The following is a 62,202-nucleotide window of genomic DNA, read 5'->3' as shown; positions in this document are numbered from 1 at the left end:
CGCGCTCAATCCACTGAGCTGTGCCAGCCAGGGCTTAAGGGACAGTTCTTTATGTTGATTCTTGCACAGGCAACTGGCCGCAGCCTGTGAATCCAAGGGGACATTGTTTTTCTTCTCCCGCCCAGCCTCTCACCTTCAGCCCATGCCTTGTGAAGTGACAACACTCTTTCTAACTGGTCCTGTTAACCCTTGGCTGAAAAAGGAAATTTTCCTACATGGTTGACGTTTTGAGTGTAAGTCTGGAGTTTTTGCCCAGCGGGAACAAATAAAAAGACAAACCGTGGGTGTTTCAGTTGTCACAGCGGGGGCTCCTACCTCGCCACCAGCTTTCATGTCCCCAAATGTGCAAACTGCCTGAAAGACCAAGGTAATTGAAAGTTGTGCATATACCTCTGGTCTCTCGGATATTAACAGAAATTGCCTCCTGCTGTGGTTGCTTTCTGGCTCAGTGTTCGGAATGAGAAGCAGATCATTGCTTTCCTAGCACAAGTAGTGAATACACTTTAACTGGCTCATCAAGGAGGAAAAATCTCAGCGGGCTGGTCCATAATAGGCCTGTGGGCACTCAGTTCAGCTAATCCTATACAAGAATGGCCCAATCTCTCTCTCTCTCTCCCCCCTGTTCTTTTTTTTAAAGATTTTATTTATTTATTTTTAGAGAGGGAAGGGAGGGAGAAAGAGAGAGAGAAACATCAGTGTGCGGTTGCTGGGGGCTGTGGCCTGCAACCCAGGCATGTACCCTGACTGGGAATCGAACCTGTGATGCTTTGGTTCGCAGCCCACACTCAATCCACTGAGCTACGCCAGCCAGGGCTCTCCCCTCTTCTTTTCATTTGTCTTCTCTTGCCTCACCTCTCTTCCTCTCTCTTTCCTACTTCACACAGAGAGAGAGAGAGTAGTGGAATGCACACTTCATCTTATATCCAAAGTATGTAACATCTTTGTTAATTTTCAAGTTTATGATGACCACCTCCACTAGCTGCTACACTTGTCTTACATATAATCCAAATGCTTATGGTGGGTTAGTGGGTGTGCAAGTTTGTGGCTCTAAGAAATTTTGCTGGGCGTAGAAAGTATAGAACCAATAATAAATTGCGGGGTTCAAATTTCTTTATTAATACACATCTTTATCTTAACCAAAAGCAAAAATGATTGACAACTTTATGTGCAGACACCCAATAAGCTGCTGCAGGAGATGCTGGGTAAGCCGGCTGCCCAGTGGAGAGGGGAGCCTCACTCAGATGAGCCACTAGTCTAGCCAGTCCCTCGGTAGGGTTCCAGGGGCCACCTGTCAGATGTTCCTGCCTGCTACTCTGCACTCCCACACACCCCACCTGAACACCAAGAACCTTCTCTCTGTTTCAAGGGGACTACAAGTGCCTTGCACTGGGGAGGGCGGGGAGGAAGGTTGTGCACCGAGCTGCTGGGATGGGGCTCACTGGGTCTCAGGGGAATGACAGCAGCACGTCTGTCGGTCCGTCATCAGGAAATATGCGCCACATCACAGGAAGACACTGGCCAGCACAGTCAGGAGACCTTCTGAAGCAGCTCCTCTGCCCAGGTGACTTACAGGGTCCACTTCCATTGTGAGCGGTGATGTGGGGGGTGTGGCTTGGCTCCCCTGTCTCTCAGAAGCTAGTGAAGGTTCATGTACCAGCCAACCCCCTCTTCTCCCTCTGTCCCTCCCCTCACCACGGTCCGGACGACTTTAATCTGAGCACTTTCCGCCTTCTCCCCCCAGGCGCCGCCCCGTCCTCACCAGGTGGCCCCCACCTGGCCTGAGGCAAAGGGAAGGGCAGCTGGGAAAGTCTCGCACCCCCTCAATTCTCTCTGCAATCAATTTCCACGGCAGAAAGAGTCCTTGTTTTTCTCAAAGCCCTCTCCTTAGCCATTGAAGACCTTATTTTGGAAGTCTCAAATACTTTTAAAGATATAACGTTGGAAGTTACTTTCTCCTTGCAGACCCACTGTAACAAACGCAATTCTCTCGTACACAGTTGTGAGAGTCTCTGTCTAACTAGAGGAAAGGTCAAGTATACGAATGTTCAGAAGAGAACAAAAAGAAAGCATGCAATGACCTATTTCAAGGGAGCCTCTTTCTACAACCTCCTTCACGGCTCGCCTCCTTCTCCAACAGCTGGTCGTTAATCCCCTACTTCTCCTTCACTGTCTCTGTGGAACTTCTTTCTCAGACTAGCGCTGTCAAACCTGCTGGCGGGTTTCCAGGCATCCTTCTCCCACAGCATTTCGTGATGCCCACCGTGGCCTCTGCCTCAGTCCGGAAGGGAGTGGCGGTGCCTAAGCAGTGGACACCGACCTCCAGACTAGCTTACGGCTCAAAAGAGACTGAGCTGTCTCCTCCCACATAAATTACTGGTTCGACTCTTTGTTCTGAGAGTTGCATCTGGCCTGGCATTTTCAAATCTATCTCCCCCACCCAGGGTATAAGTCAGCTCCATAGTAAACTCTAAAAAACATCGTTGGCCTCAGTTAAACATTCCTGAATGTTATTGTTTTCAATCAGTTTGACCCTACCTCCTTGTAACTTCCACCCATTATCTCTGAAATGTCACTTGAGGGACAATTTGGGATGTAAAGCTTGAGATGGGGTGAGACCTGGGTATAGCCATCGTGGAAAACGGTATGGAGGTTCCCCCCCAAAATCATAAACAAAACTACCATGTGACCCAGCAGTCCCCCATCGGTGGGGTTGTATCCAAAGGAATTGAAATCAGAAGCTCGGAGAGGTATCTGCCCTCCCACGGCCATTGCAGGGCTAGTCCCAACAGCCAAGACACAGGAGCACCCCAGGAGTTCCACCACGGACAAACGGCTGAGGGGATGTGGTACAGATGCACACCGGAACGCTATGCAGCCTTTACAAAAGGGGGAAAACCCTGGCATTTGTGACAATATGGGTAGACTAGGAGGACATTGTGCTAAGTGAAATAATCCAGACCAAAAAAAGACATACTGTCTGATCTCACTTATATGTGGAACCTGAGAGAGTCAAGCTCATAGAAGCAGAAACGAGAACGGTGGTTGCCAGGGGCCACGGAGAGGCAGCAACGGGGACATGACGGTCGAGGGTGCCGAGTGTCAGTGACGTAAGGTGAGTCAGTTCCCGAGACCCCCCCGACGGCACGGCTCCAGCCACGGGCCAGCGTAGCGCCTCTGGCTAGCAACACTGTCATGGATGCTTAGGATTTTCTAAGACGAAAGAAAGATCTTACACTGTATTCTTACAATAATAATAATAATAATAATAATAATAATAATGGGAGTGGGAGGAAACTATGGGAAATGATGGGTCTATTTATTGCCTTGATGGGAGTATACTTCTCCTCCAACTCATCGAGTTGTAGTATATATGACATATGCACAGCTTTTTAATGTCAATCATGCTCAATAAAGTAGTTTAAAAAATAAAAATATATTGTAAAAGAGCACATTAACCACTCTTCATGGATTCTTTAAAATTAAACATAACGCAAATCAAAACATTGCAAAGGAGAGCATCTTTAAGGAGTACTTTAATCATTGTCATGTTAACGAAAGCTTTGCAGAAAGGTATTTATCAGTATCAGAAAAATACAGAGATATTATTTGTATATGAAAGCATATTTTAAGTTCCACGTAAGCCCATGCATTTCATCTCCCACAGCTGTTTTCGTTTTGTTTTGTTTTGATGAAGAATGAATGAGGAGTAAACTGGAGGCTAGCGCTTCAAGTCGATCTACCTCCACGGGCCCTGAAGAGTCTAGCGCGCATCCACATCGGAGAGAAACGTTCTCTCTAAGGAGCAATCACCCCGTGGCTCAGCCCAGAACTGGCGCTTCCCACCAAAGAAAAGGGGGCGGGGCAACCTGGAGTGCAGGTCTTGGGTGTGACCTGCACTAAAAAAAAGCCCCCAAAACAAGACTGAATTATGTGAGTCGTCAGCAAAGAGGCAGAAGGTGCCCGTAACTAGGACATGATGCATTCGGCTCCCTCCGACGCGTCGGTGTTTCCTTCCCCCGACAAGCCTGGGGAGCCCTGCCCGCTGTGCCGGCGCCAACAGCGTGGCGCACGCACGAGTCCCCTTCCCGGGATGGAATCGTTGTAACGGTCTTTCTCCATTCGAGGTCCCCTCTGTACTCGGGTTTTACTGAGCGGGCTGCTTCTCTTAACGTCTCTGTTCCCTAGTCCAGCTGCAGAGGGTATTCTGGCCGCTGGGCGGGGCCACCCAGACTTAAAGGGAGCATCTGAGTTTCTCCGGCCTAACCCTCTAATTTTCCGACGAAAAGGCCCAAACCCAGAGCAGTGAGCGGTTTCTCCAAGAACAGAGTTAACTCAGGCAGGGGTTCATGAAAACTCTTCAACCTGACTGATTTTATTTTATTGTATTTTTTAAGGAAAAAGAGTATCTATCTGATGAAGGTCTGGCTTCTGCGGGCAGCTGGGGGCTGAGGGCGCAGGGGCCCTGGGGGGAAGGAGAAAGAGTGCGCCCCCTGCTGGGGATGTTGAAGCGCTCAGTTGTGGGGTGTTCCCACGGGCCACAGCCTCTGCTGGATTCTGAGCAAGCCCCGGGCGGCCGGGAGCCTACTGGGCGCCCCCCTCACAAGGCTCAATGCTGGTGACCAAGACGTTCTGCCCTTGACACCTCAGGGCGCCGGCCTCACACTCCGTCATAGTGCGCTGCTCGCCGTTCACCTCCACGCAGACGCTGATGCCTTGCTCCTCGCACTCCGAGGCCTCTCTGCAGACACAGTTGCTGCCCTGGTCTGCAAAGATACGAGAGAGGGGCTTACTGGCAAGAGGTGCAGATGGGCGAGTGAAGGCCCTTTATCTCCAAAGTCACGACCTGGTGGTGGTGAGCAACCCATAGGAGCTCCAGCCTCTGGGGATGGAACCCACCGCCCCCTGCTGGCTCTACTCAGAAGAAGCAGGTTTGGAAGCTGGTGCCAGGATTGCTATCACTGTTGGGACCACAGAAGATGGTTCTCCCAAGGCGAGAGCGGTCCAGCTCACTCCTTGTCCAGGTTTCTGTCCCCGTGACTCAGAATCCCAGTGGGACCCACCAACCACCCCATCGCCAAATGAGGAGACCTCAGCAAAGAGCGGAGTGGCGAGCGTCAAAGGGAGACAAAGAACCAAACACTCAAACTTGGTTTGAGAGAAAGGGCATGGAGCACCAAGGGCCCCATGCCCTGCAAAAAGAATAAAAATAAAAATGGAAGAGAAATAAGTTGTGGAGGATAGCACCGTGTGCGCTGAAGTTTCAAGGCCAGAATTCAGCAGCCAGGTGTCTCCAGAAGGAAAGTAACAAGGCCAGCCGGCCAGCCAGCCGTGGTGACTGCCGGACCCAAAGGGACCGTAGCTGGAGCTACGGGTGTCGTTGTCTGTGTTGGAGACAGATGGGGAAACTGAGGGTGGTGACCCAGCCCTCCCTCCTTGGGGGTACAGCCAACACTGAGGGAGGTGGGCCATGCCTGTGGTGGTGGTGAAGGTCATTGTGAGTGCCCTTGGACACAGCACCAGAAATATGGAATGACAACTCAAGAAAGTACCTCCTCTTTCTAGTCTCCCCAAATTCCCGGGTCCTTCCAGGAGACAGCGTCAGCTCCGCACGACAGGTCTGAAACACCTCCCCAGCCCTGCACTCCCTGCATCCCAAGGAAACAGCCTCCCTCCAGCTCCCAGCAGCATCTGGTGCAGGCCACACCCTCGTTTTGTTTCAGTTCAAGTATTTTGATAGTTCCTTGATACTTATAGCAAGTGAGATTTCCTTTTAAGAAAATGATATAAAGTTTCTTTTTAAAATAATAGTTATTGAGTCTATTTTTTATGAAATTGCTATTTTTACTGACATGCAGATGTGCTTGAGTTATGTTTATCCGAAAGGGTTCTATTAACAATGGAACACTTTAGCACCAAGTCACGAGATGTTAAAAATAGTACAGCGCAATAAACACAGCTATGTCTTCCACGGCCCCAACTGCAGAGAGGGGTGAAGGCAGCTACCGAGTCTGGAGGGAACCGTGCTTTCAGGTGGCCTTCACAGGCGGCCGGAAGCCCAGAGCACTGTCCAGGAAGAGGGTGTGGGGTTGGTCTGTGCCCCGGAGACAGCTGCACTGGATGCCAAGCTCTGCTCCCCCCGCTCCGCCTCTTCCTGGGCCTCCCTGCCTGGGGGCCGGCACCAGCCAGAGCCTCAGTCCACGCCGCCCACTCAGTCCTCACTGATCACCCCTCATCAGTGGACTGGATGGGTGGCAGGCCTCTGTCTTTGCGCAGAACCCACGGACACACGTGCTGTGTGGTTTCTGTCTAGATTGAGCTTGTCCATGGCCAGCAGTGACCTCAAGGCCAGGGTCCTGCACCCACGTCTCCTATGCTCACAGGAATGTCCAGCAACCTCTAGAACGAGCCAGAGACTCAACATAGGAAGGCATATTTTCTTCTGGAAACGGCCCATGAGAGAAGCAACCAGGGGCTGGAAAGGCCATGAGACTTTTGAAAGCACCTGGACTCAGCAAGTTCTGGGAGGGAGAGACTAGTGGCCTTGCTAGCCGCTTGTCACAGATGTAGCTTGGTTGGTCTGAATTCCCCGTTGGTGCCAATGGCCTCACATGATGCTGGAGAGGGTGCTGCGGCCCTTGTGCCTAAGTAGGCCCTGGGGCTGGTGCCACCACATGGAGAGGCCGTTCAAGGAGGGGCCTGTGTGAGCTCCAAGGCGGGTGTCAGCATTACGGCTGCAGACCCAGCCCCGTCCCTGGAGGTACTACACTTGGTATGGCATCCAGAGCTTGGGAGTAGCCCATACCACGGACCCCAGCAGCTGACTGGATTCTTGCTCCAAGTAGAGAGAGAACTGGCCAAATTCAGGTCAGCACTCAGCCCCTGACACAGGCATGCCCCTCGGGGACGGGCAAGGCTCTCTGCCGGCCCAGCAGTATGAGGACTCAGTGGGACTTGCAAAGGTGCAGGTAGAACTCCCTGGCACAAGTAGTTCAGGGCTGGCTGAGCCCTTGCCGCAGGGCCGGCTGGTTGCACTGTTGGGTACAGCACTGCTGGTTAGCGCTCCGCACGGGTGCATGGCTGCATGCGGACAAGGGGGCTGGGGAAAGGGCCACTCGGCCTCAGCTTTTCCCTCTTGGAAGAGCCAACACTCCAGGTACACAATATGGATGATATAAGGACAGGGCAAAAATCACGAAGGCAGAATGGGACTCCCTGAGGTACGGGGGGACATTCAGACCAGCAGGGATGAGTTCTTGGCCTCTGGGTACTTGACCCAACCAGTCGGAGCCTCTGACCAGTCGGAGCCTCTGACACCCTCAGGGGTCTGTGCTGATCTGCTGCGGAACTAGAAAATGACGTTTCTCTAACCCTCAGCACTATTGCTTTAGCAGTTTTACAGTTTCAACTAAAAAACTCTCTTTCCTTGCTTTGGCAGCACAAATACTAACACTGGAACGATGCAGAGATTAGCACGGCCCCTGAGCAGCGATGGCATGCCCATTTGGGGCACATTCCATACTTTTTTTAAGTGGAAGAAAAGAAATGCCCCTTACCGTCACACTTTTCCCACAGTGGACACGCGCCGCAGGCTTTCGCGGCTGAGGCAGGGTGTCTGCAGGTGTCCGCGCCCGTCAGCGTGAACCGCAGGCCCTGGCAGTGCACAGCACGCAGCTTGCACACGGTCAGGGGCAGCACCCGTCCCCTCCTCTCGTCCCGAGCACACACCGCCAAGGAAGACCTGGAAGGCATGTTTTGAGTTACGTTCTTTACAAGGTGTTCATTCCTTCAGAGCTGAGGGTGAGAGGTGACAGGTGAAGCTCTGTGGCAAAAAGGTGGAAGAGACACTCACAGCCCTTCCTTATACGGGCCCACCCCCCACCAGGGGTGTCCGACCTTGGGGCGTCTCTGGGCCACACTGGAAGAAGAAGAGCTGTCTTGGGCCGCACATTAAACACATGGCACAAAATAATCTCATCGTGTTTTAAGTAAACGTATGGTTTTGTGTTGGGCTGCATTCACAGCCATCCTGGGCCGCATGCAACCCCGCGGGCTGTGAGTTGGACATCCTTCTAAAAGAATGTTTTTTGCTCTGTATTTGCTCCTGATGTTGAGAGAGCTGAGACAGCTAGTGTCAACCTAGTTTCATCTGGAACAGATCAGATACCGCAAATCAGAAGAGAAGGCAAGATGTGCGAGGGACCGCTGGTAGGCTGATGACAGGAGAGGGACAGAGAGTATGCTGAGATCCAACACTCAGAAGCCATGGGTAGGTGAGGCCACGGACCACAGGACGTACGGGCCCTCCCAGCCCAGAGGTCAGTGCCCAAACCCTCAAGGGAAGATGGAACTCTGCTTCGAGGCTGTGTTATAGCGCCTGCATTTACAAAATACTCAAGAAGTAGTTCCATAAAGAATGATTCCTAGCCCTGGCTGGCGTAGCTCAGTGGATTGAGTGTGGGCTGCAAACCAAAGTGTTGCAGGTTCGATTCCCAGTCAGGGCACATGCCTGGGTTGCAGGCCACAGCCACCAGCAACCGCACATTGATGTTTCTCTCTCTCTTTCTCCCTCCCTTCCCTCTCTTAAAATAAATAAATAAAAAAATAAATAATCTTAAAATAAAAAAAAGAATGATTCCTTTTTTCCTTAAGCATTGGTGACAAAATGATGAGATCCAGCTTTTTAGAAATGTCACTGATGAAAACAACTACATCTCTGAATGTGGATGGATAAGGGAGGCATTACTGTAGGGAAAGCTTAGACAATGAAGCATTTTTGTACGGTAGACAATGTCCATCTTTACTTGCACATGTGTTTAGCTCTAATTTTCTCTTCTCTGACCAAGTGCTATATTTACTTGGAGTTATTTACACAATGAAAACCAATCTTCATATCTCTTTTCCATCGGCCTATTTAAAATTTAAATAGAACTACCCAAAACAGCTTCAAAGGCAGAGACTTTACGAGGCCCCAGTGTTGATGGGATCTGACCTGTAAACTCACACACACCACGTCTACGAACAGCAGGCTGCAGACAAACCCAGTGAATCGGGGAAGTTGGAAAGCCGATGGAAGTGAATCAGAGTAAGCGATGCTTGAGAGGAAATAACAGCAGTCAGCATCGCCAGTCCCACTATTTCGTTGTGTTCTCCTTCCCACAAGAAGTTCTTCCGGGTCGGACACCACCAGAGTCACCGTCACCCACTGCAGGGGTTCGTGGAGTTGGATGTGTCAATAATAATAATTGAAAGCCAAGTAATTGGCCTGCAAATGTGTGTTCTGATTAAGCTCAGGTGTATGGACATATTTCTCCCACTTGCCTCTCTGGTGTCCCTCTCCCTCTCGCCTACCCTTCCTGGATGGCTGCCGCATCTGACACATCAACAGACTTCCCTGTCCTCTCGCTTTGCGGGCATTTAATCAGTGGGAGCAGTGGCAGGAGACTGGAAGGGGAGGGGCAGCCAGGTGGGGGTTTATTCCCCTGGGTCCCTCCTCAGCTGTCATCTCCACCCTCTTTATGTCTAGGTTCTTGTAAAGGCTCCTCCCTTGCTCCTTTGGGCTTGGACATGGACAGGTACCCACCCTGTGACTCGTCCAGGACACTGCCCTGTGGCTGGCACTGTCCTTTACATTTCCACTCTCCAGTTAACAGTCCCCCGTGTCATCCTCCTCCGTCTTAATTTAATCATGCCAGCTGTACCGGCTAAGACTGTGATGAGGACATCTAGGAACTCCCTCGGGTCTCCTTCAACCATGAACTGGTCTCCAGCCGGGTGGCACCTTACAAAGCCATCTAGAGACAGACTTTTCAGGGGTCAGAAACCCACTGCTTTTCTCACTGTGGGCATGGCTTTCTGTCTCGGGATTTCGGTCCTAATCCTCTCGAGCTCTAAATCCTCGGGTGGCAGTCTCGTCCTTTTGCACCATTTCACATGTACAATAGGCGGCGCTCAAGTAGTCCTTCAGCCTCTCTCTAGCCAAGTTAGATGCCTCCAGCCGTCAGCTCTGGTGACCCCGGCAAACAGCAGGCAGCAGATGGAGCAGATTAACAAGCAAAGGTCCTTAATGCTTGGTAAGCAGCACTTTGGATCTAACAGAGACTAGCACCTAAGGAATCGTTTTATTTATCTTGAGTAAAATGAAACGGAGACTCGAGCAAAGATGGGGCTTACCGACATTCATTGGGCACTTTACAAACACATCTTGAATTCTTCACTTTCTCCCAGGGCTGACATACAGGCACTGCTGATGTCAGAGGGGCAGCACCTAAGAAGCAAGAGAGACAGGAGGTGTGGTCATCGGGAGAACAGCTTCTTCACGGTCAACACCATATCATTTTCATTGCTGAACCTGGTTCAGTAATAGTCTCAACTGCAACAAGTGTGTACAGTAAAAATATAAAATGCTGGAAAGCATTTTATAAGAGATAGAGCGTTCTATGGAGCACCCTAAAAATCATGTCATCGGTCATGGTCACTATCATTTCTGGAGCATTTACTATTAGCTATGCACCCTTTATACATTGTGATATTCAACTCTCCTTAACAAATGCCCACTTAAGAGATGAAGGAAGTGAAAATCAGAAAAGTTAGAAAGTTGGTGCCAGTTCACACAAAAGTTAGAAAGTTGGCCAAGCCAGGATTCAAGTTGGCGTCTGTTCGAGTCCAAGGCTGGTGGGCCAGGGTCCCTTTCAGCAGGAAGTTGGTGTTTAGTGTTCACTTCGACAGTGCATATGCTAAAATTGCACAGTAGATTATGCAATAGTAGAATGACACGAAGGAGATTAGCACGGGCCCTGTGCAAGAATGACACAAACTTGTCATAGGCAGAGACGACAGGAGGAGACTAGACTTTGGGCGGTGAGCATGCAGTAAATTATACAGATGTTGTATTATAAAGTTGTACACCTTAAATTTATATAATGTTATCAACCAATGTCACTCCAATAAATTTAATTTTTTAAAAAAGCTGGTGTTTGCTGGACAGCGTTTTGCCCAGTGTCCCTTCAATGGAATAGGAAACAGAACTATGACTTGACTTAAACACAGAGAATTCCTTGGAATCTCCGGGAGATCTGTAACCACCTCTCACGTGTAATGTCCAAGCGGCCTCCCTTCAACAGGGAGTAGATGTCTGGAGGTTCTCCCATGAATAGAACCCTTCCCATTGTTTTAGGTTTTCTACAAACTGATGGATGGTTAGCCGTCATTCCAGTTTCAACAGGAAAACACCATGGTCCAAATTATAAAAGCATCATTTGACCTGCGTTGCTTTGGCCGTACTGACTGCAAAGGGGATAATCTACAACACTGCTATTCCTTTTCCCACCAGCTTCTTTACAATGGAATTTTCAGTGCCTTATAAAACCAGTTACCTGTTGAAAAATACATCTGCAAAGCAGTAAGAAAGGGCTGAAGAGCATGTTTTCATGGATGCACAAACCATGCAATACGTCCTAACTTTGGAAAGCTTTGGAGCTTTTAGGCACAACAGGACAATCTCCTGAACCAGACATTTGTAAACTAGAGGATGTGCAGTACGCCTGCCACATCCGCACCCTCTGTCACGAGTGCTTCCTCTTTGAACACTCCCCTTTAAAGCGATGTATCCGAAATGCTATGTAGTGCCTTGAATCGTATCCTAGACAATAAAAAGGCTATTAGTGGAAAAACTGGTCATATGAAAACAAAGTCTGTAGTTTAGCTGATAGTACTGTAACAATATTGTCTTAGTTTGTCTTAGTTTTGACTAAATTATGTCAAGTTATGTGAAATATCAACATTATGGAAAGGTGGGTAAAAGGTATATAGAAAAGACACTTGCAATTTTTCTGAAACCTAAAATTATATATATATATATGGTATTATCTAGATTGGTGCTTCTCACCAGTGGCAATTTTGCACCCCAGGGACATTATGTAATGGAGTTCAGTCAGGGGGCCCCCAAAGAGGGATTTGTAATGGGGTCCAGAACTCAGGGTGTCTAGGAAATATTAAAAATACAGGATATCCTCATCCCCACAAGTCTAAACTGGGGGTGGGGGGGAGGGCGGACACATGCAGCAGGCCCATTGAGAGTTGTTTTGCATAGCAACAGTTTTGCAACTAACCTCCAGAATGGTCATTTAACATATCTATAACCTTTAACTGGTTTCATGGATATGTTAAATAGCTGTGGCCATGCTTTGAGCTAGGGAGAAGGGAGCGACTTCCACCCAAGACGTAACTGGGAGGCAACTCCCCCTCGTTATAGCACCTGTGTGAGAGTTTGATGATGATTCACTCCACACCATGGGGCCATGCCTGCCCGGACTTACTATGGCAGCCCAGAAAAGCTGGAAAAAAAAATACAGGAATGCTGGCAGGTGCAGCCAAATGTGGGAGGGGTCAGAACTGGGGCTGCAAAGGAAGATTGGCGCTGGGATTTAAACCCGAGAAAGGCAGCCTTGGGAGGGGAGAACTATGGAGCTTTGACGAGAAGGGGGACCCACACGGTTCTGGGGGTCTTTTTGCCACATAGCTTAGGAAACAAGAAAGCAAGACAGAGCTCTTAGCAGCGATGCAGAGCTCTCTCTTAGCAGTTTGGAAGAATGCAGGAGAGACGCTGTGGGAAGGAAAGGGGTGAAAGGACTCTTGCTGGTGGGCCAGGAGAAGGTGCCACGTGGGTTTGGATTAAGAACTGGAGATCCAGGTGACACGGCTGATGGTGCTGGGAACCGAGGGAAGCCTGCCAGCTGAGCACGGATTACTGGTAAGAGCCAGGGGCCACCTGAGCCACGCACTTCTATTTCTTTTCCTGAGATACAGTGCCCTGGACTGGGCAAAGAGGGGAACGAAGGGCTGTGTGTGTGTTTGTGGGCGTTTTAAGGAACTTTGGGATTTTAATGAAGACGTTAAGTCATTGCTCTTAAGTCTGTATAACTTTTGAATAATTCCTTTCCTTTTCACCAGTCTCTGACATTAAGAGCTATGATTCCCTGGTGGTGGGCAAGCGGACCTCATACAGGGTGACCCCAAGAGGAGGGGGGTGTCCATTCAGTAACAGAATCTCGTCCCCCCTCAAGTCCCTTTGGTAACAATTTGCCAATGTCTAAAGACATTTTTGGTTGTCACGGGGGGTGCTACTGACATCTAGTGGCTGGAAGTCAGGATGCTGCTACATTTCTCACAGTGCATCGCACAGAGAATGATCACCACAAAGAATGATCAGGCCCCAAATTCCAACAGTGCTGGAGTTGAGAAAATTTAAACTAAAATGTACCAAATCTAAAGTTCAATGCTAAAGCCATGGAAATTATTTCTGCATTGTGATTAGAATCTCATTTGCGAATCACTTTAGAGTTTAAATATTTGCTAAAAGTTATTGTAATTTGTGAAAACTCCTTATAGAATTACCTAGGCCAAAGGCTTTGGCATTTACGAAGAGCATAACCTTGTTTTCTTTGTAGCTCAATTAATCAAACAAACATGCAATTAGGGCCCATATAGAGTGTGTACCTTTACTATTTTAAAACCAAATCACCTGCTCATCAAGACTAAATACTAAGGAAATGAGGGTTTAGTGTTTAATAGGTACCGAGTTTCAGTCTGGGAGGATGAGGAGTTCTGGAGATGGAGGAGGTGAAGGTTACACAATCATGTGGATGTACTTAATGCCACTGAACTGTACATTTAAAATGGTTAAAGTGGCTGATTTTATGGTACGTATATTTTGCCACAATAAAAAAAGACTAAATCTTGACACAGCAGGCATTTTAAAACATTCACTTTGGAGGCTGACAAACTTGGAATTTTTGTTAGTCACAAGCTTATTTTAAAAAAGGTAGTTATTAATATCTATACCTTCTACAAAACTACAAAACTAGACCTCTCTGACTCGAAGTTCATGTGGATTGCCGGGAAGTTTCAGCGCCCAGGGAAGCCCAGGGAGGTCTAGGGAAGCCCCTTGCACTCCATCCCTACAGACAGAACTCTACAGTTAACCTATCAGAGTGCTCAGCTAAAGCATATGTCTAAAACTACAAAAGGTTTCAACTTAACATTAAAAAATTTTAAACTGGAACATTTTAGCAATGAATAAGCTCAGAAAGCTCATCCCAGAAGTGAAATTAAAGAACTATTGCTCTGATGTCTGAAAAGTCAAGGTCATGCTCAGCTTCGCCCACTCGCAGGCTTAGGCAGACACATGCAGGTCTGAAAAACATTCTTAATTAAAACTTAAGTAGAATGTGCTACTACGTGGGAGACAGTTCATGCCACACCGTGCTCTGAGACGGCCGACGCAGACATTTCAGGAAGATAAGCACGTCTTCTCCTTTGGAATTCAGGAGCAACCTCGTTGCATTGCTCTCTTTAACTGCAGAATTACTGGCGCAGGTCCATTCCTTCACATGTGCAAATAAATTGCAAGTAGGCAAATAAATGTGTGTGTGCGCTTCCGTGCACATAGAGAAAAAGCATCCGTCTCTGATAGGACCTTTGACCCTGAACTGCACGTGGCAGCTGGGTGCTGGGCACTCCATGGGGCCGGCCACCTTCCTCGTGTGTCCAGTCCCTTTCACACCCCTGCCCACGGCGGCGGCGGTGGTCCCAGGGTGCACCACGCAGCCTGCTCCTGGCGGCCGTGCCCACCTCACTCACCTGTCGGCATCTCTCATGGCATCTAGCACTTCGTGCTCACTAGAAAGGACAAGTTTCAGCACCAAATTCAAAATCACAGCCAAGGGAAATAAGAACACCATGTAAAACGGAATGCAAGAGAGTTTTTCTTCTTTCCCGTTTTAATCATTTCAAACATTTTTTAGTTATTTTTTTAAAAAGTAAACAAAGAAGAAATAAAAGGTTATTTTAAAAAAAACAAATCCATTTCATCTTAAATATCTCTAAAAAAGAAATGACTTGGCTTTCCAAATCTTTTTCTACCTCAAGTTCCAAAACACTGTTTTAACTTGCTTAATATTCAAAATGCTGCATTTTTGGGGATTTACACGATTCAGAACAACTTCACAAACCACAGTACTTTTCCTTCAATCACTTCCGCTTTGCAGTGTTAAATGTAAATGCTTTTAAAATTTTAATTTCAAAAGTACTAATAAACTCTCTGAAAGCCCATAAATAAAACATACAGAACTCCATGTAATTCTTATGTCAATTTTGTACTCAATAAAAGTATATTTAGAATTGGGAGGAAACCAGCAATTTGCTTTTAAAAATCCTTTTCCTCGGCACCGTCCGGGATACAAAGCCCGTCTATGATATAAGGGGTTTTGTTACAATTTCAGAACCGCCAGGCTTCTTCTTGCCTTCCTTTCATCCCGTGAGTCTGCATGTGCCACGTATCGAAGCCTGTCACTTGGTCTATGAACTGACCTCCTTCCCATGGAGGGACAGGGGTGGAGGCAAGGACTCAACAGTCACGGTGACTCGGGGCCACCAAGGACCACCACCAGGACCGTCACTCTCCTGAGTGTGGGCGTCCCTGGACAAGCCAGGACCACTCACCTTTGTGCACACAACGGATGTCCTTTATCTCCGGGTCCCACTTGAGGCTGGATCCACAGAGAACTGTTGAAGGACCTTCCAAGGACATGCCGTCTGAACAGGAAAAGGTCACCTTATCGCCGATGGTGTAGGAAGGCTGCTGGGGCTGACTCTGAAGGCCATCCCTCAGTGCAGGGAGAACACAGGCCATTTCTGAAGATAAACACACACACACACACAGAACACAACGGTCATGGCTTTCCTGCACCATCTGTGTAAAAGCAGGACAGCCTTGCATGGTGCTGATGGACATGCTCTGCTTTTTCACATTAGAAAGCAAGACAACACGCCCCATTGCACCCCACATTAAATCGACCAATGAATGACTGAAGGCCAAAACAGTTCCCACCCTCCACGCCTACCCTCAAAGCAATGTGACAATCTAAAATAAATTAGCTTATAAACAGAACCCTATAGTTCGGCCTGCTGTCAAAACCAGACTTTTCACCACTGCCACTTATCTCTCCAGTCTGGTTAAGCCCCACTAGAATTTTCCCAAGAACTATGTTCGTTGTTGTATGATTAGCACAAATCCAATTGGATATTTTACTATCCGGAATTTTTGAAGAGCTGCCTTTAACCTTGCAACCATACAAGTGTGAAATGTTGTTTCTCATCTCTTTTCTTTCTTGCTTGATTAGTTCATTAGTTCAAATTTTCTACTCGAAAAAACAGCAAAGAGAATAATGAGATACATGCACAGTGATGGAAAGCGAGTCAGAATTCACAATTTTAAAAAATCCTGGAGATCTCTCTAATGGACGACAGTCTACAAAATACTGCTCTATTTCCGCACCAGAAAATCCATTTATTCATCCATTCAAAACAGCATCTGCTGAGTGCCTCTATTTTGCCAAGTGTGTTGTGTGCTGCTGAGGACACAAGATACAAGTCAAGTTTTGAAGATCCAAGCTCCAGAGAGAAAGGAAGCCTAAAGCGGTGATGACAGCATTTAGGAATGCCTCTGTCCTTGAAGTATTTGCAAATGGGGTAGGGGGAGGGAATGTTGAGAAAAATGCAGCTTAAAGGCTGAAAAGCTGAGTAGAGTTTTAGGCAGTCTCTCAGGGCTAAGAGACAAAAATGTAGAGCCCAGTCCTGTCGAAAAGAAGGGACCTACGTAGACATTACTATCACAGTTTCAGTTGGGGTCCGTTAACAGCTACGCACTAGAAATAAACGCAAACTGGGCATAAACCAGCCTCACCACTTGCCAGAGACAAAACAAATCTTCTCTTAAGGAAGATAACCCCCACAGCCTCAAATTATTTCTTTAACTCTCCACACATAAAGTCTGGCATTCAACCAAAGCTAGTCTAATAGTCAAAAAAGATAAGAATTGACCAGAATGAAATAAAAAGACTTTAGAAGCAGACCCACAGCACAGATCCAGATAATGGGATGAACAGACATGGACCTCAAAATAACTGTGATGAACAGTTATGTTGGGGAAAAAAATGAATGACGAGATGGGGAATTTCAACAGAGAATTAGAAAGTATAGAAAAACAGATAAATGGAATATCTAGAATTGGAAAATAAAATTAAGAACTCAATAGAGTTGCCCTGGCTGGCGTAGCTCAGTGGATTGAGCTCGGGCTGCGAACCAAAGCATCACAGGTTCGATTCCCAGTCAGGGTACATACCTGGGTTCAGGCCATGGCCCCCAGCAACCGCACATTGATGTTTCTCTCTCTCTCTTTCTCCCTCCCTTCCCTCTCTAAAAATAAATAAATAAAATCTTTTAAAAAATATTTTTTAAAAAAAGAACTGGTAAAGTTTTTTTAAAAAAGAACTCAATAGAGCTCTTAAAAGTACAGATTATACAACTGTACAGAGAGTTGACAAACTGAGATAGGTCAATAGAAAATGTAGAATGAAACAAAGAGGAAAATGATGTAAAACAAAGGAAAGAGTGCGTATATAATAATAGATGAAGTCTAAAAATGTATCATTTGTGTTTCACGAGGAAAGTGAGCAAGAATGGGACAGTTGCAATATTTTAGGACACAATGGTCAAGAATTTTCTAAAATTGACAAAGGACCTTAAAGCACAGGTTCAAGAACTCCTGTGAGTACCAACCATCATAAAGACAAGGAAAATCGCACCAGGGCACATCAGAGCAGAGTTGCTGCTGAAAAACAAAGACAAAAACCCCAGTAAGTTAGAGGCAATGTAATGAAGTCTTTAAAGAGTTTGGAGAAAATAAATGCTAACTTATAATTCCTTACCCAATAAAAGTATCTTTCCAATATGAAGATAAAATGAAGACATTTTAACATGCACAAAGACTGGGACTGTTTTTCACCAATGGTTTCACAATAAAAGGAAAGAAGTTCTTCAAGCAGAAGCATCTGATTAATCTTTTCATCGAACCAGTTTGGTGCTCTATGACCCCCAGCCAGGGAATGTTTGTTTATATCCCATTTCAGTAATTCCTGCTGAAGAACTTCCGACGGAGACAGAAAGACAAGACAGAGACAGGCAAAGAGGAAGAGAGGACGTCCTACGAACCAGTAAGAAAAAAGACAGACCTTAAAAATGGACAAAAGATTGCACAATCACTTCACCAAAGAGGATAGCCAAATGTCCAATAAACAAGTGAAAACAGTCTTAGCATCACTATTCATCAAGAAGAAATACAGATTAAAAGACATCACTACATACTCGTACAGCTAAAAAATTTTAGAGATGACGTGAGTGAGGATTCAGAGCAATCGCAACTTCTCAGATTTTGGTAGGGATGCCAATGGGTAGTGATCGCACGGAACGCTGGCAGCATCTTCTAAATTTAAATGTAGACGTACCCTGTGACTCAAAACTTTCACTTATAGGTATATATGCAAGACAGAAAATGTGCTTGGGTTCACTAAGGCATTCCTTATGTGCACAGGCCAAGCGATGTAAGAAAAATATATCTCTACACTCTGTCGATCCATCTGCCGAACGAACTTCTACTGCAGTGCAGCTGAGACGGAAGCCAAAGGGTAGTGTTAACGTCACACAATTTGTCTACACTGAAACAGAACAGGACAGAGATTGACTGTGGCATTGATTGTAGTACACTCCTAGTTATTGAACTTTAGAAGATGTCTTGATGGTCTTCGCCAGAACGGAGCTCCCCGGCCAATTCTAATTGGTCCCAGAAATCACAATAAAATGTGCTGCACCCACCCGCAGCTCGGTCAACTAGAGAAAGCTGAGGCCTTCCTTGGGGCACTCGTGAAACTCAGGATCCCATGAGCCTTTCAGTAAAGGGAGGTCAAGGCATGGGGCCCTCGATGAGCAATTATGTGTCTGGATTCATTCTCTTCCACGTTATTATCTCAAAGTTTAGGCTACAGCCAAGGCCACTCACCCTGACAATGCATTTCCTCAACAAGCCACTGTAAATCATCTCCACATCTGGCAACGGGGTTTCCAACAAGAGAGTACCCCTCATTGCAGGCGTACACGATGTTTTTCCCAACAGGAAATTTGGTATCTTCACCCTAAACAGAAATACAAGAGAGGGAAGGAGCATGCCTGTTCTGCATCGCCAAAGTGTTTCTTTAGATACATTTGGTCTATAAACCATGCCTTCTTTTAATCATCAGGCAACCAACACTGCAATCACTGATTTAATAATTGCTTATAAAAATAGTTTTTTGTTGATAGTCCCAGCCAACACCACTTGTCCCACCATCAACTGAAATGAAGCCACTGATGTCACTGTACCATAATTTATTGATTGTGCTCAAAATACCAAGCGCTGTACTAAGCATTTTTGCTAAAATTACTTTAGTACACGCTGTCGAAGTGACTTCTCTCCCTTATACTTTCAGTTAAAGGCAGTTTGTTATCAGATTTGGGAAACCCTTCCTTTTTCGGTCCTTTTCGGTCAACCCTTCGTGGTAAAGTGTCAGGGGCTGTTCATTGGCAACACTGCCTGATGAATGCCAGTTTGAACAGACAGGTTCAAATCCCGTCGGCATGTTCACAAAAGTCAAGTCTGCCCCTGGTGACTTCCAGGGGAAGCAGAATGTTGATCTTCTCCCACCCCACCCTGTAGGGAAAGGGCTGCTGGGCTGGGTCAGATTCAAGGGCATGTCATTATCCTCTAATGCCAGGAGGTGACCCTTCTTGGTAAAGCACAAAAGAGTCTGAAGTCTGAGCCTTGAGTGGGCAACCAGGCTCGCATGGGGTCTCTCCTGGGAGAGGGCTTGGGGCTGGATTGGCTACGCCACAGGCATTAGAGCAGGATTCCACGGTGCCTGCTTCTCCCCATTGGCAGTCCTGGCCCAGGCCGGCTCCCTCATGGAAGCTGGTGGAAAACAGAGGCCCAGGTTGTTATGGAGGTTTGAAGAAAATGGGGAAGGACACTCAACTAGCTTTTTGTTCTAGCTCCTGGGCCTTACAAAAGGGACTCCTCTATGGGAAGGTGTAACTCAGCTGTGTGTGAATTTGGCTCTCTACAAGAACTGTTAGTAGCAATTTAGAAAAATACAGACTGTCAGGATCTACTCTAAACCTACAGAATGAGGAAAAATGAGAGACAAGGGGCACGCAGTCACCTCTATTTTTAAGGCCCTAGGTGACTCTGAGGTAGCCAGTCCATGGGCTCCTTAAAGGACACCACATGCACTGGGGTTTGGGACCACCACCTAATGGTTTGATAAAGTATGTTAGTCTGCTTGGCTGCACTCTCTGAGCCTAGGCCACCGTCAGGAACTTCACGGACTGTGGTGACTGGAGTGGGACAATATAAGTGTTCGTAGTACTAGGTTCACCGTGCGCTCTCTCTCTCTCTGCCTCCCTCTCCACACACACAGAGTGCTCTCCCATCTCCCACCAGCACCTACATTGAGGAAAGCTTCAGCAAATCTCAGTGCATGTATGTTCTAAGGCCTGCAATGTGAGAGGTAAACTCGTTCATGGAGAGAGCAAGGCTGGCCGCACACAGAGAACCCGGATGAACATCTCCTACGTGAACCAGGAGGAGACTTCACTGGGTCCAGGGCCCACTCCTCACCATGACAAGGAGTGAGAAGGGCCCAGAGGAACAGGGTCCCAAAGCCAGGAAAATTCCCTGGAATGACAGGTAGCAGACAACCCGTGTTCCTTCCTGGGCCAGAAAATTGCTCAAAGCATAACGATTCGTGTCTCACCAACACTGGCTAAATGTCTGATCAGTTCCTGGAATAAACGTAAGACTTCATCACAAACCTCATTTTTATGAAAAAAAAAATGTGTTTTAGAAAAAGTTTTTTTTTAATGGAAAGAATAGAGAAAGTCCTCATTATGAAGAACTTGCTTACAGATTTCTATTTTAGTGGGAATGGAAATATTTAGCTGCCCTCTGGCATGACTACACTTCTAATTCATTGGGCAGCAGTATTGATTACCTCGCCACAGAAGATATACCGCCTCCTGCAGAATTCTAATCACCTTGGGCCAAAGAACAAAAGTCATGATCTAAAACCCCCATCACTAAAACTGAGATGCACACATAAAATATTTTTAGCACCATTTCATCTCGGAGAAGGACATGGATCATAACCACAGAAGAGAGGTAGAACTTGAAGCAAAAAGTGTATGTAAAGGGGAAATACGTCTCTCTCATAACCAACTTGAACAAATCCGTGGTTCAAGGCAGGGGGTGGTGGACAGAATTCTGTTGAACCGGAAGGCAAAGGAAAGCAATGTGGTTCAAGCAATCTGGAAGGGAAAGGAAACAAAATATCATCAATGTGATATATTTCCACAGTATAATTAGTTTTTTGTACTATAGCAAGTTTTTCATTTGCATCTGAAAGGACTCCCCTTTCTAAACCCTCCTGTCACAGAGCCAGCGAGCTCCTGCCACATCTGAGACTCTGTCAACCTGGCTAACACCCTGTGACCCACCCTGGAGGTCCCAGGAGATTCCACCCCCACCCCCACCCCACCCCCCGCCCACCTTACAGGCGGAGCAAACTGCTTGCCCTTAGGAATGCCTAGTCTGGGCTTATGCTGCATAAATTCCTAAATCCTCCCAAAGAATCCACTTGATCTCCCAGAGCAGCTCCACTTAAACGTCTGTGGGCTGACCGAGAAGACACCTGTGCACTGAGCAACAGGGCAAACTTGAATGTTAAACCCCAACTCAGGAGGAACTGAGTTGGTGGAAGGAATTGCAATGTGACAATCCTTAAGTACAAATGCATTGACTGTTTTAAAAGAAAGCTATTAGCCATCTCAAGCATCTGACCTTATGGTTAACCCTAAACACATAAGTAAATAAATAAGAAGAGGCGTATCGGAAAAGTAATACAACTGCTCTTGAGTGCTTTCTCTGAGCAGAGCCAGGCACTGGACGAATCACTTTACGTGCTTCATCCTTTATAATGCTGACCAAAGCTAGTTATCGTTTTATCTACTCTGATCATCTTAATGTTAGAGGTGTGGCGAGTAACTGGCCCAGGGTCACACAGCAAGGAGGTGGCCGATCTACTCGACGCCAGCGCTGCTGCTGGCGTCTACAAGCCCAGCCTGCCTCCCAGTTCCCCAGCCTGTTGTAACAACGTCAGGAAAACTTGGAACATGAGAGCCAGGTGGCCACGACTTGCCCCGGTCCTTCAGCTGGGCCCAGGGCTAAAGGGTAAAAAAGCAGCCACTGATAAAAATCACCATTTAACTTTCAAATCTTTTAGCAGCAGCGATCGCCCAGTCCACGCGTACAGCAGTGGACAGTGGGCGTCACGTCACTGCCAGCAGGTCCGGGCTCCATTACCGCAGATTCCTCAGCTCCTCGTCTTCCTCCCCGCACCGCCTGCTCTCCGACGTTTCCCCGATGCAGGAGAGCCCGCCCCCACTGGGAGGCGGGTTACTGCATTCTCGACGCCTCGTTTTCTTCCCTGCAACACAGGAGCTCCAAGAGGACCAGCAGTTCCAACCTCCATCCACCTTCCCTGTGCGAGAAGAGAGAGGCTGGTCAGAAAGGACTGGGAGAGGAAGAGTTCGGAGTTCAGTGCTCAGCTGCCTGCTCAGGCGGGTGCTGGGAGAGAGGACGGTCTGGGGACTTCCTACCTCCCACATTCACTGGGGCCTTCCACCTGGCCAGAGGTCTCTGCGCGCTGACCGGGGCTGGCCATAGCAAGGCTGCATTCACACACTCCTTACAATGAGTGATATCTAAAATTGGTTCATCATTTTCCAACCGTTTCAAAGCACTTCCACCTATATTCGATCATGGATTTACTTCTCACAAGAATGAACCCAGGTGAGCCGGCAGTCAGCTACCATTCTAACTTGCTAGGTGTGGGAGCTAACACACAGTGGTTGAGTTCCATGCCCCGTGCTGTAATGGGTCTAAGAGCCACATCCAGACTGTAACCCGGCGTTAGACCTGAGTTCAGGTTCTTTCCATCACCCCACAGTCTCTCAATAAAGACAGTAAGTTCCCATCGTTAAGCAGAGGTAGGGGATGAGAAGGACATAGTGTCCTGGGTGCTCCAGGCTGCCATCCCGGGGCCGGGACTCTACAGAGAGAGGAAGCAGGCAAGCGGGTGGCATGCTTCCACCCCCTACCAGCATCCTTCTCCACTACTGCCCAAGGCTCCTCCTCAGCTCGCCCTGGCCACCCTCCACCTCGGGGCTGATGCACAACTCACAGCTCTTTAGTGTTTGCCCCCCACTCCCGTCATATTCCGTGGGGGAGGCAAGACAGAACTTGAACCATATTCTAAGAACTCAGCTTTACTAGTTAGACACTAATGTCAGAAACCATTCTCCCAAACATTGTTTTCTAATAACAGACAGGTATGTTTACTGTATGTTCCTCGGCTATTTCTACTGTACAACCCGCTCTACCCCCATTCCTCAGTACCATCTGCCAAAACTAATTTGTGTAATATTTTCCTATGATCTTTTTATGCTTTCTTCCATAATTAGAAACTGAGTTAATAAAGTAGTCCCCTAAGTATGTCAATAGGGGGGTAATAACAGCTTGATGTAGTATGATTGCTATTCCACTCCTTCCCAGCAGGGGGCACTGCCATTTTTTATCAAAAAACTGGAAACCCAAGCCACAAAGGAGTCAGTGGTGGAATTTTAATTTACCAGGACAGGCCCCCTGGGGAGATGTCTGGAGGGCAGGGGTGCCATCCTGATGCTTGTCTAGAAGCAACCACAGTTTAGTCATGTATTTACTCATTTATCAAACATCTATGAAGTGACTCTATAAGTCAGGCTCTGTGTCAGGCTCTGGAAATAAATCACACAGTCCTGATCATAAGAAACGAGCTTTCGCCCTGGCTGGCGTAGCTCAGTGGATTGAGCGCAGGCTGCGAACCAAAGCATTGCAGGTTCGATTCCCAGTCAGGGCATATGCCTGGGTTGCAGGCCACGGCCCCCAGCAACCACACATTGATGTTTCTCTCTCTCTTCCTCCCTCCCTTCCCTCTCTAAAAATAAATCAATAAAATCTTTAAAAAAATTTAAAAAAAGAAATGAGCTTTCTAGAGGAGGGAGACATAAACACATATAAAAATAAATATACATAAAATTATCTTATACTTTGCCTGCTCATAAAGTACCTTCACAGAGCCCTGTACTAAAGTGCTTAAAACACCAAGCACGCCGTGGAGCAGATGTTCAACGACCATGTGCGAATAATTGATTGATGGGATGGAATACAAAATAGAAATAAAGATGATTCAAGGAGCTTGCCGTCAGAAAGTTTAGGCAATGCAAACCCTTGCTCCACAGACCTACGCTATGACGAAACCTTCATGAGATGACTGTGGAAGGACAGAAGGTGTTTTAGGCACTGATCTAGTGTGCTGGAGGCAGGTACAGCAGGTCTGTTAATTCAGACAGAAATATGGAGACAGCCACAGGTCTTGGCGCCAGCACCTACAATCCAGAAGCGGAAGAGGGATGGAGATCCTGAACTGAAATGCCCGGTGAGACTTCCTTCTCTCCGTACAGCAAGAAGGGCCACCTCAGGGGCCAGAGGTGCAGAGGGGCAGGTCCCTTTCCCACGGCCCAACACAATCAGAGAAAATGCAGCACACTGACCTGCTTCGCCCTGTACGAGGACCCCTAGCTCACACGCGGCGCCAAACGTGTACGGTTTGCAAGAGCACTGACACTGGGTCCCCTCCACGGTGGCTAGGCCACCGTTTTGACAAGGCCGGCAATGGCAGGGGTCCGATTCATCCAGGTACTCCTCCAGAGCCCGTCTCAGGTAGACTCTCTTCACCGAGGCACAGGGTACTTCCTTGACCAGCTCATATAAAGGTGTCAGCTATGCAGGGAAAGACGTCAGCATCAGAAATCAGGGTTCTTGTGCGACAGTATTTTCCTTTTGGCATTTAAGCTCAATCCCCACTAAGACAAAATCGAAAGCCACTCTCATGTTAATTCCCATTATTTCTCGTTCAAATTTTTAAAGAAGCAATTCACTTTCTTTAGAAGACAAGTCTGAGGGAATTAGAACCAGCTAGGGAAGGCCTATATTTCATATCTTGTGTATATGCATAATTTATAAAAAGAAACCAACAGGACATTCATGTTCTAGTTGTTGAAATGTTATTTTGAAGACAATACATGTCCACACCTGCAGAGGACAGAAGAAAAGGAAATGCATTCACATTAGAGTAAAGGAGCACATGCAATTAGATTTAAAAGTACGTATCTTGACTCTGAGAGACTTAACGTCTCTCGAGTGAGGACCGTTACTCTTTCTCCCTGAAGACACTTGAACCAGGTAGGCGTTATTGCTCTGTGTTGGGCATGTCCGACGCCTCGAGACCACAGACGTGCTGGCTAAGTGTTAGCAACCTGCTCTCCCAGGAACAGAAAGGCTCTGATTTGTAGCATTTGCCGATTTCTTGAGTGTAACTACTGTCATGATGGCTGATTTTGGGCTACCTCCATGATGCCACTGAGCACAGAATTAGGAAGAGATGCGCCTCCCTGGCTTTGGAGAGTCAGTGCACCCTGGCTGCAGCACCCGACTGTGACAAATGCAAAGCCGGTCACATGGCCCTCCATCGCTGCCCAGGCTCTTCTGACCTGGGTGGCACTGTGTGGCCAGAGAGCTGTGAAACATCTCCACTTTCTCTCCTCCTTTCCTGTCCAACTAAGGAGCTTGCACAGCAGCTCTAGACAGTTACAGCAGTATGTGCAAAAGTGCACACAGCTGAGAACAGCAAACAATGTCTGCTTTTCCCTAGTCAACAATGCAGGGTTTTTAAAAGGTATATGGGGTACTGACAGTGAACATAAGCCACTTTGAATCTTAATGAATAGCACCTGAAGAGGAGACTTCTGGGGACAATTCTCCCCCATCACCCTTATTAGGAGGCAGGTGGGTGCCATATGGTATTAGGGAGATAACTTGAAAAGCTGAGTCCAAGTGTCTTAATCCCTGAAAGTCATTTCACCTGGGACATTGCTCGACTCCCATGGCAGGGAACAGATCATAGAATCAATTCTGCTGTAGCATTTGTTTTGAAGATATGAATTTGTTCTGTTGAGATTGTTACGTTAAGGGATAATAGAAGCATACCGCACAAGTTTTGCCTTTTTTTTTACATGCAGTCTTGTCCACGGGAAACACCAGGTGACCACAGAAAACTGGACACACTGAACCAAACCAGAAAGGGGTACACAACACACACAAACACATACCTCAAACATCCATCTAGTTCACCACCCGTGTGATAAACTACCCCCATCTACACCAGTGCTACAACTGTCTGGCATTTCTCATTGTTCTCCTTTCACTTCGCAACAATTCACAAGCCGTAACTGTTCCAGCACCCAGCATGCTTCAGATCTTTTCATAGGTAGTGTGCTATATTTACAATAGTATCCACATTTCTTAACAATTTATTGTGTATAGAACTGTGCAGCTGGGTTTGCCTTGGTTTTGATTTTTTTGGTGCCTATTTTTTTTTTTAATTTCTACTCATTCTTTTTTTTTTTAAAGATTTTATTTATTTATTTCTAGAGAGGGAAGGGAGGGGGTGGGGGGGGGAGAGAGAGAGAGAGAGAGAGAGAGAGAGAGAAAGAAACATCAATGTGCGGTTGCTGGGGGTTATGGCCTGCAACCCAGGAATGTACCCTGGCTGGGAATTGAACCTGCGACACTTTGGTTCCCAGCCCGCGCTCAGTCCACTGAGCTACGCCAGCCAGGGCTTCTATCTTTTTTTTTTTTAAATGACTATCACAGGTTATACTTTCGATTGTTGTGTCCCTAAACCCATTTTCCCCATAAACCTTATAGTCTTTTTACTGTGCAATCTTGCCTAGCTCTTGAGTGTTAAGGAACATTCATTGCATTAAAAGAGAACTGGCTGTCAATAGAACATCCTACAGTTCTGCCAGCCATGTTCGCTCCAGCTGAACTGACACGGCCCCAGGAGTGTGCAAGCCACGTGCACAGGAAGAAAGGTGGTCCGACAAATGTAACAAGCCTGAACGCCTTCCTCCCGAAAGGATCTACAGCCCCTCTGAATTGGGGAACAGGGAAGCCCATCAAATTCAGGGCAACAGCTTAAAATGCAGATATTGTCATTCATTTCTCTTGGGATTTACAAGACATTTTCACTGAAATACGGACACACGAGGCAACAAACCTTCTGCTTCTTGTTATTAGGTAACGTCACCCCAGGAGGTCCTGGGATTCAGAAAGGGCTGATCACAGCCTTCTCTGTTGAAGCCCCTTGATGTAATCGCCTTTTCCCCAGCGCACATCAACACGGCTGCTTCTCCTGCTTTGCATGCAGCATCACGTACCTTCTGCTTTATGACTTGGGGAAGCCCAGTCACAGAAGCTGCCCAGGAAGAATACCGCTCTTGGTTTCCGGCAGGATTCTCCAGCTCCAGGTAGCTGAGGCCGGACACGAAGCCTGAACTCCCCCCTCTGACAAAGGGGGTCCCTTGCAGCTTATTGCTCGAGGCTCCTACACGAGGAAAAGTCAAAGGAAGGAAGTCAGGATGCACGAGATGGGAACATACACGTGAAAAGTCTATCACGTGTTAAAACACAGCCCACCCAACTCTGTGATATTCTGCAAAAGGCAAAACCATGGAAACAGGAAAAAAAAAATCCGTGTTTGCCAGGGTATGTGCCATGGGAGGGAACAGGTGAGCCGCAGAGGGATTTTAGGAATAATTTCAGTGAAATTATTCTCCGTGGTACTCTGTGGCAGGTACACGTCCTTGTGCATTTGTTCGAGCCCAGGGGTGTACAACACTAAGAGTGGACGCTCATGAGAACTGTGGACTTGGGCTGACGATAGCGCGTCCAGGTAGGTCCATCCATTGTAACGAACAGACCATCCTGGCGCTGGGTGCTAACAGCAGGGAAGGCCGAGCCTGTGTGGGGACAGGGGTATACCAGAGTCTTCTGAACTCCTGGCTCCACTGTACCGTGAACCTAACACTACTTTAAAGAGTGATATCCATTAAAGTAAAAAAAAAAAAAAGTCATTACCTGACAGCAGATGATTTTAGGGAGTTATCGTTCATATTATTAATACTCTTAGTGTAATAAGAATATTATGTTATACAGGAATGATATGTCTGGGAGGATACATGTGCATATTTGGGGTGCAACTTCATGATGTTTCTTCTAAATGGCTCGGCACACATTACAAATGTCTTAAGTACATAACACACATTGCTAAGTAGTCAATATTATAAACACTATATGTAGATATATAGCAAAAGGTCAAAATAATAACTATTACACAGAGGAAGGGGGTATGTGTATAGGTGTTTATTATTCTGTTCTTTCAACTTTCCTATATGTTTAAAATTTTTTTTAATAAGATGGGAAGAGTTCCTTGCATCTGGAATACTAAAAATAAGCAAAAAAGCTGTTAACAGGCACACAGTAACACATGAGAAGTGTGTTACTTTCTGAAAAGTCTGAATACTAATTGAATCCTTTTTTTTTTATTATGTGCCTTAAAATTTTCAGAAATATTTTTATCTCCATTTATAATTGAGTTTTACTCTGGTCATGATCAGAAATTCCTAACTGGCAGATAAGACTTGGGATGACTTTCATTTCCTTTCCTTCAACTGAATTTCATAAAATTTTCAGAAAGCTTTGCCAATTCAAAAATTGTCATTTTATCATCAGAAAGTATTAAAGCCTGACATTTTCAATAAATCGCCTGAGTGCTTCCTCATCTTCATTGTCAGCGAATGTTTAATATGCAGTCACCCTTGTAATGAAGGTACCGCCAAGTTCAGTCCCTGAGCTACCTGAGTCCAAATCCCCTGCAGTGACTGCGGGTTCCTGAGTCCCGGCCAAGGCCCATGAGGGAATAGCCTTAGAATCAGCATTGTATTTATTTTTGTACATATATTTTATTGATTATGCCATCACAGTTATCACATTTTTTTCTCCCCTTTATTACCCTCTGCCCTGTCCCCCCTCTCCCACCACTTTAGTTCATGTCCCTGGGTCCTACATGTAAGTTCTTTGGCTTCTCCATTTCCTATCCTGTTCTTAACCTCTCCCTGTCTATTTTATACCTACTATTTATGCATCTTATTCCCTGTACCTTTTCCCCCATTCTCCTGGCTCCCCATCCCTGCTGACACCTCTCCATGTGATCTCCATTTCTGTGGGATTCAGCATTTTAACAGACTACCCCAGGTGATCTTCATGCATGCTATAGTTTGAGAATCATCACCCTAATGGAAACCCCTACTTATGTACGACAGATCCTTAAAAAATCAGTATTTATGTCTATTTTTAAGCCTGTAGCCTTGCTGGCCATACCACAGCGAGCTCCACGGCAGGTCCCCTTCGCCCAGACCATCAGCCTGGTCCAACAGCGAAGAACTTAGATCTGGAAGCCAGATGTCATGTATCTGTAGCTCATGTCTGATGCGTACCAATTATGATCTTGGGCAACCTTTCTGTGCCTCAATGCCCTTGTCTGTAAAATGGGAATGTGAACAATACCTAACTCTTAAGTAGGCCGAGTATATTGGTTAATTTTTGTGAATCACTGAAAAGTGTGCTGGACACATAGTGTGATGTGTTTGTTGAATACAAACAGTGAATAGCTTCCAGTCACCAACCCAGCTGGGGACTGGTGTCAACACCTTCCCAAAGCTCCCACTTCCACCTCCAGTTCCAGATCAGTGTATTTCCATCTTGCTCAAAACATGGGCTTCTCCTTTGTCATGTCAGCTCCTTGAGCAGCCACTTCCTCTGGTAAATTCACTGCTGGAAGCCCAGGGCCTACGATGATCCCTGGCACATACTCTGGGTTTCATAAACCATTGGTGAACGAAGTGAATAAGTAAAGTTGGTGTCACTACTCTGTCTGCCTCCATCCGGCAGTCATCTATATTCTATAAGAATATTCTATAAGTAATCTCCTCCTATTCAGTGAGAACTTTGGCTCCTGGGTCAGTCTTCACCATCTCCCCAATTTCTGCCATCACCCCAGGAGGACTTAATCTCCATACTGCTCAGTCCACGGCCTCACACAATGCACTGTAGTCTCACTTCTTTTTTTTTTAAGTCTGTTTTATTGCTTCTGCTATTACAGTTTTCCCAAATTGTCCCCCTTTACCCCCTCTCCACACTGCACCCCCCAACCTTCCAGCATTCCCCACCTTTAGTTCATGTCCATGGGTTGTACATAGAAGTTCTTTGAGTTCTCTGTTACCTATACTGTTGTTGATCTCTCCCCTTCTATTTTATGTCTACCAATTATGCTTCTTTCCTGTACTTTCCCCCATTCCTCCCCTCCCTGTCCCCACTGAAAACTCTCCACATGATGTTCATTTCTCTGTTTCTGTTGTAGTTGTTTGCTTCATTTTTGTTTTCGTTGTTTTTCTTTCTTTTTTTTAGGTTCATTTGTTGATAGCTATGAGTTTGTTGTCATTTTACTGTTCATATTTTTTATCTTCTTTTTCTTAGATAAGTCCCTTTAATATTTCATATAATAATAGCTTGGTGATGATGAACTCCTTTAACTTGACCTTATCTGGGAAGCACTTTATCTGTCCTCCATTCTAAATGAAAGCTTTGTTAAATAGAGTAATCTTGGATGTAGGTCCTTGCCTTTCATGGCTTCAAATACTTCTTTCCACCCACTTCTTGCCTGCAAGGTTTCTTTTGAGAAATCAACTGATAGTCTAATGGAAACTCCTTTGTAGGCAACTCTCTCTTTTACTCTTGCTTGTTTTAGGATTTTCTATTTATATTTAACCTTGGGTAACTTAATGATGATGAGTCTTGGTGTGTTCCTCTTTGGGTCCAACTTCTTTGGGACTCTCTGGGCTTCCTGGACTTCCTGGAAGTCTATTTCCTTCACCAGATTGGGGAAGTTCTCCTTCATTGTTTGTTCAAATAAGTTTTCAATTTCTTGCTATTGTTCTTCTCCTTCTGGCACCCCTATAGTTCAGATATTGGAACGTTTCAAGTTGTCCCAGAGGTTCAAAAGTCTCTCTTCATTGTTTTGGATTCTTATTTCTTCATTCTGTTCCAGTTGGATGTTTATTTCTTCCTTTTATTCTAAATCATTGCTTTGAGTCCTGGTTTCCTTCTTGTCACTGCTGGTTCCCTGAATATTTTGCTGTATTTCATATTGAGTATCTTTCGTTTGTTTTTTGATTTTTCGACCAAGCTCAATCAGTTCTGTGAGCATTTTGATTACCAGGGCTTTAAATTCTCCATCATATAGGTTGGCTATCTCCTCCCCGCTTAGCTCTCTGGATTTTTGCTCAGTTCTTTCATTTGGGTCCTATTTCTTTGTCCAGGGCACCTGTTAAGTTGTAAGGGGCAGGGCCTTAGGTATTCACTAGGGTGGGGCAACCCTCCTTGTTGCACTGCTTCACTGCCTGTAGGGGAGGGATCAGAGAGGGAGCAAGGCAGCTCACCTGCATGTCTCTAGTGCACTTTCCAACGTGTGAGACTGGGAGTTTCTCCCACCATGGCAACAGCCATAGTCCACAGTCAGCTCTGAGTCTCAGTTTCCCACTCAGCCAGCCCCGCCCACTCAGTCCACCACCTCGATGCAGTTTCTCTCCATCCACCACCTTACTGGTATGGTTGTTCTGTTTGACTATTTCTTGAATCCCGAGGTTGTTGGAGTTCCATGCGGTTTGATTTTCTGGCACTTCTGGTTGTCATTGATTTTAGATGGGTTGTTACCTCCTTTTGGTTGTGTGAGGAAGCAAAGGGTTTCTACCTACACCTCCATCTTGGCCAGAATCATAGTCTCACTTTGATTTCTACCATGCGAAGAATCTCTCCATTTGCAGGCAATTAAGTGTTCATCGCCAAATCCAATGAAGAGTCTTCAGTCCTTTTCTTACTCACCTGATCTCTAGCATTTCTTTCTGTCGACCTCTCCTCCTTTACTTTCCATGTCAGTAATCTTTTCTGGTTCTTATCCTATCAGATTATTCTTCCTTGGTCTTTCTTCCTTCTTTGCAACTTTATCCTTGTAAATGTCCATTTAATCACATCTTGTGTTAAACCCTTTAATGGCACCCCTTGTCATCAGGATTAAAACCCAACTCTTTCCCTTGCCATCTAGACGCAGACTGGATCAGCTCACTCTCCTGTTACTTCTTCACTCAAAGACTGGCACTCTGGTTCCCCACGTCCCCTACCACCACCATCGCCCACAGCACACGCTGAAGATTCCACCTTCACTGAGCATCCAGGTCACAGAGAGAACCTGAACCTTCTCCTGATGGTGACATTTTCCTAGACTTGTCTGCCAACAGTCACCATAGGGGAGAAAGGCAGTAGACACTGAGTACACACCTACAGTCCACAGGAGACACCCAGTGAATCTCACTCTGCATGAGTCTCATTGCCTTGACATACGAAAGAGAGATCAGAAGCAAAAACAACCAAACACTTGAAAAACTCAAAATAGGACACTTGCAAAAAATCGAAAGGACCTTGATGAGTAGGAATTAATCAAAGAGAGAGGGATGTAGGTGAAGTTTATAATGCATACCGCCCCTTTCCCAGTTACCTGCAACATTTTTTAAGGCATCGTTCAGCTCGTTGCATTGCCTTGAAGAAGATGAAAACACGAAAGTGATACTTTTGGAACGACAGCTATTCGTACTTATTGAACTATGACCTGGTGGAAAAAAATGAAAAGGTGCTTAATTTTGTTGAAGACCTTTGAGATGCTGCCAGGTGCGAGAGTGGGGACAAGAGGTTGTCTCCTATGACTGAGCCCACCTAATCAAGACTGAGATGATGCGTGCATTTCAAGTGCTCTAGAAGAGTCAAGGTCAGAAACAGGAATATGTGATTTAGAGAGGCCCCTTCTCATTTTGACCAGAGAGAGAAGGAGCTGGGGGTGATTTCTACATGAAACAGTGGAGGAAGCAGAAATTAAAACACCTCACGGAGCGATGGCTGTCACTAATTTACAGTCAGCCTCTCGGGCATGACGCAAGTAAGTAAAAGTAGATGGTGGGGGCGGGGGGGCTCCAGTCCATCTGCTGGAGACCCCAAAGCTGGGTTCTGGTTCTACAGCAATTAATTCCCAGACCCTGGTTCGACAGCCTCCACATCTCTTTATCTTAAACACCTCTGGTTTCTGACATTCCCTGCCCCTGACTCACAGCCTTCGTATGTGAAAGTTACCACTCATTATCAAATGCATCTATTTCTTTTTTTAAATGAGGATAGAAAATAGTAAGGTATGGGAAAATACTTCTCTTATATAATTTTATTAAGGATAATAACCTCAATATTTCTTAAAGAACAATAGGGGGCATATACAATAGGGGGCACAAAGGTAGGTTTACAATTGTCCACATGGACAGCGATACAATAATTAACAAGTAATACTACAAGAATAAACTGTGTTTCCTGTACTCACAACTATAAACCTACTTTTGCCCCACCCTGTATTATGTCCCAGGAAATTTGATTATATTTAAATTAAAACATTCAGGAAGAACAGAAACTGCTCAACAGTAACATTTTACTCAAAAAACACTTTTATGAAATTAAAAAGCTTTAAAAAATTCTCTCCATTTCTTTTAAGTCCTAAATTTAAAGAAGAGGAAGAGGAGGAAGAAGAAGAAGAAGAAGAGGAAGAAGAAGAAGAAGAGAAAAGGAGGAGGAGGAAGGGGAAGGAGGAGGAGGGGGCAGAAGGGGGCAGTGAAACTGAGTTCAGATCAAGTCACTTTCTGGATTAATTTTCCAGAGAAAAATCACCTCTGTCATTTCTACAAAAACCTGTGCTTATGCAATTTAATCCAACCTGTGAAGTTAGACAAGTTCAAATACTTCCTCAATGTTATTGCTACACATTAAGCCCAATGGAAAAATTTAGCCAATGGAAACAGAAAAATATTGTAGTTCCCCCACAGGGCAAAGCTACAAGACCTCCTATGAATCTCAAGTAAGAAGCCTTTCACCACCGCACAACCCATAATGGAAGCTACTGCTGTAAGTCTGGGAAGCTGCCCTGCATTCCCTCTGGTGAAGATGTAATCAGATAGTTTGGATCATCTCCCTCTAATCTCCTAGTGACAGTTACATCAAGTAGGCACATGACCTGGATCCTGCAGTCTCAATCTTTTAAACCTACTGCTCTAATTTTACCATCCCACTTTAATAGCAGCTAGTCACTATTTCTTGTTACAGAAAAGTAAATCAAGTGTGCTACCTCACATTTTTAAACTGCTGCTTTAATGAAATTTTTAAACACATTTAAAAAAAAAAGAAAGCTTACTCTCCTCCAAGGTCGTAAGGGTATCCTGACTGATGAGGAACACCCTGAAGCGAAGGTTTGGGATGGGGAAGGGAACGTGGGCATCAGCTTAAGGACAAAGTTGGGAAGGAGCAGGTTTGACTGGGAACGTTAGTAAACCAGGGCCAAAAGATCTTTGCAAAGGAAGAAAGGATAGTGAGTCATGGTTCCCTCCCCTCCATCCCACACTAGGGCAGCTGGTGAGGACCTCGGTGTGAAGTCCACAGAGCGTGAACTGAGCGGCACGCTCTGATTCCAATAAACAACAGGCATTTCCATCAGCCACACGGCGGAAGGCCAAAGCGTTCCAAGTTGACTTGGGAGCTGGTTAGATCTTTTTACGATCTACATGCCCTTTGATGTGTCTCAGAGCACTGAGTCTCCGTGTGTCACTCTGTGAGACAGGAGTTCTAGTGGCCACCTCACTGGGTGACAGTGAGGGTCACTGCTAAGATACAGAACTCGCCTGTCGGAAGGAAGGCAGCCAATGAATTTAAGCTGTAGTTGTAAGTGTTACATAGCAAGCAAACTTGTGATATCCAGAGGAGATTTTTTTAAAGGAATATGAGTGGTAAAGAACAGGGGTGAATAAAATAGTTCTTTAAAACCATCTTGATTTCTGCAATAACAGTCAATTCCTCATTAATTTCCCCTGAGGATCATTATGTAATCTGAGAAATGGGAAAGCTTAGAAAGTATCCTAAAAACCCAGTCAACACCCTCTGGAGATAGCTGAGACTGGTAATGGTTTAACTCACATTTCAGGGCACTGTCTAAAAGGATAGGCAGGCTTCTGAGTTAGGGTACAATATGATTCTGAGTTAGGGTACAATGGATTCTTACAGTTTTGGGATTCCTCTGCCATTTAATTTCTATTTGTCTTATTTTAAAGCTCGAACGTTTAAATGAACTAGATGTAATTGCCCCATGACAATCCTTGCAATGGTTTTTTATAACATGTTTTAAAAATACTCTACTGCGCCCTGGCTGGCGTAGCTCAGTGGATTGAGTGCGGGCTGCGAACCAAAATGTCGCAGGTTCGATTCCCAGTCAGGGCACATGTCTGGGTTGCAGGCCATGACCCCCGGCAACCGCACATTGATGTCTCTCTCTCTCTCTCTTTCTCCCTCCCTTCCCTCCCTAAAAATAAATAAATAAATAAAATCTTTTTAAAAAATGTAAAAATAAAAAAAAGTTAAAAAAAATACCTCTTTGTTTCATCTTCTCCGTGTCCACATAAAATAGAACCTTGTACTCTCCTCCTAAGGATCCCGACTGCAGAAAATGGGTCCCGTAGTCGTCGATCAACTTCCGGTAGGCGCTGTAGTCATACAGAGAGGGGAGGTGGGCGAGTTCCCTCCAGAAGGGCTCCGCGAGCTGTAGAAATTCTGGGTTGTTGTTGATGAACTGAGCCACCTCCACAGTGTTCTGGAGAACCAGCAACTGATAACTCTGTGGGAAGAGGAAAGAGTGGCAGGGGCTTTCGGTCCAAGTAAAAAGGTCGTGGAGGTATGGCCCTGTCCAATGTCTTCCTCGATAGCTGCCTTCACCCCAGACTGCAGGAGACTTAATTTTGATGCATGAGAAGGTGTCTTCTGGGCCCACTCACTTGGAGCAATGGAAGGAATTTTGGGGATCCCAAGTGGGAATAATATCTGAGGGATGTCATGGTAATGTCTTCTGTACACGGCCTCGAAAACACCGTGACCAAGTTGGTACGCCCTCCTCAACTACAGAGAGAGAACCAACTTCATTAGCTGCAAAACAATCTCACAAATAAGTATATAAAACAATGTGTCCCTAGGACCTGCCTCTCAGGGGTGACTTACAGGTAGGGTGACTGTATAATTAGCTCCCATACTGAAGTATTGACAAGTTAAGCCACTTTATGATGAGGTCTTTTAATTACTTCTTAAGCATGTTTCATGATGTTCATGAAAGATCTACCGTTACCAAATCTCACTTACGTGAAACAATATGAATATGATAAACGTTTCTACAGCTCACATTGCCTCTGCTTCTTAGTCATAAAACAAACAAAATACTCTTTTATACCTCCCTTGTGTGATTTATTAATCAAGGTAATGACTTTAGGAATGAGATAAAATATGCAAATTGTGAATGATCATCAGCCTGAAATTGTTTTCAGCAATAAGTGTATATCAGTTAGTGCGATTCATGTTACTATTCGGGTTGCCCAAGACGAAAGTTTTGACATTTCAAATCAACAAAGTATCTTAAGTCTTTTAACTTCCTTATGTGAAATTTTGGTATCTCAAGAGCAATGAAGTATTTTAAAGTTTTTCTAGGATTAGCATTTAGGAGGCACATACTAATTGGATTTTTAAAGTTACAACACTTAAAATGGTAGCATCAGTAATCATGGATGAGAAACTTAGGACTAAGTTTTAACTAGAAGATTTGGAAGTAAGGTTTTTTTAGGTTTTGAGATAAGTAAAGGCACTTTAATGAAAAAATAAAAGTATAAATAAATATTCAAGGAGAGTTAACAAGACGAGACTGTACCTTTTAAAGAAATATATAGTGTTGTCTCTGGAGAAGACACGATTGCCCCATTTGTAAAAGGAAAGCTGGTGCTTTCGGCAAACACACTTGTTAATGTTATACATCCCCAAACCAGTAAAATATGGAAACGTTTACTAATGTTTCCTACTGACCTTTTGCTTCTGGTTTTCATTGTAATGTCCACTAGAAAAAGAAGAAGCAGAAGAACTTTTTGAAAGTCCAAAAAAGGATGTTTTTCTTTCAGATGATGAATAGCTTGTTGATGTTTCTTTTACATAAGACCAGCTACTGTTGTAAAATTCATAATTAAAGTCATTATTTATTTTCACCTATAAAGAAAATGAAAAGGTTTGCTATAAGCAGATGAAGATTTGGACATAATCAAGAATCTTTTATCATAGACACTTTCATATGGATACTTTCTTCATACAATCTCCAAAGGACTAAGGTCTTCGCTAACACAAAGCCGTGGTGTCTGTCCTTAAGACCAGGCCTGTGGGAGTATAAGGAACAGAGTTCATTCTGTAATGACTCTTCGTTAAGCAAGAGACATGGTATCAATAATGGCAATTTCACATGATTCACGAAATACATCTGTGTACAAACATCTTCCATTTTCCTTTGATGCTAATGTTTGGCCCCGAAGTGAACAAAGTAACAAGGCTACAATTAAAAAAGTATAAAACATTTGGTTCTTGATTGTTTTATTTATTTATTTATTTTTGCCTAACAGAGAAGAACAGAAATAGAAATAGGTTATATGAAGCAATGAAAGCATTTGGATTTTGTCTTGGAATGTTCTGTGTGATCCAGTAGCAGGTTTAACTCTCCAAGTCTGTTATGATTTATGCAAGCAAGCCTCTTAGCCACTTAGGTCAGCATCTCCTCACTCCCACGCCCTCTACACACAACTGCAAAAATCATCTTTTTTCAAAGTAGTATAATCTTAAATTTTCCTTAATACTTCTCTCCCCCCAGCTTAGATTCTGGGCTCCCTCTGAAATCACAAATTCAAACATCCTACACTGTAACACCGCTTACTCGTTTGACCCTCATTCTATTGTTTCTCTGTCATTCAGCTTCACAGACAAGCTCATCAATTTCTCTTCCTTTCTTTTCTCCTTATCAGCACCTTCACTTTTTCACCTCTTTCCTGTTGCAGTTATGACTTCAACCATTCTCTTGCCAATGAACTTAACTTCCTTGCATATGTGTGTCTGCCATGATGTTTGTCTGGCCAACACCCGACCTTGGTTCACTGCTTGCAGCCAAACTGCTTAGCCCCACCGTAGAAAAATCACACAACTCTAGGTCGCCGCCCCTGTAAGTCCATTCATGATTTCCAGCCTCAGTGGAACCTTCAACACAGTCTAGCAGTCCTATATTTCTCTATTCAATGTTTTCTGTCTCTCCCATTTCCTACAGTAACGGTTCCAGAAGTTCTGCAACTACCTCCATCCTCCAGCCTTACAACCATTTCCTTTCCTCTAAGAAGATGAACTGAACCTCTTTCTTTACAAACACCTCTGTCATCAGACAGAGTCCTCTTAACCTTCTGGCTAACCCAGCTACACAGTGATTGACGTTTCTTCTTTCCCTTTCTTCCACAAACGTCTCTCCTCCCGTCTAAGGCTAACTTCTCTGTCTCTTCTCAGTATTCATTTCCTCCCACCTCTTCAAAGGACATATTTAGTTGAGTATTCCCTCCCCTACAACGTCAACTTTTCTTTCTCTACCGTCTCATTCCTAGCAACACTTACACGTACTCTAACCCCATCAAACTGCAGGGACCCTGGAGTCACATGCACTTCCAGAGTCCAGGCCCCACGCCTGCCGTCTGCGACCTCTATCTATGATCAGGGCTACGTGTTTCAGCACTGCTTTGCCTCGGTTTCTTCAGCTGTAAAATTGAAATAACAGTACCTACTTTGAGTTATTCTAAAGAAGAAAATCGATGTAAAGCACTTAAAATCATTCTTCACATATAAATGCTTCTTCATGCACATACTTTTATTATTATTTAAATGACTGCTGGTTAACAAGCTAGATTTAGAGATCTCAGACATCTCAACAGAGTTTAAACAGGGGACGCAGAAGATAAAATAATTAAGCCGTAGCTAAAATTGCTTTTAGAGTATGTTTTTGTTATTCACTTGATATGCAGGTAGGATTTCTCTTCAAAATATAATAAAGAACATTCAAGGCCAAATACAGTAAGACCCGGGAAGTTATTTATTTTCTCCACCCTAATCTTCTACTCACAACTCATTTCGTGCTGAGAGTCAGTACCAATCTTTCGGCCGCCTCCCAGGGTCAACTAAGCAGACTGACCCCTCCCAGAGGGAGCCTGGGGCAGGAATGTGCTTATGTTTCAAAAGCTCCCTTGTGGTGGGAAACGCAGGAGGAATGAGAAATTACGCCTCAGCAAAAGCAAGCGGCTGACTCTGGGTTTGCCCTGAATAAACTCTAATGCTGATAACCAAAACAGAGCTTCTAACAGAGGTCTACTGATTCTGTTATACGATTATTTACTAATGTTTACATTCCAACAAACCAGAGGTTACCTTCTGCCTTGTCGAGAGCTGACCCCCGTGGCCCGAGGTCAATCTCCGAACTGTGGAGGATGGTCACCAGCCCACACCCCTCCTGGGTTTAGCACTTTGACGACTGACCCGCTGCCCATTGCTCCCTTCTCGCTTCCCCGAGGCTGGATCCTCAAAACATCTACATTCTTCACGACCAACAGCCTATAATTCCCCTCCATGGTGACAAACAACTACAAATCCAGTGACTGGAAAGGTGTTTAGATGTCAACCCAAGCACCAAGCCATGCGGAGAAAAACCAATGTCAGGACGTGCGGTTCCCAGATCATCCCTCGTCTTCAGAAGCTGGGGACTCCGGCACGCCTGCCTTCCAGCCACGTCACAAAGTCTCTTCCTTTCTATTCTCATTGTTCTGTAACTTCCTGAATTACACCCAAATACATACATACTTGTTTTCATTTCTCCCTCTTAGAATTATGACAGAATTATCAACACATCCTCCTACAAATAGAAAGAGAACATTTCCTCTACAAACGCCTATCTCACATTCTCCCTTCCAAGCACAGGTTAAATTTGAATATTAGCCCTGGCTGGCATAGCTCAGTGGATTGAGTGCAGGCTGCAAACCAAAGTGTGGCAGGTTCGATTCCCAGTCAGGGCACATGCCTGGGTTGCAGGCCACGGCCCCCACCAACCACACATTGATGTTTCTCTCTCTCTCTTTCTCCCTCCCTTCCCTCTCTAAAAATAAATAAATAAAATCTTTAAAAAAATTTTTGAATATGTATTATTCACCATGTAGAATTTAGAACTGAAGTACAATGAAATACAATGCACTGGGAGAGTAAAATATAGTAGAAAAATAAGGGGCTGCTAAGTTTGACAGGCTGGATCCAAACTCTACTGCTTAATGATTTTTGTGACTTCAAATAAACCAGCTAAAGTCCTCTCTCTGGGCCTCAATTTCTACATGGATAAAATTATACAATATCACTTGTCTTCCGAAGACATTGTGAGGAGCACACCTATACAAATTGACAAAAATAGTGCAGGTGCCACAAGAGATATTCAAATTGGTAACTATGACTATTTTCTACATCGGTTTCATGATTCAATAACTCTTGAATGTAATTTCTTCTGTTGTGAGTTGGAGGATGGTGAGATCGCTGTTCATAATCAAAACTGCTTTCTGGAGAGGGTTAATTTTGATAAACAAGGGTCCTTCTGTCTGAATATCCTAATCATTTCAGTTTACAAACTTTGAAATAATAGGTAGGAAGCAATGAATTGGAAATTTGGGGCATTCTGGGAAGAAGGGAGGAAAGCACTAAGAGAGGAGAACTTGGAAGAAGACAGCAAGGAAGAGGCCAAGAAGAAGAGCAACTGTGAACCTGCTCAGTGCCTCCAGGACAAAATAAAAGCAATCTCCGCAGTTGGAAGGAAGGAAGGAAGCAAGCAAGCAAAGGAGGGAGAGAGGAAGGAAGGAAGTGAGGGAGAGAGGAAGAGGGAAAGGAAAGGAGAGGAGGAAGAAAAAAAGGAAGAAAGAAAGGAAGGAGCTAAATCAGGATGAGACCGGAAGTTCATGTAGTTGAGCTTGTGGAAGGACAAATGTTTTAAGACAAAGGATGCCAACTGTTTTTGTTGAATGTGTTTGCACTACTGCAACAGAAAAATTTCTCCCCTATATTACCCACAAATCTTCAGGAATGTGCTCCAAAGCCCTAAATGCTTTTGCATCAGTAGATTTTGTGCTAAAATCAAGGAAGAGGGTGAGCTTCAGTGTATCTGATAGAAAGAGCATGTGAAAAAGCAGAAGCCTGGAGCCGGAGGAGAGTCTGACTGAGGCCGTCAGCGAAATATAAAAGGCAGGTAATGCGGACCACATCAGGAAGGGCAGGAAGCGCAGAGCACTCTTCCACACTGCTGGCGGGCCATCAATTGGCACATGTCGGAACCTTTACCTAGTAAAGCATGTTATAGACCAGGCAGCACCTTGAGTTCCAGGAGTGCCCTAGAGAAATCCTCCCGCATTTGCATGGCACTCTTGCACAAGAATGCTCAAGGCATTTGCATAAGAAACTTCAGGGAACAACATTGTAAATGCCACCTACATCAGCACGAATGAAACTCAACACAATAATTTTGAGTGAAAATAAATCCATAGAAGTCTATATACTGTATGAGTTATTATATAAATGGCCAAAACAGCCAAAACTAAATCACAAATTTTTAGAGATGAAGACATAGGGGATACACATATACAGAACAACAACAAAATAATTAATATAAAATATAAGATAGTGGTTGCCTGGAGAGCAGGGGTGGGGCGGGGAATTGATCAGAGAGGGGTAAATGAGAACCTTTAAGTCACTGGTAATATTCTAGTTCTTGAGTCAGGTGATGAGCATATATGGGTATTTGTTTTATTAGTTTTTTCAACTGCACGGACTTGTTATTCACACTCTCTTGTATATATGTGAAATATTTCACAAGTTAAAAATAAAAGCATTTTTAAGGGACACTGTGGCAATTCTAAGGAAATGATCGTACCAGGCACGGCCAGGGACCCGAGTTTTGACACCCACGCAGGGTCAGACCATGAGGTCCCAGGCCCACGTGGAGCAGAGGCAAAATGAAAATGAGGCAAATCGACATTTCAGCTCACATGGCACAGTCTGAAAGTACCATTGCCCAGAACTATAGAATATGTGTTCTTTTTTTTAAGATTTTATTTATTTATTTTTAGAGAGCGGGGAAGGAAGGGAGTAAGAGGGTTAGGAAGGCGAGAGGGAGAGAAACATCAGTGTGTGTTTGCCTCTCACATGGCCCCCACTGGGGACCTGGCCTGCCACCCAGGCATGTGCCCTGACCGGGACTTGAACCGGCAACCCTTTGGTTCGCAGCCCGCACTCAATCCACTGAGCCACATCAGCCAGGACGAATATGTGTTCTTTTTAAGTCCATATAAAATATTTATAAGAATGACTGCCTAACGGGCACAGGTAAACTCTCCACAAATACCAAAAAAAGGAACATCATACAATAATGATCTCTAGCAGCAAGTCCCGGGTTAGAAATAAGTAAAATCAAAGTCACGAAGTACCTGGAATGTGTAGGAGAGGATGTTCCCACTCAGTCTGTAGTAATCTCTTCCATCCCCACTGAACACCTTTCTGCACTGGCCGCCGAAACTCTTTGTGTTGAGGACTCTGTTCCTGACCTGGCCAGTGAGGGCGTTGTAACTGTTGTTTTGTTTTGTTTTTAAGGAAGAAAAGATGGCTAAAATCAGAAATAGCACTTGCTGCAAAAGGCATCATCAGAGAACTCCAGAAATACATCACAGTCAAGGATGTCTTAGAGAACAAATGATGAGAACAGCATCCCAGTGCACACCGTTCACTATCTAGCCTCCCTTGCTTGGTACAAGGGCTAAAACTGACATCTGGGAAAAGCCAACATCTCTGCAGTGTAAGAACATGTTTGGGCAACACACGGCCCTTTTGGATCTCGGGCAGCAGCTGGCTTTAAATTGAATCTGTAGATAAAGCCAATACAATTAAGATTACTCAGGGAGAGCTTTCTACAGCGAATTTCAACGGATTGTCTCTTAGCAAGTTGACTGATTGACCCTTTAGAGTAATTTTATCACTTCTCTGGCAATGAATTTTAAAATATCATAGGAAAAAAAATTACATCTATCGTTCTATAATAGATTATTTTAACGCCTTGAAATTTTAACTTGGGTTTCTGACCCTTAAACATTCTTCAGAATTTCTTTCAGTCCCAACTTTACCTGTAGATGAAATTTCTCAGCTAGTTTGAGCAATCACTTTTCAGCCTGAATATTCCCAACACACATCACCCCTTTCCCTGTTCTCATGCTACTGTCTTCATTCTCTTGAGTAGCCCTGTTTCACCGAATCAGCGCTCGCTCTCTCTCCCTCTCTCTCTCTCCCTCTCTCTCTCCCCCCCCTTCTCCCTCCTCCTCCCGCCCTCCCTCCCGCAGTGTGACCGACTATTCGGGTGTTTCCAGGGTCTGTGATGTTTACCTGGATGCAGGACTCTTGGTGCTAAAACCAGGACAGTCCAGGGACAATTGGTCACTAAATATATATATATTTACAGGTATACAGATAGGAACTAAAAGGGGGTTTCGGGATGTGGCAAAGAACTCTGAGCCGAAGACTTGACTATCAGGTGATTTACTATTCGATTTACAAAAAAAAAGCAAATAAATAAAGCAAAACCAAATGAAGACTTATAACCCACCAGTGTGCACAGGAGGTTGCCCAGCACCTTACCCTTTTCCGGTAAGTTCTATGTTGGGAGGAGGTTTATCGAGGTCACAGGAACGTCTGCTCTCCGTGTTCTCGCACTTGTCCTCATCAGCGCTGTCTTCGTCACAGTCGGAATCGCCGTTGCACACCAAGGATTTGCTGATGCACTGCCCTGCCCACGAGGAACGCCGCCACAGAAGATGCAAGAGGGAAGGAAGGAACCACCCCGTGGGGTCAGAGAGGTTTGCCTCCAATCCCCAGCGCCGTCCCCGCCTGCCAGCGTGAATTTGCCCTAAACCTTCAGCATGTCCAGGGGAAAACTGGTGATTATTTTTGTCCTCATTTGGCAACACGCAAAATTGACTCTCACCTTGGCCAGACACAAAATCGAAAATAAAACCTGAGTTCCCATTCCAGGCTTTCTCTCATGAGCAGCGGGCAGGCAGTCTGTCTGAATCCTCCCAAATCATACAGTGCCAACCACTGGGAGGGTAGTGTGCCCGCCTGCCCTCCAACTTTCGGTTTCTTTTCTGGAATCACTGACAAATCCGGCTCTTCTTGGCGATGCGGATGTGCCAGCTTGGAGAGCACAGGAACTGAGCCAAAGGTTAACACTCAGTGTTTCTGTAGCACCTACTCTGCGCAAGACACTCTTCTGGGTGTGGGGATACAGATATGGATAAAATGGGTATCTGTCAGGCTTTTAACGTCCTTTACAAAGCAACAGGAAGACTATGAAGACACAGATCACTGCCATTTAACACGGTCGTTGTCGCAGTAGACAGAAGCGCAGGGTTCTGAGGGCACACTGAAGGGCAAACAACCCCACCCCCAACCACCTCTCCAGCATCGTCTCCAGACATCCTGCCGGCTCCCCATGCCCTAGTCTTACAGGAATCAAGGCCAGGCCTTCTGTCATTGCCCTTGACCCTGCACCTACATTCTCCCAGCCTAGATGGGTTTTCTCTACCTATTACCCACTTATCTTCAAGAATCAAAGTACACACGATCTCCGCTCAGAAACCATCCCTGTCCCACAGGCTACCATGCATGCGCTTCCTCTCGTCCGCAGAGTAGGCAGGCACTGCACACTCGGTCCTGATAGCACAGCACGCACCCACTGTGCTGTCACTCAACCCAACGCAGCAACCATTTGTTGGGAGTCAGCTATGCACGAGGCACTCCAGGTGCGAAAACCCTATACAATACAGAGTGAGGCAAAAGTAGCTTTACAGTTGCTCCTATGGAAAGTACAATAATTAATAGATAAATAATAACACAAGCACCAACTCTGTATTTTGCGTGCTCACAACCGTCAACTTACTTTTGCCCCACCCTCTGTGTCTTCAGAGTTCACAGTCTGCCAAGAGACATCCAGGCCGACAAGTACTCCCGAATACAGATGGTGCAAGGTGTGCAGGGAACACAGAGAAGTGTTTGTTAATTAGCTTTATCAGTTCAAGTTTAGGGAAGGCTTCCCAAAGGAAGGGTCATTTCATTTGGGTTTTGAAAGTAAAATAGGAGTTTGACGGGTAGTGTTGAGGTGCACTTCTAACACAGAGACTATTTATGTAGTATTCTGTTCATAAAACTTTATTTTTTTAGGGAAGAGGCTATGTATTTCATTTCTAAACCCACAACCCTCCTCAGTATATCTGGAACATAACAAGAATAATAAATGTCTGCTAAAGGTTGTTGAACTAATCTGATTGCACGAATGCATCACAGACAATAAATCAAAAAATGGAAAAACTATGTTTCAACCGCCCTTGCCTTGGGGTGACCTGTATTGCTCCTTGATTAACTATCACAGTTGCTTTTCTTATAAATGTAATAATTTTGGTTGTAACATCATTTTTGCGCAATCTCAGTGTTCATGGTAGATCTTCACCAAAAATGCAATGTCAAGCACTGTTTGGGTCTGTCGGTGCTCATATTTCTTTTCAAAAGACAAAGGGTATCCCTGCTTTTATTACCATAAGCTTCCTCCTGATTTTGAAAGAATAATCGTTGAGTGTGTGATTATTATACCAATAAAAGCGACACCGATACTTGCGGGAAATTAACTTATCGGTCACTATAATTCAGTAAAATTCAACCAATAGATACTGAGCAAATCAAACAAATAGCATTCGGGTTTACACTCTGCATTGCTAACCCGGCGGAAAACGGATACCTGAAAGGCAGCGGAAGCGCTCTCCGCACCCCTCCTCCACGGGGCACCCCCGCGTGGGCTCACATGCTTGCGTCTCGAAAGCACTTCCGGCACAAGGCTGGCCGCCAAACTGCCCGTAAACCGCAATGGGCCGCCTGCGAGTCTAAACAACAAAAAAAAACAAACAGATTCCTTCGCCTGAGAAATAAAATCCGAGAAAAATCCAGACAGTTGGACAAGCAGTGTTTGGGAAACGTTTCTGGCGTCCTGCAGAAGCAAAATCTCTAAAGCAATGAACCCACAGACCCATGTATCCTTGAATCCAGTGACATTTGGATTATTATTATTACAGACTGTATGTAAACTTACTATGTGTGTTTACTATATATTTATTTACTATATACATTTACTGTCTGGAGTAAGTAGTAAATATATATATATATATATATTAGTGAATCTTTAAGAAAGCAACCTGAAAGTGTTAGCTGGGTAAATATATATGCAAATAGACCGCAATGTCGAATGACTAATTTTGGCCAAAGCTGTGTACCAAAAGCTAATTGGAAAAGCGACAATGAATTTGGCTGGAGAGCGGGGAATGGCATTGGGAAGGGGGTTGAGATGAAATGCAGTTATGGAAAATTTTAGAAAAGTGGCAGCAATTGAGTTGAGGTAAATGCTAACCTATTTCAGGAAGGCCAGGCCAGGCCAAACAATCCAGAAAGAAGTATGTTAATAGAAGCTTAAGTAGTCCAAAGGTGAAGCTACATCTACAAAGAAATTTTATGAGGTAATCAAAATCACTGACTTCTCAAATGGAAAAACAGGTTAAAAGCAAACTTCTGTGGGGGGAAATAGGGGACATTGAGAACATCGTCAAGCCAAGCAAGAAACAAGTCATCCTAAAAGGCACTAATCAGAATTAAAACATATTCAATGTTTAAGCAAAAGAAAGATCTACAAAATCCTCCCCCCACCAGCCAAGGCAATGAAAGGTACATCTTTTATGCTCAGCTCTTCCCTATTAATAAAAATGAACTCCATCAGAGATTCCAGAAAGTTTAAACTGTGAGCAAAAACCAACAGCGAAGAAGAGATAGGTTGAATCTATTTGTCCATCTTAAACTGGGTCAGAAGTGGGGGCGAAGGGTCACCGGCGTATGATTCGAACTCCGAGCACTTTTCCATCAGCCTGGGCACGGCTCTGGCATTTTTCAGTGGGGAATGGAACTCAGTACCAGTTTCTGGATAAGTTGGTAGTTTCTGTATTTAATGGATGAAGACAGCTCTCATGTTTGGCTTATTAATTTGACGTTCCCTGAAGTTCCGAAGCACAGATTGTGTTGTTTGTACATGTAACATTTTCCCCACTATCTACCAGCACCACTTTGATGACAGTCTATTCTCACCATCCCATTCTCACCTGTCACATCTGACCTTATGACCCCTTTTTCATTTTCACCTGCCTCTTTCTCAATGAAAATTTTGATTTTATAAACCAGGGATGAATCTACTGCCTGATGACCTTTGCTCAAAGGGAAAAAAATTGCTAACATGAAAAATATGTCCCATCTACTTGTCTTCAGTGTTCTTTCCTAAATTACACAAAGTTGTCTGTGGTTAGTTTTAGTGGATGTTTGCCTTGTCATTGGTGTGCTTTTCAGCCTGTAATCAGAGTTGTCATCTGCTATATTTCCCAGGAGCCACATTCTGCATTTGTGTGACTTATTTTGTGACTAACACTCATGAAGGCACTAAATATATGCGCTTGATGAAAATGGTGATTATGATGATGCTTCAAAATTATCTTCTGCAATATGTTTCTGCTGTTCTAATAATTAAAAAATAAAATTTAAATACATATTTTATCCAAACAGAATCACCTCTAGAATATTTTACACATATCAACTAATGTTGTGCACCTGAAACTATTATAATGTTACATGTCAATATAGTTCTATAAAAAATATTTAAACATTCAAATACTCAGAAACTTTAAAACAAGCATTATAGTTTTGGAATTTAGTCTAATAAAATTATCAGAAAAGAGAATATATAACTATGTATAAAAATGTTTATTAGCCCTGGATGGTGTGGCTCAGTGGATTGAGCACCGGACTGTGAAGCAAAGGGTCTCTGGTTCAATTCCCAGTCAGGGCACAAGACTGGGTTGTGGGCCAGGTCCCTGGTGGGAGGGCGTGCAAGAGACAATCACACATTGATGTTTCTCTCCCTCTCTTTCTCTCTCCTTTACCCTCTCTCTAAAAGTAAATTAAAAAATCTTTTAAAAAATGTTTATTGAAGTTTTCTTATAATAACCAAAAATGTAAATAATCTAAATATCAAACAATAGGTAGTAGATAAATAACTTTGGTGTATTTATATAAGGGAATGTAATACAACTGTTCAAATTCTTGCTAATAGTATGTTAGGTTAAAATGATAGAGCACAAAACTATGATCAAATAATCCTATTTTTATAAATCATAAACTAACAAAGAAAATAATATGAGAGAAATAAATATCAAAATGCTGGTATATTAGTTTCTTCTAAATGGTGGAATTATAAACTGTATTTTCTTTATCTATACTTTTCTGTTTTTTCTCCAATAAATAATTTATAGCAAGAGAAAAAGCGGACATTTTTAGAAGTACTCAACAATCTCTAGATCAGATCTGGTATTTTATTTGTGTTACTTAAAAATTAAGCTTTAAAACATTGCAAAATGGTTGATTTTTCATGGCCATTCACCATTTGTCAGACAAAACAAGGCAGTAATTTTGCTACTTGTTAGTGTTTATTTGAAAGAAGAAGAAAAATCGAGGCCACCACCTCCCAGGATGAGAGGAAGCAGGAGACGAGGCCCCGTGGCCGGCGCTGAGCTTGCCCGCAGCCCGGCTCTGATCCCAGCTGGGTCCAGAGTTGTGCCCAGACCAATTTCTGCATCAGTGTTAGCTCTCTCAACCAGAGGCGAGGACCGGAATGGGCTCTCAGTATCTAACGGGGCCCCGAGTCGGGTGTCGCGGCCAACGCACAGGGAGTTTCGGACCAGTGCCATCAGCAGAGACGTTGATGCTGCCGCCAAACGCGCTGGTGCAGGTGCGGCAACAGCAGGAGTGGCTGGTTCTGGCGCTGGGATTGAACGGTTTTGGCAGCCTTGTCATTGCTTATGCCAGAAACCCTCGGCCAAAGCTGCGGCTGTTCTCATAGACCCTCCTGCCGTTTGCCTTGTCTGAAACTATGGGTCGGTCTCTTTTTGTCTGATGGTTACTTTCTGGAAGTTGTTTGCCATGTAACAGACATCACTGCTTGAGCCCTGGCTGGGGAAGGTCAATTGGTGAGAGCTCATCCCCATACACCAAATTTGCAGGGTCAATCCCAGGTCAGGGCTCATGTGAAAAAATCAACCAATGAGTGCTCAAATTGGTGGAACAAGAAATCAATGTTTCTCTCTCTCTCTAAAATCAATACAATTGTTTAAAAATTATAGCCAAAATGTTGACATTCATATTGACTATTAATGTAATTCTATGTACCTGAATGTGACTCCAAACACCACACTATTGGTGTCATACAAATATACATAATTTCCAAAGTCATTTCATTACAAATGAAAACTTTTTTAAAAAGGGAAAAAAATAGAAGCCAGTAAACATGAAACAGATTTTGAATTATCTACTAATTTCATTTCATGCTATTCTTATTTCTCTAGTAGCTCAAGGGTTAGTGAGTTGCTTTTAATTGTTACCCTACACATATTTCTAGGCTCAAATATAAGATTTATAAAAGTTCTGTGAGAAAAAATTAGAATGCAAAAATTACTTTACTGCAAATTTAATTACTATACAAGTTATACTTCTTTTCCTTCGAAATTACTAATTATAATTTCAAGGAACAGAAATAGCACTCAAAAGTTAATGCCAGTCTGTCTATACCTAAGCTATTTCAGCACATAAGTAATAAATACAAATTTTCTGCATGGTCCTACCTGAGACTTCGTGCAACCGTTGCATTCCGACCAAGGGCCAAAGGAATCCCACTGGCAGTTGACTGGACTGGCGGGGCTGTCCAATGGGTCATCATCGTGCAGGCAGAGGGGGAAGCAAGAGGGCACACAAACATTGGCCAAGAATACTCAAAAACAGGCAAATACAGTTAAAAATTGCTTCACAGTTCTTTTCCTCAGAGAAACCAAAAGTATCCAAAACTGTATTTTTTAAAAAATGTAAAAAGAGACCCCCTTTTTTGGAGATTAATGTTTATTGAACACCTATAATGTATCAGGCACTATTTAGACGCTGGAGTTGTAGACATATTAAAAGAGATAGGTCACAAACCACGGACAGAGGGGAGGACTAAGATACAAATGCATAAACAAATAACCATGATAGAATAACACAGCCATAATTCATACTACAGTATATGTAATTTGAAAGATTCCATAACAAGTGTGGACACTGTGATGTTTCAAGGAAACATAGACACGGGAGTGTCCGGAGTTCAGAGGTATAAGGGAGAACATGAAGGAGGAAGGGGTTATGGTCTTCAAAAGGATTCTGGGTGATGAATGGGAGAGTTCTTCAGAACCTCTTCCAGGAGTGCTCACACCAGGAGCGCTAAGTGAGAAATGGGGTACTGAAAACTGGCCAAGGCTGAGTGGACAGGAATTTATTTTTAAAAGCTCCCCTGTTCATTTAGGTCACTTCTGAAGCACACATCCATAGAGGGGAAATTCAAGCTTAAATAATTTCACTCAAAAAAATGCATGTGGAAAATAGGGAGTTGATGCTCATGCAAGACGAAACTCCAGCTGTGTCATGGCTTAGGCCGAAGAAGTTAACGCAGCCTCACCTTAAAGCACATTGACAACAGGTGAAGGAAAGAAGCCTCCTGACTTCTGGAGTTTGAGCACATTTCTAGCCCTGGAAACATCGCAAGTTAAGGTGATCTGCGCTTATCTCAGGCCGTCAGGCAACTTTAAACGTAAGGAGACCCAGTCTGCCATCGGTGTGCCTCGGTGCTTCTGCGGAGCCAACCTTGCTGACCTGCAGTCTTGACGTGGCACCAGTGATCCAAATGCCTTGGACTCGTGGACCCTTGAACAATCTGAACTCTCTCTTTTTCTGGTTTGGGCCCCGGGGACGGCTGCAGCGCAAACACTGAGGCTTAGTAACAGACGCTGGCTTGGCCGGAACCTGTCTGTGCTCCCCACGCTCCCCACCTTGTCCAGGCCCCTCGAGGAGAGAGCCCCCGAGCACGTTTGTGCTGAAACCACCGCTTTCCAGCTCCGAGTCACGCCGCAGACTCTCAGCACTGGCTCAGCCCTCCTTGCGTCCCCAGTCACTAGCACAGAGCCTGACACATATTTGGATAGTTTGATCAAGTGAACTGACCCGGTCTGGTCCCACCAAACTGACTGAAAGCAAAGCAAGGCCATTGGTAAATGATGCTGCTTTTTTCCAGGTTTCAAGAGCCAATAAAACTAGTTTCTTAGAAAACTCTCAACCTTTAAAATCCAAAGGATGTTTTGCAGAGACTGTATGTAAAGATCAGACTCTGCTCCGAGCTGTGTAGCGCAGCTGAGCTTCTCTGAAATGCAGGTAAAACCGTGCAACTGGGACAAGCACAAGACCTCGAGGTGCTTTTCATCTTCAGCTCTCTTCCTTACAGTGAATAAAACAAAGTAAGAATAAGAATAAAACAAGCTTTTGCTTGTTGAAAAGATAAACATACTCAGGCTGCAATGTAGAAATCACCATGCTAAAGAATTTCCTAAAAACAAACAATTTTTTTAACGATTTCCACACACAATTCAAAAAATTCTTACCTTGAAAAAACTGGGAACTCTCCTATAAATCCCACCAAGATGAATAAACTTATTGCCTGGGGAAAATAAAAGCATTATTTTAGTTTGCATTACTTTCATGAGTTGAAAGCAAATTCCTTTGTGCAAGTCAAGATTTGTGGTTCAGGAATACAAAGAGTGAGAGAACCACAGAAAAGGCTTGATGACTCAACTTGTCTTTTAAGTTCCCGGTTTAAAAGAAGGAGCTCCTACCCTTTGCGACAGCATGGATGGAGCTGGAGAGCATTATGCTAAGCGAAATAAGCCAGGCAGTGAAAGACAAACACCATATGATCTCACCTTTAACAGGAACCTAAACAACAAAACAAACAAACAAGCAAAATATAACCAAAGACACTGAAACTGAGAACAGGCTGACAGTGTCCAGAGGGGAGGGAATTTCAGGGGAATTTCAGGGAAAAAGGGGAAGGGTTTACAGGAACAAGTATAAAGGACACATGGACAAAAACTAGGGCGGGTGGAAATGAGAGGGAGGTGGGGAGGGCTGGGTGGGTGGGCTGGGATGGGAGTAAAAGATAGAAAATTGTACTTGAACAACAATTAAAATAAAATTTTAAAAAAAGATTGGGAGCAAGGAAAAAAATAAGTGTTTAATATAATTCTGTTCAGCTACCTCTGCGATTCATTTCTGTAAGAACAGCTAGGAGCTGGGCGATGTCATGCACAAATTAAAAACTCTCACTAGAACGAGAAACTGTTGCAAGCATTTCTTTACGTTCCCATGATCTTTGCATTCCTTTCTCCACTGTCCATCTCTCTAACTTCAACACCCATGAGCACAGCCAAAGGGGAAAATTCCGGAAGACAGTGTAGCGCCCAGGGATGAGGAGTTAGAGGGGGAATAAACTTCATCAACGAAGAAGCAGAACCGGAGACACGGCCCCGTCCAGAAAGGCGGCGATGCGCATCCTACTCCTTATCGGCCTTTGAAAGCCTCTGAGGCCTTTGATCCTCGTCTTTCCCTGAGAACACCCGCTAAACATTGTGTGTAAAACCTCACTACCAGCAGGCACACTTTGTTAGAAAAGTCAGATGTGTATCGAGAAGAAATCTAAAAAGAAATCGGACACAGGATAATCGTTTATTTCCGGTTGTGAAATTGCAGGTGATTTCTATCACCTTACTGTTCCTTTTAAGAATCTTCCTACTTCATGTGACAACTGAAGGTGCAGGGAACACAGCTCACATCTTTACTGGAGGTGCTCTGAGCCTATCAAATGCATTCCGTTCATAACCCAGTTTAACCAATTTAAAATCATCTTATCCCCTCAGGTTAACAGGCCAATATTCTTTCTCTTCTGCCCCCAAACTCTTTTCTGTCACTGCTGCTGGGGAGTGGCTTCCCAACATTTTCCTCGGGGCCTTCCTTTCACCCTCCGAGACCCCCGTCCTCATATTAGGTATCTTCCTTCAGTTAAAAATCCTTCTCACCTACCTCTACCTCTGTCTTCCGTACTTCTACGCGTCCTCTTGCCTCTCATTCTGATTGGCACAGCCGAGGAGCTGTGAGCACTATGGAGATGAGTAAATTGGCTGGGGGGCGGGGGGTGCAGGGGGGAGGCTGGGACACATCCTGAGTTTTCATGGGAAGCACAGAATATAAAGCAACACCTCTTAAAGGTTTTTTTCCCCCTAATTATAAACTACATTTTTTTTCTTTTTTCAATATGTCTCTGTGTTCTCAATTTTCCTGCCCCTGGGAATGCTTGTCTCATAGCTTTATGAGTCACTTCCAGGGATGAACAAATTTTCAGAAAATAAAAATTGTGGAACAACTGAATAGTCAAATTTCAATGTACCATCCGATTTTAAATTTCTCTCCTATTCCCGGTGCCTAGATGCTTATAAACGGGGAGGAGTGATCGTCTGCTTGTCTTCCCCACCCCAACCTACCCCCACCCCAAGCTGCCTCTATCTTCTTCAAAGTCAGAGCCACAGCAGTGAAAGAGGAGAGAGCCCCCCAAAACTTCTTTGAATTATTAGATTCATTGGGGTGGCATTGCTTGACTCATTCAGCGGGGGGCTGGTGATGGTAAATCGGGGGGTGTTGGATGTTCAAACACCAGTTCTTTGCCTCTCACAGCGTTTTCATGGTTTTTTTGGATGCCGCCCCTCCCCCCACCCCCACCGGAGATGGGGATCTACAACCACTGGTCTCCGGTAGAAATGCTTCATCTTCTTGGCTGTCACTCTGACTCTCAGCGGTGCTGCTCCCTGGGGCCGCTCCAGTGCTGAGGCCGTCTGTGCGCATCGCCTTCCCCGCAGACAGCCTCTCGGGCAGAGGCCACATCTGGCCGGTGAGATGCCGCAACAGGCTCTCGTTCTCGCCGGTGCTCAACGGCCACGACGCACCTGCTACCGCCGTGGTAGCTTGTTCTGCTAAAGGCAGGTCGGTCAACCGGCCCGTGCCTTTAGATTTTCTCAGATGTGAGGAGGTGTCATTCTCTACATCCTTCACACTCAAAGGGACACAGTCTTACATAGTCTCGAGGATGGAGGTGGCCGAAGGACACTAGACAGATTCAGGGCTCCTCTTTCTGTAAGACTGCACTGAATGTCTAATACTTCACTTTAACATGGGGGCTCACTGAGCACTTACTGTTCTTGGCCTCTGACTCCCAGCCAAATCAGGAATCATGAAAAAAATCTTTTTTTTTTCAGATTCTGTTACATATGTCTTAAAAGGATTTCAACTATAATTTAGGGAATATCTTTTTTCCATCAAAAATGCCCTTGACACCACCTTCCCCATATACATACTACTTACTATAACCCACGAACACCGGCTTATTACAAAGTCAGTTTCTGTTCATGAGTGACACAACCTGAATCTAATGACCAAAAGAATTTCTTAAGAATTTGCTAGCTGTGGACCAGAAAATGAAGCAATTGTCATTTCTTGCCTTTGGAAAGAGTGTCTTACCAAAGGGACACATTAGAAGACACATTAAAGACAAAGATAGACATACAGCTGCATTGACTCTATAAAAGAATTACCTAGTCGAAAAGACGTGATGTCCTCATTCTGTGTGATATGGTGAAGTTGGAACTACATTTCCCAGAATTCTCTCTTTCATTCTTTCTTATCACTGCCTGAGCATTAGTGCTACTTCCTTCTTCTAACCTGTTCCAGCTACAACCACCATCTCCATCCTCCTAATTTCTTCAAGTCTGGTCATGTGTGTTTGTCTATTGAACCATGAGCACATTTGGGGTAAAAAATAAAATAATTTCTGTAGCATACACTGGGTTTCAATGTCCACTTTTTTAAGTAGGAAAAATCAAAGTTAACTTATTAGCATTTCCTAATATTTAATATCTTGGTCAGTACATTTTTGAACATAGGGCACCATTTAAATGAAGAAGTTAGATTTTAACATCAATTTACTTACATCTTTATTAGAAATAAACATCAATTTGCAACTCTTCTAACAATAAATGCACAATGGTCCAATAATATGATTGCGTACTCCAGAGCCATTGGAAGGACGTGATAGATTCTAATGACAGGAGAACACGCTCATGATATAATGACTAAGAAGACCCAGATTTGTTTTGACAGCAATTTAATAAAGTATATTTTGTACATGTTCATATAAAAGTCTGAAAAGAAATGGATTGAAATGCTAATAGTGGTGACCAGTGGGTGGACAAATAATATCTGTTATCTTCTCTTTTAACTTATTTTTCCCAGTAAGGTAGTATTGTAATATGGAGAAAGACATGTTTTTTTAAAGATTTATTTATTTATTTTTAGAGAGGGTTGGGAGGGAGAAAGAGAGAGAGAGAGAAACATCAATGTGCGGTTGCTGGGGGCCACAGCCTGCAACCCAGGCACATGCCCTGGCTGGGAATTGAACCTGCGATGCTTTGGTTTGCAGACCGCACTCCATCCACTGAGCTACGCCAGCCAGGAAAGACATGTTTTTTAAAGGCACACATACCAACACCGTCTGATGAGCGAAGACATCTGAGAACATCAGATCAACCCCGGGTGCAGAGAGAGAGCGGAGAGGCCCTGACTTGAGACATCGTGGTGCTGGACCACACGCCAGCCCCAGGAGAATCAGGCCTGAGGTTCACAAACCCCGGGTTCATCTCAATCAGGGGAGGAGATCGTAAAAGGCTGGGCCACAGCTGGGTCAAAGGGAAGCCCTTTTTGCTCTGAAACATTTCTGAAGCACTTCAAACTCAAGTTATCTCCTAACCAGTGGACACAGAAAGAACCAGGGGATTCTGGGACGACCTCCCTGAATTTCGTTCCCATGGCTGGGAGGACAGGGCAAAAGCACGCTGCCCCTTAAAAGGCCAGACCTGGAAATCATTTTTGGTGTTGTCTTCAAAGCCCAAGTTCCCCTTCTCTGTAATGTATCACAAAAGTATTCCCTTCAGGTTTGTTCATAAAAAATATGAACAAGTACTTTCAAATACAGAATTTTGTATACCACTTTCAGGGAAATAATTACTTTATTGTCATGGCAGAATAATACTATAATAATCAATGACTGTAGGCAAATTTTAAAAAACAAAACAATTATTAAGATGTCTCATTATAAAATAAAGAAATTGGCTTATGTCTAATAAAAATATTAGGAGGAGATATATTAGCTAGATGACCCCAAGAAAAGCATCATATTGTTTCTGAGCTAACAAATATCCTAAAATTTTAAATAAAAAATACAAGACACTAATAAAAATTAGATGTTACCATAATTCTAACTTTGTAGGGTTACTTGGTATTCCAGCATCACAACATTGGGCAAATTAGCTTTGTGATTGTGTTTAATTTTTAGTCACTTAAGTCCAGGTCTGAGCTCCCCCAGAGCCATCGTCCTGCCCTGCTCCAGCCCCATCGGACATGGAACACAGATTCCCCATCACAAATGGACAGCAAAGCGACCACAAAGGCAACCTAGCAGCTGATAGGACTGAGGAATTCTTGTGTTGGCATTATATTGCAAAACTTTTAAAGTTTAAAAACCAAAGTTTTCAATAAGAAAAGTATAATAGCAATTTCCAGTTATTTTTGCATCCCAGAAATATAGTCAGAGAGTGATTTCTGTCTTTGGTCCTCTCATTGGTTGAGTAGGAATTTTTTTTTTATCATGTGGCCATTTTGCATTGGGCCACCGTGTGTATTTGCTAAACCTTTAGTTTCATTCCAACTACCTGTGCCGTCCACTGTCACAGTCCTGACCCTCTGAGATTCCGAGTCTCTGAAGTCTCTTTTTTCAATGAAGCTGTCACAGAAGTCAGATCACAGGGGCTCGCTGCCTGGCTCCAAATCAAACACACAAAAATCCACTGGAGGGAATTGTTCCCTAAGAAGTAACAGTGGTACTATTGTATTTCCTAATGGCTTTCTCGGGTCTTTCATAAACATTGTCCCCAGTTTCTGACTCCCAGACCTCTGAACCGATCATTTAATCCCAGGTCAAGGAAAAGGAACCTGCTTTGGCTGACCTGTTAAATGTATTTAAGGATTTTAAAAATCACCTCTATCTTCCCTGTTTTCCATGTCCTCTCCTTATTTGAGTTATTCCCACTATGCCTTAGTCTTACGTGCGACAGCTCTGTTTACAAAAGGAAGGAAATAACGATCTCACCTCCATGGTGGGGAACACATTCAGGGCAGGGGAGAGGATGGAACCTCCTCCTGTGCGTGCCCGGTGAGTTCTCAGCGGCTGAGGAGCCCAGCAGAGCGCGCCCTCCCAGGCTCGCCCTCTGTGCTGGGTTAGGGCTGCGCCTGGTCCACTTATATAGACTCAGCTCCCACCCCAACCAGACTCTCCGAGAGAGAGAGAGAGAGAGAGAGAGAGAGAGAGAGAGAGAGAGAGAGAGAGAGAGAGAGAGAGAGAGAGAGAGAGAGAGAGAGAGAGGAGCCTGCCCCTGGGATTAGTCCGGGTCTTGAAGCCAGATGCATTGTATCAATCTGCAGAGGCTGAGCTCCAGCCAGCTGGGGCTGGTTGCATACGGAGTTTTGAAGAAACATCTGTAAATCAAGAAAGGCAGAGAATGTTCTCCGTTCAGCGTTTAAGTGCTTCTCAACCAAAGGAGGCTGTGTGTGAGACAAGGAAGAAGCCTTCATCCTTTATCAATCTACTAAACTGAGCGAACATTTACATGATTTTTTTTTTTTAAAGGGTGTTACACGCCAGACTTAGAGATTAAACACTTTGTGGGAGAAAAGATCTAAATGCAGTTCTGTCACTCAAAATGTAAATGGAACATTCTGGACTGGAAGCCTCCCCAACCCGCCCCCCCCAAAAGTATATATGGTCTAAAACAATACGATAACCCATACCCATCCTCCATGCTTGACGTTCACAGAATGATCAAAAAGAACATTGGTTTTTGTGGGGTTTTTGCAAATATGTTAAAAGGCACCACTAATTTTTCCAAGAACTGCCCGTATCCTTTGCTAGCCAGACCACTGTGTCTGAAAATTCTTCTCACAGTCACCACCCAGGTCCGTTTTCTCTTCCTCAGCTGTCGCCTTGCCTTACTCTGCCGGATCCGCATTTTTCGTGGCTTTGCATTATTCTAGCAGCTCTCCAGCGTTGCTTTCACAGATTTCATGAAACACTGCATGTTTGGTAAGAGTTTCTCGGCTTTCTAGTAAGCTGAGCTACAGTTTTCTTTGCGTGGTTTGGCTAAACAATCTGACACTTGCTGTGGGGTGTTAGGAGTAGGAGAGACACAAATGCTAAGTGGGAGAAGACATCTAACATAGAACTGGGAATGGAGGCATCTTCGGGAAGAAGTGCCGTGGAAAGGGACAGAGGTAAAGCCACGGGCATGAGGAAACATGGCCGGAGGGTCCGGAGACTGATCACAGTGAAGTACAAAACCACAAGAAATGCTGCTACTCGGGGAGCGAGAAGACGGAGGAAAGCCAGGCAGGAGAGAGGGAGAGGGTGCAGACGAGAAGGAAAATGAGCGCAGGGCACATAGAGCCCACTGGGGAGAATCTCGGGAGAAGCGTGGGGGCACTATGCAGAGGTCAGAGAGAGGGAGTGCTGATGCAGACCACCCCGCCCGGCACGTACAGCATCGTGCCTGAACTGAGGGCAGAATTCCCTCAGGATGTATTTCCTGCTCTGTGCTGCAAGGCCCTTGAGAATCATTAATTTTGAAGTTAACCAAGATTAAGAGGTTGTGTGTGTTATGGAGCAGAGTTTCTTGGCAGCTGAATTATGGGGCCGTTGGGCCTTATCATCCCCTGTTGGCGGAGGGGGTGAGAGGGAGCTGCGCAGTGCACAGAGGACACTCAGCAGCTTCCCACGAGACGACAGGAACACCCTCCACGGTTCCGGCAATCACAAATGTGTCCAGACATTGCCGGAAGTCCCCTGGGGGCAAGGTCACACCGGCCTCCGTTGAGGAGCACTGGGATATGTCTCCTCCTGGCAAATGCCCAGGCTTCGAGTCACAAGCACAGTGCACAGTGCGTTACAGAGCAAATGTTCGGGAAGTTCTGCAAATTAAATGCATGGCCATTTAAATGTCCTGCAAGTTCGACACCAAGTAATACTTTTTTTAACTTTTCTCAAACCAGAGTTTCCCAGATTCATGTGACCACAGAACTTGCATTTCTAACAACCCCCCAAAAGTGGTACTGTACCATGCTCCAGTAAGTGATATCTTTGCCCAAACTGAATGGGTAGAGGGGAAAGCAGGTTTCTGCTGGTCTGGGGGAGGGTCCTCAAGGGCCCAGCGCTTTCCCCAACTCCTGCTACAACACACCCCCTTTTCCCAGTTAGTCTTCACTTTGCTTGGTGGCACCTCAAAATCTGTTGACAGCCCTAGACCCTAGTAAAACTATTAAGACCACTGATGACATCAAGAAGCTGTTCCGGTCCACCTAAGGGGAGATACTTGAAAACATTCATTTTAACAAGCCCGTTTCATTTACTAGCCATTGGATTTTGTTGTGAAGAGTTGCAACAGATCCCGCTGACTCTGGAGGCACAGGAGAAATGAACTCACTGGGGAAGAGTAAAGCCTCCTTCTCTCTCTCCTGTTGAGACTGTTACGATAAATATTAAAACTGCCAGGGGTTGGAGCAAAGAAGCAACAGCACCCCCTAGTGGCGGGTGTGCTCAGTCCCTCTAGTAAAACAAGAATGTTAGGCTCTGGAGTTAAACCACTTGGAAGCAGTGAGAAACACCGAATCTTCTGAGGTTCCCAGTCAAGCGCTTGTTAAGCTGGTAAGTGCTCTAGGTGGTGTCTCCTTTTCCACTGAAGTGTCACTGTGTGAACAGTGAAAAATGACTTTCAGGCAATGCCTTCTCCAAATCAGTATTTCAGCAAAATAATGATTGTTAAATGTTTTATCATTATACCTAATAAGACTCTGCCCATCTCTGCCAGCAACACTGTGAGCAAGATCTGTGACTGCCACGCACATCCTCACAGTATCACCCGGTTCCGCCAGACGAACGGATGGACAGAGAAGCAAACGAGCCTGTAGGAGAACCTTCACGATGCTTGTTCTAGCACACCCCCGAATGACACAATAACAGCAGCTAACAAAGTAAAATGAAATGGTTCAAAGTTTTATTTTTATTTTTTTTATTTTTTTATTTTTTTATTTTTTTATTTTTATTTTTAATATTTTTATTATTAAATGCAGTATTTAATTGCATTAAATACTGCAATTGGAGCACTAGTTTAAAGTGAGGTCGCTATTAGTAGCCTCTGTTGGCATCCAGTCCTTCCCATGGAAGTTGTTTAAGGTTGAAATGGAGTAAGAGATATTTATAGGGCTTCACACTCCTCTTTTAGACAGAAGTCATTGCCCCTGATAACATTACACATGACTTCCCTCCCTCCTTCCACCCCCCAAACAAAAATCCAGCTACCATCAGGAGGCAGTAAGACTGGTTTGTCTTAAGATTTTCAGTAGTGGAGGGCAGGTACTTGCTAAATGTAGGAGAAGGCCCCATTTGTTGGGGTGTCCAACTGCCATCTGGGATTTCCCATTCTCTGCGATGCACACGGTAGCAGCGGCCTGCAAGTCCCAGATACACGTCATCTGGTTCACGTCGGAATGATGTCGGACAGCCCTGAACAGGAAGACACGAAATGCGAAGATTTCCCTGGTTCCTTGCACAGGAAGGGTGCGTAGCAAAGGGCAAGGCCGTCTATTTATGCTACACTTAAAACCTGTGGTGCCTGCAAAGACGGTTGGGACTGTCTGGGGCCTTTTTGCTTTTCTTTTCCAGATCAAGCGTTCAGCATATTGTAGCCCTGAAATAAAAATTAATCAGTCTCAGGTAATACCAGTCTGCTCCATAATTTTAGGCGTTTCCTCCTTAAACTCCCTCTAACAGATGCAGTTTGATGTCAGATTCATCTTTACACACTCCACAGGCCACAAAGGAATGGAGAGTGAGCGGTAGAAAGAAGCAGAATCCTGAATCGTACAAACCCTTCAAATGCCTGTGAAAAAATCTTGGAAACAAGTGGTGTTCAGTCACAAACACATAAGTAGAAACTTCTTAAAAGAAGGAACTTTTCTAAGATCAATGAAGGGTACTGATTTATGTTTCAGTAGTAGAAAAATGTGCTCTAAGGGCAGAAAGTCTGGGTTCACATCTTAGGCAAGTTGCTTTGTTACTTTGATGCTCTTTCTTCCTTCCTTAAAAGGCAGAAATAATGTTGTTGAACTCACAGGGCTGTTACAGGAAGTGAGACCAAGGAAAGCAGTTAGCACTGTGCCTGGAGGATGGTAAGCTCAGCTCAATAAATGTGAGCTATTGTGCAAAAGATGAGAAACAACCCAAATGTGCCTCATTCATGGATGGGTTCAGTAAATGATAGTAGACAATTAAATGGAATCTTATACACTTATAAAAAATGAAGACATTCTCTATGCATTGATATGAAAAGATTTACAAAATATATTGTTAAGAAGAAAAAAGAAAGATACAGAACAGTAAGTTGCTTCAGGGTTAAAAGGAGGAAGGATGGGGAGAATATACATTTATATACGTTCACATTTTCATGAAGAAAGTCTGGAAGGACGCCCAGGGAACTAGCAAACACGTAGCCTGACTGGGCATGCATGCCAGAAGGGCGCTGGGTGAAAAGATGGACACAGGATGGATGAGAAAGGAGATGGGGCCAGGACTTTTTACCTTATAATGGTTTATATTTTAATGCACTAATGAACATATTACCTATTTAAAAATAAAACTTTGAACCATTTCATTTTACTTTGTTAGCTGCTGTTATTGTGTCATTCGGGGGTGTGCTAGAACAAGCATCGTGAAGGTTCTCCTACAGGTTCGTTTGCTTCTCTGTCCATCCGTTCGTCTGGCAGAACCGGGTGACACTGTGAGGATGTGCGTGGCAGTCACAGATCTTGCTGAAGGGCTTCGTGAAAGGCTGGCCTGGCGGCAAGGCAGGCCTAGGGATGCAAAGATGTCCACTTTAGGGACTGCTGGTACAGGTCCTCGATTTTTTATGTGGCCACGTTTTTAAATGCACGCTCTTCCAGAGTGAGCATTTGAGTGAAGTGCACTGATCGCGTGCGTTTACACATACACGAAGATG

At 44.6% G+C, this 62,202-nt stretch overlaps 1 protein-coding gene and 2 pseudogenes across 1 annotated transcript; 2 read left to right on the top strand and 1 right to left on the bottom strand.

The window, feature by feature from the left end:
- Nucleotides 1-3,515: 3,515 nt before the first annotated feature.
- On the bottom strand, nucleotides 3,516-57,400 carry C7 (complement C7). Its single transcript, XM_045847989.1, has 18 exons — nucleotides 57,249-57,400; nucleotides 51,604-51,659; nucleotides 49,765-49,840; nucleotides 45,798-45,939; nucleotides 43,646-43,793; nucleotides 42,448-42,586; nucleotides 36,953-37,129; nucleotides 35,483-35,726; nucleotides 32,532-32,642; nucleotides 27,301-27,467; nucleotides 24,574-24,802; nucleotides 22,286-22,463; nucleotides 21,144-21,231; nucleotides 18,893-19,025; nucleotides 15,499-15,690; nucleotides 10,171-10,264; nucleotides 7,554-7,738; nucleotides 3,516-4,763 (listed from the first exon to the last, which is right to left on the bottom strand). The coding sequence occupies exons 1-18, from the start codon at nucleotides 57,252-57,254 to the stop codon at nucleotides 4,582-4,584; spliced, it is 2,547 nt and encodes an 848-aa protein (XP_045703945.1). The 5' UTR covers nucleotides 57,255-57,400; the 3' UTR covers nucleotides 3,516-4,581.
- Nucleotides 7,424-7,523, top strand: LOC123825004 (annotated as a pseudogene).
- On the top strand, nucleotides 48,617-49,072 carry LOC123824911 (annotated as a pseudogene).
- Nucleotides 57,401-62,202: the final 4,802 nt, after the last annotated feature.

Source organism: Phyllostomus hastatus, unplaced genomic scaffold (genome assembly GCF_019186645.2).
Source record: "Phyllostomus hastatus isolate PE091 unplaced genomic scaffold, TTU_PhHast_1.1 phas_contig_58, whole genome shotgun sequence".
Taxonomy (NCBI): domain Eukaryota; kingdom Metazoa; phylum Chordata; class Mammalia; order Chiroptera; family Phyllostomidae; genus Phyllostomus; species Phyllostomus hastatus.
The sequence above is the reverse complement of the archived record's forward strand: the minus strand, read 5'-3'. Positions and strand labels throughout refer to the sequence as shown.

Excerpts from the sequence above, each read along its gene's own strand:
- C7 (XM_045847989.1), bottom strand. Across the intron at positions 43,794-45,797 it reads GCGCTTCCGCTGCCTTTCAG|GGCAGTGCATCAGCAAATCC; the intron begins GTATCCGTTTTC and ends CCTCGTGGGCAG. Across the intron at positions 42,587-43,645 it reads ATAGAACTTACCGGAAAAGG|TTACAACGCCCTCACTGGCC; the intron begins GTAAGGTGCTGG and ends ACAAAACAACAG.